Source organism: Hyperolius riggenbachi, chromosome 10 (assembly GCF_040937935.1).
Source record: "Hyperolius riggenbachi isolate aHypRig1 chromosome 10, aHypRig1.pri, whole genome shotgun sequence".
Lineage (NCBI taxonomy): Eukaryota > Metazoa > Chordata > Amphibia > Anura > Hyperoliidae > Hyperolius > Hyperolius riggenbachi.
This window is the reverse complement of record NC_090655.1, coordinates 232,968,912-233,041,000: the sequence shown is the minus strand read 5'-3', so window position 1 is coordinate 233,041,000 and position 72,089 is coordinate 232,968,912. Positions and strand designations below refer to the sequence as shown.

Below are 72,089 nucleotides of genomic sequence, written 5' to 3'. Positions count from 1 at the left end.
AAACCTAAACTTAAAAGGATATGGGATATGAATTTTTCCTTTTAAAATAATACCAGTTGCCTGACTCTCCTGCTGATCCTGTGTCTTTAATACTTTTAGCCACAGCCCCTGAACAAGCATGCAGATCAGATGCTCTGACTGTAGTCAGACTGGATTAGCTGCATGCTTGTTTCAGATGTGTGATTCAGCCACTATTGCAGCCAGAGAGATCAGCAGGACTGCCAGGCAACTGGTATTGTTTAAAAGGAAACATCCATATCCCTCTCAGTTAAGGTTCCCTTTAAGTTACACCTTGTTGACAATGAGAGATTTTGGATTGTTGAGTAGAGATAGTCAGTAAGGGACAAATCATTCTGAATTTATACAAAATTTGTGGTTATTGGACTGTAGTAGCTGCATTTCATTAATCAAATGCTATATACATTTTGCATCAACTCAGAATTATCTGCATCTCTCACTGACCATTTGGGATGCTCGTTCGGATACAGCAGATACAGCAGAATTGAAATTTCCAGCATTTCTGATCAGAAATCTGAATTTGGTAGTTTTAGCCAATTCACAGACCTTGGAAGCATTGGACCAATCAGAGAATGAGACATTTTCTGCAAAAATTTGATCACCGTGGTTATTTTAGACCAATCACAAGACTGTTTTTCTGATTTCTGTTTTGCCGATTTTTCTTTCTTTTTAATTTATTTTGCACTCTCTGATGCACAAAATTACAAATACTCCTCAGAAATCGGCGGATATCTGAATTTTCGCGTAATTGGAAATGGGCATTTCCGACCATCCCTGCCATTGAGAAATCATTAATGTTTTGAGTGTGGGAAATTCAGTGTACAGAGAAATGAGAGGTCTCCACAGGTGACGAGACATAATTGTGTGCTGAGTGTGGGAAATAAGAGGTACCCACAGGTGACGAGACATAATTGTGTCCTGAGTGTGGGAAATGAGAGGTCTCCACAGGTTATGAGACATTTGTGTCCTGAGTGTGGGAAATGAGAGGTCTCCACAGGTGATGATATAATTGTGTACTGAGTGTGAGAAATGAGAGGTCTCCACAGGTGACGAGACATAATTGTGTCCTGAGTGTGGGAAATAAGAGGTCTTCACAGGTGACGAGACATAATTATGTCCTGAGTGTGGGAAATGAGGTCTCCATAGGTGACGAGACATAATTGTGTCCTGAGTATGGGAAATGATAGGTCTCCACAGGTGACGAGACATAATTATGTCCTGAGTGTGAGAAATGAGAGGTCTCCATAGGTGACGAGACATAGTTGTGTCCTGAGTGTGGGAATTGAGTAGTCTCCACAGGTGATGAGACATAATTGTCCTGAGTGTGGGAAATGAGAGGTCCCCACAGGTGATGATATAATTGTGTACTGAGTGTGGTAAATGAGGTCCCCACAGGTGACGAGACATAATTGTGTCCTGAGTGTGGGAAATGATAGGTCTCCACAGGTGACGAGACATAATTATGTCCTGAGTGTGAGAAATGAGAGGTCTCCATAGGTGACGAGACATAGTTGTGTCCTGAGTGTGGGAATTGAGTAGTCTCCACAGGTGATGAGACATAATTGTCCTGAGTGTGGGAAATGAGAGGTCCCCACAGGTGATGATATAATTGTGTACTGAGTGTGGTAAATGAGGTCCCCACAGGTGACGAGACATAATTGTGTCCTGAGTGTGTCCTGAGTGTGGGAAATGTTTTCTGTGTCATCACACCTTGCTGCCTGGGGGAAATCTCATACTGATATGAAACCATTCATGTTTTCAGTGTGGAAAATGTTTTTGAATGGAGGGACCTGATTTGTTATGTAAAATTGCCAGTGGTACTAAATCACATGATTTCACTAACACTGACCTGGCAGGTAAATTTTAGGTTGCCCTGTAGCACTAGAAAGAACTTGAATATTTATTCTTTTTTATTCAGATTTTTTTTTATTTTTTATTTTATTCAATTCTTAAATGTTATCATCTTATTCAGTTAATGAATACAGATGCAGGGAGGGGATTTTTAACATTAGAAATTAAGGCAATGAGTGTTAATGTTATCTCTGGCTTTATCCAGGTGATGTCATAGCTTTTTCACCTTTTTAAAATCTTTCTTATTAATTAAGACAAACAGTATACCCCCCTCCCCCTTCCGTTTCCACACAAGCTGGTATATCCAGAATGTCTGAGCCAAACAGCAGGGGGTTCAACCACCTCAACAATATTAATTCACATGGTCTATGACATGTCCTGCAAAGCCCACAACCATGTCAAATAGATGGGGCTCATCCCCGCTGTGATCTTTGTGAAGGTGGAAAGAACTACCTCACATATATGGCAATAGTTCCTTGTAGGGGTAGGAGCCTGCAGTGGAATCTGGATGTTGGGATGGGGGGGGGGGGGGGGTAGTTACAGTTACTGATGTTCTGCAGTCATGTGGCAAGCGGTTCAGGGATAGAAGAGGTTAGCCTGACAGATACATGTTAAAGGAGCACTATTGTGAAAAATAGAACATTTTCATACTCATTCATAGGATGCACTTTTGTCCCAGAGTAAAATGCTGTATAAATTACTTACCACATGTGAGAAAGTGTCTATGGACCTGAAACGGCCGTTATGACGGTTGGGGGAGTGTCACAGCACCCTCTACAGCATAAAGTGTTGTGATTGGTCAAATAGTTAGGCGCAGTCTATTACAACCTCTCTGATATCTAGCAGTTCAAGAGGATGCTGCCCCCACCCCCTGAAGCATATGGGTGGAATACTGAATGTTGGCCATAGTATTGAGGTGCATCTATGGACTATAGACTGTATTCCACCTGTGAAATCCTTGGGAGAGGCCAGTCCTGGTCCCATGTGGGCAACCAATGGGTAAAAGGGTAGGGTCCATTTTATATTTGGAGCCATGGTCAGTTTCACTGGCATAGACCAAGGGTGTAAATTCAATGAAAACAACATTTTTACATTATTATTAAAATCTTACCTGTAGAAACATCTTGTATTGGTGGAGGGGTTTGTTTGGTTGCCTTGTGTGTATTTTCTTTTTTTGGTTTCAAACTTTTTTCTATTAATTTAAATAACATTTTTAAACTTGTGGGGAATAGTGCTGAAATTATTGGAGTCTGTTATGACTTCTGGCAATCCACAGACATGCAGGTTGCTCCATCTTCCCCAGGTTTCAAAATGTTCTACCTGTCTGGTGTGTCTGCAGTTCAGTTTTCATGTCCTCTTATCTTTCCTCCTCATGTCCCTCCAATACTGTTGCCACTTTATCTAAGCAGTCTTTCAGTTCTCCGGTTTGCAGCCCTAGTTCTCTAATTTCTCTGCGTGGCTGGGCTGCACACTTAGATTTGGCTGTTTGTAGTTCATGTTGTAAAAATGTCTTAAAGCTTTCTAGTGCCCATGAAGATGAGACCTTCCATGCCAGGAAATGGATATTCATGTCCAATGTTGGAGAGCTTGAGGTGACAAATGGCTTTACCTTGTAAGTGCCGCATGGTTTGAGGCTTTGGGCAGCTCCAGCTATTGTTTGACTGCCCCCCATCAGGTCCCCTGGCTCTGTCCTGAAAGGAAATGGTTGTTGGGTAGTAAAGTTGGGATTCTTCCTTATTTTGCAGACAACAAACCTTGATTCAAGCAAAACCATTAATGACTAACTGTACATGGTTTATTGCAAGCTTTCAAAACTTGAACACACAGTCAGTCAAACACCAAGTGTGAGCAAAACAAATTTGATTGGCTGTTTGTGGCTCTGTCTATTTTCAGTATTTGAACTCCAGCCATCCAATGACTGACTGTAACAAGTTTGAGGACTCTGCCATTAACAATGTAAGAATGACCGCAATTTAAATATTCCCCTTGGAAATCAATAGGTGAATTTTTATTGACTGTTGTAGGCTCCACCCATTTTCCTGAATAGTAATCCCAATCACCCTGTGGACCAACTGTGCCACGTTTAAGACCCCATTTAAAATTAATGGCTGGAATTTGATTAGCTGTTTTATGCTCCGGCAACTCTTCCTGAATTCTTAACCTCGCTCACCAAGTGACCAGCTGTGCTAAGTTTGGGAACTTTCATATTATTACCGTGAGAATGGCCGTCTTCTAAATCTTCCCATTGATGCAAATGGTTGAAATCTGATTGGCTGTTTGTGGTTCCGCCCAGGTGTGCAGGGGGATATGAGACCACTCAGAACATACGGTATCTTCCTAGGTAGTAAGGGATCTGTATACCAAGTTTGATTGAAATTGGTTAAGGCGTTTTCAAGTGATGGCGGCACACACTCAGATTTTGTGGGCTTATCCAGCAATCTGACACCGTCTTTTAGTCACATGCTCGAGGATGTGACTAAAAGACAGGGTGTCAGATTGCTGGATAAGCCCACAAAATCCTATATAATAAAGCTCCTGTCGCTGCGTCCTCGTCTGTCTTTGTGTCCTTGCACTGTGCCTGGCTTGCATGCGTGGCATGCGGGCGGTCTTCAGACAGTGGAGGGGGGGGGGCGCCTAGGTCATAGGCATGGGCGCATTGCGGGGGAGAGAGAGAGGTCGTGCCGAAGCCTAGTGCACCCTTTTTTAATGGGCCTTTCTACTGATCTTGTATAAGTATCTGTGTGTTACATTCACTTTTGTACAATTCTAAGATTCCAGTTCTGTATCAGGACTGAAGAAGAAGAACATGACATTTTGGAAGCTTGCAATAAACCAGGAGCCATAAGCAATTCACTTTTTTATCTGAGTTTTCTCCTAGGTGATATTTTTAAATTTGTCAGTAAAATTCCTGCTAAGCCACCAGCAAGAGAAAAATGCCTCAAAAACAGCCCACCGCGGAAGGACTCGCGAGCGGAACGCAGTGTGAACAAGGCCTTAGGGCTGGAACCCACAGGAGCGCTTTTGGCAGCGTTTTGGCAGCACTGCGATACGCTAGCAGTTTGCCAAAACACTGGGCTAATGTTAATGGATGGGGCAACTTCCACAGGAGCGTTTGCGTTTCCCAGAAACGCAAACGCAGGACCTGCAGCATTTTGGGAGCGTTAGCGCTTCAATGTAAAGTATTGAAACGCTAGCGGAAACGCTCAGCAAAACCTAAACTGAGCGGTTTTGCTAGCGTTTTGCGGTTCAGCACACTGTAACAAAATGAAAAATAATTCACAGGACCAATCAGGTTAAAAACGCAAAACGCTACGCACCCGCTGGGCAAAAAAATACAATGTTGCAAAACACGACCAAAAACGCGCATGAATCCGCTTGCAAACCGCTCAGACAAAATGGTAGCGGTTGCGTTTTGCGTTTGCTGATTTCAGTGGGTTCCAGGTCTGACTCCTTATTTCCTGAGCTGATCTGACTCATCCCAGCAGCACGGCTCAGACACCTTTTCAATGTGCCAGCCACGGACCCCTGTGTGTTTTCTTTTTTTATTTCCCCAATATTCTGTCCATTTGTGTTTTGTCAATTTTTGTACCGACTCTAATCCTTCCTGCAATATACATTTTTTTATATACTTTTATTGGTGTGTTTTCTTTGTCTTAAAGACCTATTACTTTATTAAAAATTGATATCAAGATTGTCTAAAAAATACTTGCTTCTTGTTTGAACAAAGTAATGACTCTTTTCAATGGGGATCACACTGTTGTCATTGCGAGGAAGAGGACCATATGAAGTAAATGAAGTCCATGTGGAATGTGGGCATGAATTAGCTGTGAACAGTTACAGCCACTGTGTTTGATTATGTTGAGCAGCCATACAGTATTTACTTCTGTATTACCAGGTTTGGCTGTTGCCCAAATTTTATAGCATGTGCTAATCTACCTTCCTACCCATGGCTGAATTGATATTGTAGCGTATTCTCTTACCTGGGGCTTCTTCCAGCCCACTGGACTCCTACTGTGCCCCCAACATCCTCCTGATGCCCTCCGGGCAGCGGCGACCCCCACAAAGCTGGGCTGTCGCCACCAGTTGGCGGCTACTGTGCACGTGTGGCCCTGAGCCAAGCACTTTCGTTGCCGGGAGCGTTCTGCGCATGCGCAGCACACGTAATTTGCTACTTTGTATGCGCAGAATGCTCCCGGTAACGGGAGCGTGACCAGGGTGCGTGTGGCTCAGGGCCACACGTGCGCAGTAGCCGCCAACTTCTGTAATACCAGGTTTGCCCCAAAATTGGTTGCATGTATTGATCAACATGCTGGAAAATCTCGGGCTGACATTTTCGATCGGGTGCACGACGGTAACAGCATGCGATAATTGTAAATGACAAATGCAACAGAAACCCCCGGCCGCTGTCCCCCCCCCCCTAATGTTTTACGTCCCCCGTGCAATTATACTTTACCTGTCATGCCGTCTGTGTCCGCCACTGTGTCCACCGTACATCTGCATTCTGGCCCCGCATGATTACCGGCATATAGCTCATGGGGTGCGTGTAGGACGTCACATAAGCGCTTCATGTGCTACAATGCCAGCAACCACGTGGGGATTCAAATCTGTAAGTACAACAATGTCAGCAGCGCGGATGGTGGCAGTATAACTACAAGGCGCACAGGGGGATGGTGTTGTGTGTGTGTGTGTGTGTGTGTGTGTAAGAATAATATTAGGGGAACAGTTGCTGAGGGTGGTGAAGTGGTGTCACAAGGCCGAGGCCTGTAACAATGTGCTAAAATCGATCTGCAATCGTCCTGCTGTTTATGCCAGCCAACAGATCTCTCTCCGATGAGATTCAATTGATCGGCCGCCAAAATTGCTGGATGTATGGGTAACTTAGATGTATGGGTAACTGAGGAGGGAGCAGCAGCATATTCTGTACTATGGAGAGGGAAGGAGGAGGAGCATTTTCTGTACTATGGAGAGAGAATGAGGCAGAGGTGCAGTGTATACAGCACTATGGAGAGAGGAAGGGTGGGTGCAGCATGTTCTGTACAATGAAGAGTAGAGGGGGAGGAACAGCATGTTCTATACTATGGAGAGGGGAGGAAAGGAAGAGCAGCATATTCTGTACTATGGAAAAGGGAGGGGGCTAGGAGCAGCCTGTTCTGTACTATGGAGAGGGAAGGGGAGGAAGATGACAGGAAATTTTCCATCTTAGAGGTTTGCTGAGGAGGAGCTTATTGGATGTTAACCATACACCTGATCACACTTGGTCCATTTTCTAGAGAATTTGTCTAGAAGATTTGCATAATCAAACTCAAAATGATTACACTCTACTGGTGACGGACAGTTTGATACATGATCAGATTATCGATTAACTGACACATTTGATGATTCCGCTGACGATATCCATTCCCAGCTCAGCATATTCTGGTTCCTTTCCAACTTTAATCTGGAAAGTATCCACATTTTCCTCACCACTAATCAGCTTACCTGGGCCATATAAGAACATAGTGAGGTTGGCTTAGAAGTTGTGTGATTGACTCAGGGGCAGTTCTTGCTGTGAGGACTTTTATTAATACACCAACCCGTCCTGGATTATTACAGACAAGCAGCAGCAGAATCGGCCATCTTCTACACTTCCTGTACCGCCCAGCATCCTCTGTGTAAAATTCCCAGCATGTCACCTTACCAGCAATCTGGTCAGGTGACTCGCCAGGAGCCGTGCACGGATGCCAGAAAGCTGCTGGGAGCTGCAGAGGGTCAGTAAGTTGCTTCTGCCCTGAAAACTGCCAAAGTTCTAATAATAATAATCCGAATATTTATAAAGCACTTTTCTCCAGCCACTGGGACGCACTCAGGAGGCCACTGAACCCCTTACTGAATAGGTGCTGACATAAACCAGGATTTGAACCCTGGTCTTCCATGTCAAAGGCGGTGCCCTTGACCAGGGCACTATCCAGCCACTCCCTCTGTTATTCCCTCAGGCATGCGGGTTAGTTGAGACTTTTAGATGCCTGAGTTCTGGATAATGGGGACTTTGTTGTAATCCCATTCCAACAAGTCCTATCCATATCATACAAATCAACATCAATGCCATGCACTGATAAGGACCAACAGCTCTGAAACGGGCTGCAAGTCAGTATGTTGGATTGGTGTGGCTCTTTAAAATGTATTTATTTATTTAGCTACAGGCTCACACACTGGTAGTTCTGGTTGTGCAGCTTTGCTTTCAAGGGCATAAAGAGATGATTTGCATATTCAAAGTGATGCATCAAGGGAAGCCACATAGGTATGATCAAAGAAATGCAAATACTTCCGAGTTTATGTACATTTTTTTATGAAATTATATGTAGTTTGAAATTGGACTAATCAATTTAACCTCTTGAGGACCGCGGTATTAAACCCCCCTAGTGACCAGGCCATTTTTTGTTAATAGTGCCACTGCAGCTTTAAGGCCAAGCTGCAGAGCCGCACAGCACAGCACACTAGTGATCCACCCCCTCCCCCCCTTTTCCCCCCACCAACAGAGCTTCCTGTTGGTGGGGTCTGATCATCCCCTCCAGTGTTTATTCGTTTTTTTTATAAATATTATTCTTATGGTTTTTAAAATAAAAAATGTACATTTTTTTCTTTTTGAAACTGTGTGTGCGCTCCATTACACCGAGGGTCACATGATTAGCATGTGACGCTCGGTGTAATGGAGCGCACATGCAGCAGAAAGGGGACAGCGTGCTTCTGAGCCTCGCACTATGCGCCGGCCAGAAGCAAGGGGGAAGGACATACTGCGCACACAGGGCGCAGTATGTCTGGGGTAAGGGTCAGGAAAGTCGCCAGACACCGGCATCTATAAACTTAGAACAGCGGCAGACGGAGGGGGACTGGAGGCACGGAAGGTATGTACTCCTTATACCCTACACAGTGCTGCAGTCAATTTTACCACAACCGTTCGGTTGTGGTATCCTTTAAGATTCCAAAATGACATTTAATTCCAGTTTGGATCTGGGCCAATCACACACATAGTGGCCCTTAGGGCTGGAACCCACAGGGGCGCTTTTGGCAGCGTTTTGGCAGCGCTGCGATACGCTAGCAGTTTGCCAAAACGCTGGGCTAATGTTAATGGATAGGGCAACTTCCACAGGAGCGTTTGCGTTTCCCAGAAACGCAAACGCAGGACGTGCAGCATTTTGGGTGCGTTAGCGCTTCAATGTAAAGTATTGAAACGCTAGCGGAAATGCTCAGCAAAACCTAAACTGAGCGGTTTTGCTAGCGTTTTGCGGTTCAGCACACTGTAACAAAATGAATAATAATTCACAGGACCAATCGGGATTAAAAACGCGAAACGCAAAACGCTACGCAACCGCTGAGTAAAAAAGTACAATGTTGCAAAACGCGACCAAAAACTCGCATGAATCCGCTTGCAAACCGCTCAGACAAAACGCTAGCGTTTGAGTTTCGCTTTGCTGAGTTCAGTGGGTTCCAGGCCTTATGCAATTAACTTTTTCACCTGAGTTATCTCCTAGGCGATAATTTCCTCCTTTTTAAAACTAACGTTTCAGCATTTTACAATTGAAAAAGTACCCAAATGTTGGTGAAAAGGTGCTATCAAATTTATTTTGAGTGTTTTCTTGCCTGCTGGTGGCTTAAAGGATACCACAACTGAACATGTGTGGTTAAAATGAGTGCAGCACTGTATAGGTTGTAATACGCACATACCGACTGTTCCTCCCGCCCCCCTCCGTCTGCCGCCGTTCACACTCTATACACTCCGGTGTGCGGCGACTTGCTTGACCTCTGCCCCGGACATACTGCGCCCTGTGTGCGCAGTATGTTCTTCCCCCTTCACTTCTGGCCGTCGCACAGTGCGAGGCTCAGAAGCTGCTGTCCCCTCTGCGCTGCGTGTGCGCTCCATTACACCGAGCGTCACATGCTAATTATGTGACGCTCGGTGTAATGGAGCGCACACGCAGCGCAGAGGGGACAGCAGCTTCTGAGCCTCGCACTGTGCGACGGCCAGAAGTGAAGGGGGAAGGACATACTGCGCACACAGGGCGCAGTATGTCCGGGGCAGAGGTCAAGCAAGTCGCCGCACACCGGAGTGTATAGAGTGTGTTACGGCTGCTCTTAGCAGCAGACTTGATAGATCACAATGTGCAGCAGAACTAAGACGGAAACCAATGAATGTGAAATAAACAGTTTTATTGTCAATCAGTGCAATTATATACAAATTAGCAAATGGTAAATCCCACAGTGCAACCCACATAAACACAGCAATCCTAACTAACTAACTATACAACAATATACAGAAATATTTACAGACCAGGCGGAACAGCAGACAAGGGCAAGGCAAATCAGAGTCAGAGTAAGCAAAGAACATAAACCAGGAGATCAGATCAGAGCAGAGCTTCTCAGAGCAGGGAGCACAGAACACAGCGATCAGGACAGCCAAGCTGAACTGAGGTTCTGGCAAGGTTCTGAGGCGGGTGGAGTCCTTAAATGCAAATCCCATCAGATGATGCATAATTGTCCAGGATAGATAGCATGAGGGCCACCTGCTGGTGAATGATAGAATTACTACTGTCCAGATGCAGAGAGCCACCAGCAGGTGAACCAGGAAACTGCAGGCAAAGAAATGTCCATGACATGCTGCACAATGCCACCTGCTGGTGATAGATGTTAGCACAGTCCCGAAACCAAGTGCCACCAGCAGGTGCAACCACACAGAGCCGGATTCCTAACATAACCCCCCCCTTTAGGAGCGGCCTCAGGACGCTCCACAATGTTCTTACAAATCCTCCACCAGAAACACAAAAAACAGCAGGAAATAAAATAAGCAGCAAATGCCAAGACTGGGTGGGCAGGGAGGGAAATAATTCAAAAATAAATATTACCGGATCCGGCTGGGTGACAGGAGTATTTGAAAACTGGATGACAGGAAACTGAAAAGTCTTAATAGAAGACGGAAGGAAAATGTCAGGCAGGACCACAGACAAGAGGCTAACAGGTGGAACATCAGGCCAGGCAGTGAACTGGATCCCCTCAGTCTGGGCAGCAGTGAACTGGATCCCCTCAGTCTGGGCAGCAGACCGGATCACCCCAGGCTGGGCGGCAGGCCGAATCGCCTCAGGCTGGGCAAGCAGGATCGCCTCAGGCTGGGCAGGCAGGATCGCCTCAGGCTGGGCGGCAGGCAGGATCACCTCAGGCTGGGCGGCAGGCAGGATCACCTCAGGCTGGGCGGCAGGCAGGATCACCTCAGGCTGGGCGGCAGGCAGGATCACCTCAGGCTGGGCGGCAGGCAGGATCACCTCAGGCTGGGCGGCAGGCAGGATCACCTCAGGAGGAGGAGCAGACTGGATGCCATCAGGAATAGGAGCAGGCTGGGAACCACCCAGAGGAACAGCAGCGGAAGACTGTAATTGCTGGACAGCAGCAGCAGAAGTCCTTAGTGGCTGGGCAGCAGAAACAAAAGTCTCTTGTGGCTGGGCAGCAGAAGTCTCTTGTGGCTGGGCAGCAGAAGTCTCTTGTGGCTGGGCAGCAGAAGTCTCTTGTGGCTGGGCAGCAGAAGTCTCTTGTGGCTGGGCAGCAGAAGTCTCTTGTGGCTGGGCAGCAGAAGTCTCTTGTGGCTGGGCAGCAGAAGTCTCTTGTGGCTGGGCAGCAGAAGTCTCTTGTGGCTGGGCAGCAGAAGTCTCTTGTGGCTGGGCAGCAGAAGTCTCTTGTGGCTGGGCAGCAGAAGTCTCTTGTGGCTGGGCAGCAGAAGTCTCTTGTGGCTGGGCAGCAGAAGTCTCTTGTGGCTGGGCAGCAGAAGTCTCTTGTGGCTGGGCAGCAGAAGTCTCTTGTGGCTGGGCAGCAGAAGTCTCTTGTGGCTGGGCAGCATAAGCAGAAGTCTCTTGTGGCTGGGCAGCATAAGCAGAAGTCTCTTGTGGCAGGGCAACAGACCGGTTGGCAGCAGGCAGGGCAACAGACTGGTTGGCAACAGGCATGGCAACAGGCATGGCAACAGACTGGTTGGCAACAGGCATGGCAACAGACTGGTTGGCAACAGGCATGGCAACAGACTGGTAGGCAGTTGGGAGGGCATTAGACTGGTTGACAGCTGGCGGAGCACCTGGCTGGGCCGTTGGCTGAGCACCTGGCTGGGCCGTTGGCTGAGCACCTGGCTGGGCCGTTGGCTGAGCACCTGGCTGGGCCGTTGGCTGAGCACCTGGCTGGGCCGTTGGCTGAGCACCTGGCTGGGCCGTTGGCTGAGCACCTGGCTGGGCCGTTGGCTGAGCATCTGGCTGGGCCGTTGGCTGAGCATCTGGCTGGGCCGTTGGCTGAGCACCTTCCTGTGCGGGCTGGAGCAGGGCCTGTGCGGGCTGGAGCAGGGCCTGTGCGGGCTGGAGCAGGGCCTGTGCGGGCTGGAGCAGGGCCTGTGCGGGCTGGAGCAGGGCCTGTGCGGGCTGGAGCAGGGCCTGTGCGGGCTGGAGCAGGGCCTGTGCGGGCTGGAGCAGGGCCTGTGCGGGCTGGAGCAGGGCCTGTGCGGGCTGGAGCAGGGCCTGTGCGGGCTGGAGCAGGGCCTGTGCGGGCTGGATGCAAGCCTGTGCGGGCTGGATGCAAGCCTGTGCGGGCTGGATGCAAGCGTCTGCAGGCTGGATACAATTTTCTGCAAGATGAGTACAATGTTCTGCAGGCTGAAACAAAGTCTCTGTAGGCTGCATGCAAGTGTCTGCAGATGGCTGGATGCAAAGGTCTGCAGGCATCTGGAGGCAAGAGTCTGCAGGCATCTGGAGGCAAGAGTCTGCAGGCATCTGGAGGCAAGAGTCTGCAGGCATCTGGAGGCAAGAGTCTGCAGGCATCTGGAGGCAAGAGTCTGCAGGCATCTGGAGGCAAGAGTCTGCAGGCATCTGGAGGCAAGAGTCTGCAGGCATCTGGAGGCAAGAGTCTGCAGGCATCTGGAGGCAAGAGTCTGCAGGCATCTGGAGGCAAGAGTCTGCAGGCATCTGGAGGCAAGAGTCTGCAGGCATCTGGAGGCAAGAGTCTGCAGGCATCTGGAGGCAAGAGTCTGCAGGCATCTGGAGGCAAGAGTCTGCAGGCATCTGGAGGCAAGAGTCTGCAGGCATCTGGAGGCAAGAGTCTGCAGGCATCTGGAGGCAAGAGTCTGCAGGCATCTGGAGGCAAGAGTCTGCAGGCATCTGGAGGCAAGAGTCTGCAGGCATCTGGAGGCAAGAGTCTGCAGGCATCTGGAGGCAAGAGTCTGCAGGCATCTGGAGGCAAGAGTCTGCAGGCATCTGGAGGCAAGAGTCTGCAGGCATCTGGAGGCAAGAGTCTGCAGGCATCTGGAGGCAAGAGTCTGCAGGCATCTGGAGGCAAGAGTCTGCAGGCATCTGGAGGCAAGAGTCTGCAGGCATCTGGAGGCAAGAGTCTGCAGGCATCTGGAGGCAAGAGTCTGCAGGCATCTGGAGGCAAGAGTCTGCAGGCATCTGGAGGCAAGAGTCTGCAGGCATCTGGAGGCAAGAGTCTGCTGGCATCTGGAGGCAAGAGTCTGCTGGCATCTGGAGGCAAGAGTCTGCTGGCATCTGGAGGCAAGAGTCTGCAGGCATCTGGAGGCAAGAGTCTGCAGGCATCTGGAGGCAAGAGTCTGCAGGCATCTGGAGGCAAGAGTCTGCAGGCATCTGGTGGCAAGAGTCTGCAGGCTGTACTGGAAAATGAGCAACTGATTGTATAGTCAGGGATGGAGACAGATCAAATGCTGCAGGTGTTGCAGACCCAGGTTCAATAGGCAGTACATGCTGAATGGAGGCAGTGGGAACATATTTTCTTTTATGCTTTGATCTCCCCTTTCTTTTAGCAACTGTGGGGCCTGCTGTATAAGAGACCAAATTATTTTCTGGGCTTACTGAGGCTGTGTGCTGCAAGCTCTGATCAGCAGAAAAGGAAGGTAAGGAAGTAGACTGAGGAGTGGAAGAGGCAGAAAGCAGTCTTTGCCAGACAGAGATTAAAGTAAGAGCATCTTCATAGATACACAAACCCTGACAAACAAGAGAATATGCAGATTCTATACACTCCAACATTGCTTCATTACCTTTCCCCAAATATTGTTCCTCAAAATATACTGGATCCTCTTCTAATAAATACAATAATGATTGGATTTGGACTGGCTGTAGGGGTGCCGAGAAATCATCTGAAGGCAAATTGGACAGTGCTAAATCTACCCATATTTTAATTAAAGATTCTACTTCCTGACTACAAAATATTCCTTGGGCTACAAAGCCATGCACCAGATCAACTAAAGCCAGCAAGGATTCTCTGGGATGATCAGAGAAAAACTTCCTGCAGGAAAACTCATTTTCCTTTGCTAGCAATGCATAATATTGCACCTGATTGGGATACATTTCCAAAACTCAGGCTTGCTGCTGTGATCAGTGTGTGGCCAGAACCTACTGTTACGGCTGCTCTTAGCAGCAGACTTGATAGATCACAATGTGCAGCAGAACTAAGACGGAAACCAATGAATGTGAAATAAACAGTTTTATTGTCAATCAGTGCAATTATATACAAATTAGCAAATGGTAAATCCCACAGTGCAACCCACATAAACACAGCAATCCTAACTAACTAACTATACAACAATATACAGAAATATTTACAGACCAGGCGGAACAGCAGACAAGGGCAAGGCAAATCAGAGTCAGAGTAAGCAAAGAACATAAACCAGGAGATCAGATCAGAGCAGAGCTTCTCAGAGCAGGGAGCACAGAACACAGCGATCAGGACAGCCAAGCTGAACTGAGGTTCTGGCAAGGTTCTGAGGCGGGTGGAGTCCTTAAATGCAAATCCCATCAGATGATGCATAATTGTCCAGGATAGATAGCATGAGGGCCACCTGCTGGTGAATGATAGAATTACTACTGTCCAGATGCAGAGAGCCACCAGCAGGTGAACCAGGAAACTGCAGGCAAAGAAATGTCCATGACATGCTGCACAATGCCACCTGCTGGTGATAGATGTTAGCACAGTCCCGAAACCAAGTGCCACCAGCAGGTGCAACCACACAGAGCCGGATTCCTAACAGAGTGTGAACGGCGGCAGACGGAGGGGGGGCGGGAGGAACAGTCGGTATGTGCGTATTACAACCTATACAGTGCTGCACTCATTTTAACCACACATGTTCAGTTGTGGTATCCTTTAAGGCCTCATTGACGCCTAAAATCGCAAACGCAAGCATTTTGTGCTTTTGTGCGCTTTTTTCCCCCCTCCCGGCGCTCCACTGTGTGTTGCATTTCTGGTAAAAGCGCTTTTCTAAGCGCTTTTCCAGAGCAGTTTTGTAATTCACTCCCTGACGCAAGACAGGAAGTGGACTCTTTGACCCGGAAAAGAGTAAATACAATGCATTTATTTTAAAAAACGCGAATGCAATCGCTGCATAAAGCGGTTTTGTGAGTGTTTAGCGCTCTTTCTATGCCTTCCATTATAACAAAAATGCCCCCAAAATGGTACAGGCACCACTTTGCTGAACGCACAGCGCACAAACTGCACTGATATGCACCTTCTCATAGAGATTCATTGCACAAGGATTTTGTGGGTGATTTTTAAAAATCGCCTGTTCTTGAAAAAAGGCCGAAAATGCCCCTAGTGTGAACAAGCCCTTAAAGGAGTTATCAGACAAAAAAAATTAAAAAAACGAGTTTCACTTACCTGGGGCTTCTACCAGCCCCATGCAGCCATCCTGTGCCCCCGGAGTCACTCACTGCTGCTCCAGTGCCCCTCCGTCAGCTAGTTTAGTTTTTGCCGACCTGGGGAATGTGTAAAAATGTACGCAATGCGGCTCGCCGACCCTGAGGTCTGCAAAAACTAAATTAGCTGACGGAGGGGGACCAGAGCAGCGGTGAGTGACTCCGAGGGCACAGGATGGCTGCATGGGGCTGGTAGAAGCCCCAGGTAAGTGAAACTCATTTTTTTTTCCTGATAACTCCTTTAAAGCCAATGTATACCACTTTAAAAATAAAAAAAAGTCAGATACTCACCTAAAGAGAGGGAAGACTCAGTCCTAATGAGCCTTCCCTCTCCTCTCCCAGTGCCCTCGGTGCTGCGCTGTCTCCCCCGTTCGCGTCCGCTGCCGCAGGGACTTCGGAGGTCTTCGGGAGCACTCGGGCTTCCGAAGACGGGCCGCTCCATACTACGCACGCGCGAATGCGTCATAGAGGAGCCCGAGTGCTCCCGAAGGCTTCCGAAACATCCCTTCGGCGGCAGAAGTGGCAGTATTTGACCGAACTGGTCGAATAGTGCTAAGGGGGATCCTGCGCGGGACCGGACATCGGGAGAGGAGAGGGAAGGCTCATTAGGACCGAGCCTTCCCTCTCCTTAGGTGAGTATCTGACTTTTTTATTTTTAAAGTGGTACGCATTCACTTTAAGGCATTTTATGACCAGTTGTGAAAATATCACCTAGGAGAAAATTCAGGAGAATTGCATATGGGCTCCTAGGAGATAAATTTCATCTCTTTAAAATAACTTTTCGGCATTTTACAATTGAAAAAGTAACCAAAAGTTGTTTAAAAAGTAGTATTAGAATTATTTTGAGTATTTTTGTGCTTGCTGATAGTTCAAAAGGCATTTTTGATAAGGTGTAAAAATATCACCTACGTGAAAAGTCAGGAGAAACAATGAATTGCATATCCATGGAATATGTTGGTGCTTTATAAATGAATAATAATAATAATAATAATAATAATAATAATAATAATAATATGGACCCTGGCTGTGTCTATTTTGATCATGAAATGAGATAAGCCTGCTGCAGGTAAAGTCATGGCCACCAGGTGGCGACATGGAACACAGACAGGAAGTGATGTCAGAGCAGCTTGATTGCAGAGGAGGCATTGCAGAGACTGGCAGTACAGAAGGTAATTATTATTATTATCATCGTATTATATTATTTATATTTCCTCCGGTACACGGCAGTGTCTCCCCATCTCCAGCAGCTGCTGCTACACGCAATGGAAACATTGCTGGGACTGACAGGTAATAGTATTATATTCCCTCCAGTGACTCCCCCTTTGTCCCCCATCATCAGCATCATCATAGTCAACATCATCAGGAGACATTGCTGGGGCTGGCAGAACAGGAGGTTATTATTATTATATTTCCTCCAGTGTCCTTACATCACCACAGTAGGTGCTGCCACACACCGAGGACACATTGCTAAAATGGCAAGTAATAGTATTATAATTTTATATCCCCTACAGTGACTCCCCCCCTTATCCCCACAATCTCCCCCTCCCCTTCATCATCTTCATCACCAGCAGCTGCTGCCACACATGAGGAGACATTTGTGAGACTGGTGTGCAGAACACCAACAGCACAAAAGGTAATAGTATTATATTCTATTTCTTCCAGTGATCTCCTGTAGCAGCTTCTACACATAAAGGAGACATTCCAGGCACAAGCATTGTATTATATTTATCCAATGACCACGCTCCCTTCCCCTGCCCTTTACACATGATGGAGCCATTGCATTGCTGGCAGTGGCAGCTCACAGGGTAATACAGTAGAATCCCTTCATAGTAAACTTCAAGGAACCTGGCCAAGAAGTTTACTATATCAGATGTTTACTATATCACAATTTGTCATACACTGTATATTAATACAGGCATGTGGTCGGGACCTGGGGACCAAGTTTACTATAGACAGAGGTTTATTATATTATAATTTAATATAACAAGATTCTACTGTAGCATTATTATATTGCCCCTGGTGAGGTACCAGCACCTGTAATGTAATACTGGCATCTTCTGCAGCACTTCATGTACAGAGTACATAGTCATGTCACTGACTGTCTTCAGAAGAGCTCACAATCTAATCGCTAACATAGTCAAAGTCTTAAGTCCATATGTATCAATCTAATTCTACCATAGTCATCCTCTTATGTCCTTGATTATTATTAATATCCTTGTTGTTATTATTTATTCATCTACTGCTTACATCTTCCGCAACACTTCATAGAGTTCATAGTAATGTCACTGGCTTTCCTCCAAGCTACTCACAAACTTATCCCTACCTTTGTCACAGTCTTATGTTCTACCATAGTATTATAAATTTATATAGCTCCGACAGATTACATCGGTGGACCAATGGGACATAATATTATATTATATTGTGGCCCCTCCCTCTTCATAGGCAAATATCTAACCTGAAGCGAGTTTCCTCACGTCAGGTTCACTTTAAAGAGCAACTCCAGTTAAAATAATTTAATAAAAAAGTGCTTCATTTTTACAATAATTATGTATAAATGATTTAGTCAGTGTTTTTCACTCCCTGTTTGAATGTTGACATTTATCACATGGTGACATTTTTACTGCTGGCAGGTGATGTCAGTGGAAGGAGGTGCTGCTTGCTTTTTTGGCAGTTGGGAATAGGGCTGAGCTCTCGGATTCCGAATTTTTAGTTTGCCATCGGAATTTGGCAGTTCCGAGTAAGGCCCCATGCACACTTGCATTTTGGCATGCAAACGGACCGGATCCGGATCGGATCAGGACCTGATCCAGATCGGAACCGTACGGTTCCGATCCGGATCTGGTCCGTTTGCATCAGGAATGTATCAGGCTGCCATCCGGATCCGTGTGGTAAAAACTGCGAAATTACTAATAAAATTGTTGGTGTCAGCAGAAGGTGCACCTGGTGCACCTGTAGAATCAGGTCCTCCGCTGTTTAGGCCTCACCTCCACCTCCGACATACTGCCAAAACAGCTCCAGCACGTTAGTCACTGCTGCTCCACTGCTGCCCATGTGTCCTCATCCGAAATGGCCGCTAGAATACGCATAGGAAGCGGGGTAGAACGTCAGGTGTTTGTATCCTGTGTGTTCTGTGCTTTCCGTTCCCCATAAGTTTCTATTTCCGGATGGTGCAGTCAGGCTCCGGTCCGGGTGCGTGGGCCCCGATGATCCGGACCCGAAAAATAGCGCATGTTGGAAAAGTGTCCGGATCCGATCCGTACGGTTCTGTACTGAACGTACGCTTGTGAACGTCCGCATAGACCTTGCATTGCTATGCGGAACGTACGTTCCGTTTGTACAGTATACGGTCCGGATCCGATCAGGCGGATCCGGACAGAGAACGCTAATGTGAACCAGGCCTAAGCACTCGAAACTCGAAAATTCGGCAATTCCGAGTACTGAATTCGCGTTTACATTGAAGTCAATAGTGCTAAATTCCGTGGTTAATTGTGAAGCCCCCTTACATGCTATCATCACCAAATTTGGCATGTATATTAAGCAGATGAGTAGGAACATGGTAAAATAAAAATGTTGTGAAAAGACCTTATAGTTTTTGAATTAAACGATTTTAAAGTTTCATAGGAAAAATGGTTTTTAAACTGTGTAAAATGACACTGTTGCAGTACAGGGTACTGCATTCCGAGTTCTGTATACATATTGTATACATTTCATGAAAACAGACAGCGTGTGGTCCCCCCTCCCAAGCCTCCTTAACCCCTTGTCCCCCATGCAGGCTGGGATAGCCAGAATGCGGAGTCCCGGCCACGTGGGGCTTCGCACCCTGAGCTATAGCAGCCCGCATGGTCCATGGTATGGGGGGGCTCTGGAGGAGAGGGGCGGCCAACCTCCCCCTCTCCCTCAGAGCCCTTGTCCAATCCATGGGCGGCCCCCACCTCCTCCTGGGGCACCGGAGGTGGGGGCCGCCGACGTCCTGAGGGGTTCATGGTGCCATCCAGGGGTCCCCTTTAACAAGCAGACTCTGGAAGCCGCCCTTCCCCAGGAGAAATGAGTATAGGGGTACACGGTACCCCTTACCCATTTCAGCAGAGAGTTAAAAAAAGAAATAAAAACACGACAACAAAAAAAGTCCTTTATTGCTCTGGATTAACCAGGGATACTTACCTTGCAATAATCCCACACCAGTATCCTCAGGAGTGGTCCCACGCCAGTATCCTCAGGAGTGGTCCCACGCACCCGCCCAACTCCCGGGGCTGAATGGCTATAGACAGCCTCTGCAATCTGTATTGCATAAGCTAGAAACACGAAAATTGTTTGCTAAAACAAGAATTTTCGGCAAACAGTGTCATAAACAAAATGGCTGCTGGGGAATTCCCGTTCCCCGGAGGCCACCTCAGAGTGTCAGACTGAGCGTTATTTCACATAAATAGGTAGGTCCAGGGGACCAGGGCACCTCCTGCTCTGGTCACCTGGACCCACCATCTATGTGAAAAATGGCTGGTTTCACCACTCTAGTGTGGCCTCCAGCGTTCCGGGATTTCCCAGTGGCCATTTTGATCGCATCACTGTTTGCCGAAATGTCTTGTTTCAAAGACAACATTTTCGTGTTCATAGCCTCTGCTATACAGATGCAGAGGCTGACTGTGACCATTCAGTGGTGGGAGTGCGTCGGTGTGGGAGGGTGGTGAGATGTCCTAAGAGGATACTGGCGTTGGATTTTCGCAAAGTAAGTATCCCTGGTTAATTTAGAACAATAAAGGACTTTTTTCGTTGTCATGTTTTTATTTCTTTTTTTAACTCTGCTGAAATGGGTAAGGGGTACCGTGTACCCCTATACTCATTTCTCCTGGGGCGGGGGCGGCTTCCGGGGTCCGCTTGTTAAAGGGGAACCCTGGATGGCACCATGAACCCCCCAGGACGTCGGCGGCCCCCACCTCCTCCTGGGGCTCCGGAGGTGGGGAAGAGCCCCTTGTCCATGGAGGTTGACCGCCCCTCTCCTCTAGAGCCCCCCCATACCATGGATCATGCGGGCTGGTATAGCTCAGGGTGCGAAGCCCCACGTGGCCGGGACTCCGCATCCTGGCTATCCCAGCCTGCATGGGAGACAAGGAGTTAAGGAGGATTGGAAGGGGGGATCCCACGCTGTCTGTTTTCATGAAATGTATACAAAATGTATACAGAACTCAGAATGCAGTAACCTGTACTGCAGCAGTGTCATTTTACACAGTTTAAAAAACATTTTTCCTATGAAACTTTGAAATCTATTTGCTCAAAAACTATAAGGTCTTTTCACAATTCTTTTTTTACCATGTTCCTACTCATCTGCTTATTATACATGCCAAATTTGGTGATGATAGCATGTATAGGGGCTTTACAATTAACCGCAGAGGTTGGCACTATTGACTTCAATAGAAATGCACTCGGAAAATTCGAAACCCGAAATTCGGTTTTCGCATGCGGTACACGAAATTTCGACAAAATCGGAATTCAGCTGTTCCGATCAGCCCTAGAAGCGACCACCTGCGCAGAAGCGTATTGCAAAAATACGCTTCCGTGCAATGCATAAAACTTGCGTGGCTTCCGGTCCTCCGCAGGAACCGCGTGGTGACAAACGTATGCAGTCGCGTGAGGGATGCAGCAAAAACGTCACTTCCGTCACATAAAGCTGCACTGCGTCAGTATAAAAAAAATAAAACACTATGCGGGTGTAGTCCCATTTTTTTTTTTTTTTTTTTTTTTATATGGGACCCACTGGATGGGAGACACATCCCCTCACACCCACATATCTACTTATTATGACGAGTCAATTGCTATTTATACCCCCATATTTCTGCAGTTTTCACCTTATGGCGAGATATTTAGTTTTACAACCCACACATAGTTTTACAGCCCACAGGCTACACAGATTCATTAAAGAAGTCTTGATCCTGAATATGTAGCCTAAATCTAATGAAAATTAGAAACTATGGCCCTTAACAGGCAAAACTGGCCAGAGCAATGCATCTGTGACAAATTTGCATAGCCCCGCCTCCTCCTGATGCTACCCTTCTGTGGATCTATCTCAATACATCATGTTTGTTTTCACATGTTGCGTTGCTTGTCAGGATCTGGACAAATACCTTGATTCACAAAAGAGTGCTAACTGTTAGCACTGCCGTTTTTCACGCAATTTTCACGTGTGTACGATCGCGAATTTTCGCGCGCAATTAAACGTTTTTGTGAAGAGCGAAATTGTTATAGTTTTCGCGCGCAAACTCAAATTTGCGTGCAAAAACAATAGCAATTTCACGCGAAAATTCGTGTTTGCGCGTGAAAACGTTTAATTGCGTGCGGAAATTCGCGATCGCGCACAAACGCGAAAATTCACGCGTAAACGCCTGTGCTAACAGTTAGCACTCTTTTGTGAATTAAGCCCATGGTGTATATAATCTATATATGAATGAAATAATGATGGAGAAGGTACTTTTGTATTACGCGTCCAGCAGAGCGGCTGATGGAACTGATCCTGTTACCGGGGCTCACCGCAGCTGAACGGCAGACTGCAGAAGGACGGCGTGGGACTTAGACGTGTTCATGGGGCGGGAGAAAGCCCCGGGTAAATATCAGAGTTTTAGTATTGTGCGTCTCTGAGTCTCTTTAAAGCCCTTCGACAGGAAGTTGCAAGGTCTCCTGGGATTTGACCTCGAAAAAATCTCCTTGCCTTTTTTCTATGCGATTTTCTAATGCAGTCACTGCGATTGCAATTTTCTAAAATCGCATCATACTACTGTGTACAATTCATCACAATTTTCATTATTTTTAAAAAGGCTTTGCAATTGAAAAAAAATGCATGATGTTATAAGAACACAGCGCAACGCAGTCTGTTTGTACAGCCCTAATGCACTAATCCTTAATCTGTACTGACAACACATGTAATGCTGGGTTCACATAGGACATAGCATGAAACGCTGCGTATTATGTCATGTTGTAAGTTAATGTTGTGTGCGGTGTATTTGCGTTTGTGGTGCGTTTGCAATGCGTTTTCCATGTGTTTTAATGCGTTTGCATATACAAAACGCATATGCGTTTTGTATACGTTTTCCATGCATTTTTAGATTTCCATTCATGCAAATCACTTGGAAGGCAGCAGGAAACCAAAATACAGCAAAAAAATATTTTGGGGAAAAAACGCATGAAAAACGCATACCATTGCGTTCCCATTGACTTTCATTTTGTGCGTTTTGTGGGTACGCATTACACACAGGGAGTCAAGAAGCCGCTACTGCCACACATCTAACCGAGCCTTTTCAAGCACGCCAGATTGATGCCAGTCTGAACGTAAATCGATCGGGCTTCCAAAGTGCAGTATTAGTCTCTGGCATATTCAGGCCGGTTTCACTCTGAATGTTGGCGGAAGCCTGGCAGCCGCACTGCCGACAGAATTCTTTGGGGATTACTGCGTTAGTACGCGGTAACTCCTATCTGGCAGCCGGCAAAGCAGGAAATGACACTCACTTCCTATGGCCGAAGCGAATGGAACAGCTGTAAACAGCTATTTCCCACAATGCAATGAGGTTCACAGACAGGAAACTGTCAAGACCATGGTCCTGACATCACACTGTGGGAAGGGTTTTCACCACAACATCAGCAATACAGAGCCCCCTGATCCGTTTAAGAAAAGGAATAGATTTCTCATGGGAAAGGGGGTATCGCCTACTGTTTGAGATGAAGTTAAGTTCTTGGTTATGGTTTCTGTGTAAGGCGAGGTAGCACTAGCATTTTTGGAGTGTCCTTAGTGAGGAAGGGTCAGATGCAAGATGTGGTCTTGGAGGTGACAGGAGGTGGAATAAATAAGAAAGATGAGTAAAATACTACTCCTAAGCAACATGCTTGGGTAATTTAAGTTATTGGGGTGTTATTGACATTGATTGTCACATCAAGCAGAGATATGCTATAAAAACGATCACTTGTATTACTCATGTTGAAGTGGGAGGTCATAAAGGAACATACAGCTAAAATGTTACTTTAAATCCTTGTGTACATAAACTATATCCCAGCATTAGCCTAGCCTGGTATTTAAAGTGAACCTCTGGACTAAAAATCAACTCAGCAGCACTGAAAAGGCATCAGAACTTTTTCTCTTATCCAAGCCTCAATTTTAGCTGCACAGAAGAAAACTGCCTGGGCTTTTTTCCCCTGATGCTGTGCAAAGCATGATGGGATTTCTGATGTTGTTGCTCTCGTTCTGCTGTTTTGGTGCAAAATTTTTTTTTTAACATTTTGAATTTGACATTTGAAGCCTAGCGTATGCAGCTGGGAGGGGTTATCAGGACACAGGTCAGTTGGAACGGTGTCTCCTGCTCCTTGTCACCTCCTTTCAACCAAAAATATGGCTGCCCCCATGACAAAGATGACAGCCCCCATGAATCACAAACATTTGCCTGTTCTTTTTAAAACAGGGTGGGTAAAATTTTTTATTACCTATCTATTCTAATTAACATAACTAATGTAACTTAATGACAGTATGTTTGTTTAGGCTGAAGTTCCCCTTTAACAAGCGAGCACTGCAGCCAATTCCAGTAAAATAATGTCAGGGAATCCTTGTGGCCCAGGACCAACTGATGCATTTTCAGCTACAATGTGTACTATGGGAAAATAGGTGGTGATTCCCAAAGTGCTAAGTTAATGAAAGCATATGGCCAAGATTCCACTACCATGATTGCTATTTGCTGAAGTCGCAATCACCGTGCGTAAAGCATTTTTGGAAATACTAGTGTTTTTGATGGTGATGATGGGATCAACCTCACTACCATTTGGAGGGGGGGGGGGGAGGGGGATTAATCCAACCAGACGTCCTAATGTTCTCTCAGCTGCAGAGCATTTGAGGGTTGCAGCATCACCTGATATGGTGGCACACATTCCACAGAAGACACCAGTTGCTACAGCGCCAAAGGGCAAGGCTTTTGGGGAACTTGTCTATAGATGTCCCTTGGCTGTACCATGTCATATTCTGGAAAACCCCAACCAATGAGACCACTGCCAATCCCCAGCACTGAGGTCTGAGAGAGGCAGAGATGACCGCTTACACCTGACTGAGGAAGTTCTAAGAGGCATCCATTGGTCAGTGATGGCTTTGAAGGTCCAGGACAACAGGCGCCAGTGTGAAAGAGGGATTAGTTCCTGATGGTGTGAAGGGACCTGGGTAAAGCCTTTTGAGGAGAAGGGATAGGAAATTGCAGGCCTGAATAGGAGTTGCCATTCTCTTTGTGGTGAGGAAGGATCCCACTCTGATGACCTGAAGAACACCTATCACTCACATGACCTGAATAGGCTTTATCACTCTCTTGGTACACAGGAATGTTTCTCTGGTCTTTTCCACAACCTTATCTGCAGGATGAAAAGGCCCCCTCCTCTCTCAGCCTCAGCAACCCATCCTCCTCCATCCTGACTAGAGGTGATCTCTGAGATGCAAATAATCCTGGGGTAAATGCAAATATAATGCAAACTGAATTGAATGCAGCCTGCAGCTGGGTAAATCACATGTGCTTAAAGAGAAACTGTAGTAAAACTTATGTAACTAATACAATTGTTTATTTTTGTTTCTATTTTACAATATGCATTTATGAATTATTATTATTATTATTTATAAGTTATTTAGTAAGTGTTTGCCAAATCTTTCCTCACCCTGATATACATTCTGAAATTTATTACAGGTAGCCACATCTTTAGTCCTGTCAGGTGCAGCTCTGGGGAATGTTCATTTACTGAGAGTTCTGAAGCCAGTACAAAATATGCCTGGTCTCCCAGAATGCACTGAGAGGAGAATTCAGCATAGCTAAACAGACTAGGCTGTGATATACTGGGAGGGCGGAACTACATACAAATATATAGCAATATATAGATATAGGAAGTGTTCCTGATGCTGACATCAGGAAAATTACCATAAAAGTGGGTATCCTGAACAATTTACTGCATTCTACTACATGTCACTACATTGCCTCTTTAAGGTGGCCATACACTTATCAATTTCACAGTCAATATCCAGCAGATTCGATCACTCCAATTGAATCTGCTAGAAATTCATGCTGCAAACGATACCTGATCAATCAATCTTCAGTCGGAATCAATTAAATGGCCAATAGTGCCGGACAGAAGATAATACTCGATCGGCAGTGGGTCAGGAGTGCGGCAGTATTATTCGATTGTGTGCGATTTGCGGGAAGTACAGATGAGGAAGACCCGGGGAGCTAAGAAGGCAGTGCGCAGATTTCATGCGTACATTTTTTTTAAGAGGAATCTACATCTGTTGGACGCATCGACCAGTGTAGGGCCAGCCTAAAGGCCTGTACATACGCTAGATGGATGTCACCTGACAGGGATTGGGACTTATTCCTTCAGGGCAGGCAACATCGCTGGGCTGAGGGTGCTCAGATCAGGATCTAGCGAGTAATCTAGAGAGTGTTCGGGCTATTTATTTGTGCTCTTTACTATGATGACATTGGAAAAGCTTGCTGCAGATAAAGCCATGGCCACCAGAGGGCCACATGGAACACAGACAGGAAGTGATGTCAGAGCAGCTTGAGAACAGAGGAGACATTGTTGAGATTGGCAGCTCAGGAGGTGATTATGATTATTATATTATCTTTCCTCCAGTGACCCCCTGTGTCCTGCTATCACCAGCATCTGTTGCTCTGCACAGAAGAGATATTGTTGGGACTGGCAGGTAATAGTATTATTATATTTCCTCCAGTAAACTCATGTGCCCTCTCATCACCAGCAGCTGCTGCTACACACACAGGAGATATTGCTGGGAATGGTAGGTCATTATAAAGTACTATTATATTATATTCCTGCCAGTGTTTTCCCATGTTTCTCCTCATCACCACCAGCAGCTGCTGCAACACATTAAGGAGACATTGCTGGGAGTGGCAGCTTACAAGCCCCCTGCAAAGCCCCATCACCCCCATTGTATTTAGATAGCACTGATATCTTCCATCTTTACAGAGTACATAACCATGTCACTGACTGTCCTCAGAGGAGTTCCTAATCTAATCCTTCCATATTCTGATGTCCTACCATATTAATATTGTGTATTTATATTGCACCGACAACACTTTACAGAATACATGGTAATATATCTGACTGTCCTTCGAGGAGATCAACATTTTATCCTACCACAGTCAGAGTCATATCACTTCTATAGCATTTTACAGTGTACATAGTCATGTCACTGACTGTCCTCAGAAAAGCACACACTCCATCAGTCAAATCAGACTAAGTATAACGTCTCTGCCATATTTGTTGTATTTATTTAACGCTGACATCTTCCACAGCACTTTACAGAGTACATAGGGCTCGATTCAGTAAACGGTGCTAACCTACTTAGCACGCCTAAAGACTTTAGGCGTGTTAACCAGGGTGCTAAGTAAGTTAGCACTGTTTCTAAAATCAGATCACGCGCAAAGTTTTACGCGCGTAATCTTTTACGCGCGCAAAGTCCGGTGCGCACGAAACGTCACATAGAGCTTGATGGCATTGCGCGCATAAAAGTTTACGTGCAAAAACTTTGCGCGCGAGTTTATTTTATCACGCCTAAACTGAGTTTAGGCGTGATAAGGGGCTTTTCAGAAGCGTGCTAACAGTCAGCACTGCTTACTGAATCAAGCCCATAGTCATGTAACCGATTACATTCAGAGGAATTTCCTGGTCAAGATCTGAACCTGGGATTCCAAAGATGCAAGAGAGTGCTATCCACAACACCACAATGCTATTGAGATATTTTTAAATCACTTTTTAAATAATTATAAATGTATTATCTGTTTCCAGAGAGGAGAGTCCTGTACATGTCACATGACCCCACTGAAGATGGACAAAGATTTTAGTCAAATGACTGAGAGGATCTTCAACCTCACCCTGGAGATCATTTGCCTGCTGACTGGAGAGGTGAGGAGGATTCTGGAAAGTCAAATGTTGTCACACTTATGTCTATTAACACACATGATTGGAGAAGTGAGGAGGTTTCTGAGAGTCACCTGATGCTGTTGTTGGTCTTTCCATACAGAGTTTTCCTGCAGTGAAATCTGGTGATCATGTGACCATCAAGGTTCTGCCACCTCAGTCCCTGGTATCTGAGAAACACAATCAGCAGAAGATTCTGGAAGTCACCAGGAAGATGATGGAGCTGCTGATGGGAGAGGTGAGCAGTGCTTGGAATTATAGGACATTATACAGTAACTACAAAATATATGTCTGTGTAATGACTGTATAATGGGATTTTTTTTTAATTTAAGTTCTTTTGGGATATATATTTATGCAGAACATACTAAGTGGTACAAAGCTAGCCTGAATACATTAAATACTTGGTATAAGGTAGTAAATCTTGAGGGCGGTTTCACACTGCTAACTGGCATTATTGGTGCAGTGCAAGGGCCGCACCGCCAAAAAATAAGCTTTCAAGGATCACCAGGTTAATAGGCGGTAATCCCTGCCAGGCAGCCGGCCAAGCAGGAAGTGAGGCTTTCTAGTGTCTAGTGCTCACTTCCTGTGGCTGAAGAAAGGAACTTCTCAGAAGTGTATTGCTAAAATACGCTTCCATCCATGTGCGCTGCAACGCTAACGCAAGTTTTTTTTTTTTTTAATTTCTGTCGACATAGACTTACATGACTTCCGGTCTGCCACATATTGCTGCAAGAATCGATGTTAATGTAGGTATGCGCTTACTTCGGGGATGCAGTGAAATCGTCTCTTCCATCACATCGTGCTGTACTGCGTCAATATAAAAGGCCCCATAGACTTTAATTGGCTTAGCGTTGAATGAAAGGACTCTTAAATCTTTGCCTAGGATAAAACTGAAGTATAATGAAATAGTAGTAATAAAAATGCAGAGTCACTTATGTTCTTCAAACACACCCAGTCCAAGAGTAGATTACCAAACCATGCTCTATATAGGTTCCCATACGGTGTCACATTTTCATTATCTGATGTGTGTGATAAGCATAGTGTTTTAGTATGACATACAAACCAGAGTGTAGGACAACTAAAGTGAGAAGAATATGGAGGCTGCCATATTTATTTCCTCTTAAGCAATACCAGTTGCCTGGCAGCCCTGCTTGTCTATTGGCTGCAGTAGTGTCTGAATCAACCCAGAAACAAGCATGCATCTAATCTTGGCCCAGCACCCTGTCCCTGCACTGCAACCTGCCCCAGCACCTTGACCCCGATGCTGCACCCTGCCCCAGCACCCTGTCCCTGCAACCTGTCCCTGCACTGCACCCTGCCCCAGCATCCTGTCCCTGCACTGCACCCTGCCCTAGTACCCTGTCCCTGCAACCTGTCCCTGCCCCAGCCACAACTGCCATAACCAGCACCCTGTCCCTGCACCCTGCCCCAACACCCTGGCCCTGCACCCTTTCCCAGCCACAACTGCCCTAACCAGCACCCTGCCCCAACCAGTAGCCTGAACTGCCCTAACCACCAGCACCCTGTCCATGCATCCGTCCCAGCCTGATCTGCCCTAACCACCAGCACCCTCTCCCTGTACCCTACCCCAGCCTGCTCTGCCCTAACCAGCACCCTGCCCCAGTCACTAGCCTGAACTTGCCCTAACCACCAGCACCCTGTTCCTGCACCCTGCCTGAACTGCTCTAACCAGCATCCTTTCCCTGCCCCAGCCTGCACACTGCCCTAACCAGAATCCTGTCCCTGCACCCATCCTGCACACTGCCCTAACCAGCACCCTGCCCCTACACCCATTCTGCACACTGCCTTGACCTGCACCCTGTGCTTGCACCCATCCTACACACTGCCCTAACCTGCACCCTGTCCCCGCACACTGCCCTAACCTGCACCCTGTCCCTGCACCCATCCTGCACACTGCCCTAACCAGCACCCAGCAAGCACCCTGCACCCAGCCAGCAATTGGGGGTCTGCTATGGCTGTCTAATATTCTAGGGGAACATTTTTATACCTAATACTGATATCTATAGGCACATAGCTATCTAATTCTTTTATTTGGTGAACATGGCTGTTTAACCACTTGAGGACTCAGCCTTTACCCCCCCTTAAAGAGACACTGAAGCGAAAAAAAATTATGATATTATGAATTGTATGTGTAGTACAGCTAAAGGTCCGTACACACGCCGGACTTTAGGCAACGACGGGTCCATCGTTGCCTCCCGCTGGGTGGGCGTGCCAGCGACAGTCCGGCGTGTGTACGCTCTGTCGTCAGACTGATACGGCTGTTTCTGAGCGATCCGCCCGGCGGATCGCTCAGAAACAGCCGTATCAGTCTGACGACAGAGCGTACACACGCCGGACTGTCGCTGGCACGCCCACCCAGCGGGAGGCAACGATGGACCCGTCGTTGCCTAAAGTCCTGCGTGTGTACGCTGCTTAAGAAATAAAACATTAAGATCAGATACATCAGTCTAATTGTTTCCAGTACAGGAAGAGTTAAGAAACTCCAGTTGTTATCTCTATGCAAACAAGCCATTAACTCTCCGTGGAGAGGGCTGTTATCTGACTTTTATTATCTCAACTGTTTTCTTTTTCTCTGCTAGAGGAGAGGTCATTAGTGCACAGACTGCTCTGAAAGACTCATTTTGAATGCTGAGTGTTGTGTAATGTGCACATATTATAGAATGATGCAATGTTAGAAAAAACACTATATACCTGAAAATAAAAATATGAGAATATTTTCTTTGCTGCTAATCTTCTAGTAATTATTCATAGGACACAACCAATTCACTATATCATATATTTTTTTTCACTTCAGTGTCTCTTTAAGGACCAGCGCTGTTTTTTCCACTCAGACCACTGCAGCTTTAACGGTTTATTGCTCGGTCATACAACCTACCACCTAAATTAATTTTGCGTCCTTTTATTCTCACTAATACAGCTTTCTTTTGATGCTATTTGATTGCTGCTGCGATTTTTAGTTTTTATTATATTCATCAAAAAAGACATGAATTTTGTCAAAAAATCTTTTTTAACTTTCTGTGCTGACATTTTTCAAATAAAGTAAAATTTCCTATACATTTGAGCGCGAAAGTTATTCTGCTACATGTCTTTTGATAAAAAAAAAAAAAACATTCAGTGTATATTTATTGGATTGGGTAAAAGTTATAGCGTTTACAAACTATGGTGCCAAAAGTGAATTTTCCCATTTTGAAGCATCTCTGATTTTTCTGACTACCTGTCATGTTTCATGAGGTGCTAAAATTCCAGGATAGTATAAATACCCCACAAATGACCCCATTTTGGAAAGAAGACATCCCAAAGTATTCACTAAGATGCATGGTGAGTTCATAGAAGATTTTATTTTTTGTCACAAGTTAGCGGAAAATGACACTTTGTGACAAAAAAAAAAAAAAAAAAAAAGGTTTCCATTTCTGCTAACTTGCAACAACAACAAAAAAAAAAGAAATATGCCATGGACTCAACATGCCCCTCAATGAATACCTTGAAGTGTCTACTTTTCAAAATGGGGTCATTTGTGGGGTGTGTTTACTGTCCTGGCATTTTGGGGGGTGCTGAATTGTAAGCACCCCTGTAAAGCCTAAAGGTAGTCATTGCACTGTGGGCCCCTTAGCGCAGTTTGGCTGCAAAAAAGTGTCACACATATGGTATCGCCATACTCGGGAGAAGTAGTACAATGTGTTTTGGGGTGTATTTTTACACATACCCATGCTGGGTGGGAGAAATCTCTGTAACTGACAATTTTTTTTACACACAATTGTCCATTTACAGAGAGATTTCTCCCACCCAGCATGGGTATGTATAAAAATTCACCCCAAAACACATTGCACTGCTTCTCCCGAGTACGGCGATACCACATGTGTGGCACTTTTTTGCACCCTAACTGCGCTAAGGGGCCCAGAGTCCAATGAGTACCTTTAGCATTTCACAGGTCATTTTGAGACATTTGGTTTCAAGACTACTCCTCACGGTGTAGGGCCCCTAAAATGCCAGGGCAGTATAGGAACCCCACAAATGACCCCATTTTAGAAAGAAGACACCCCAAGGTACTCCATTAGGAGTATGGTGAGTTCATAGAAGATTTTACTTTTTGTCACAAGTTAGCGGAAATTGATTTTTATTGTTTTTTTTTTTACCAAGTGTCATTTTCCGCTAACGTGTGACAAAAAATAAAATCTTCTATGAACTCACCATACTCCTAACAGAATACCTTGGGATGTCCTCTTTGTAAAATGGGGTCATTTGTGGGGTTCCTATACTGCCCTGGCATTTTAGGGGCCCTAAACCGTGAGTAGTTAGTCTACAAACCAAATGTCTCAAAATGACCTGTTAAATCCTAAAGGTACTCATTGGACTTTGGGCCCCTTAGCACACTTAGGGTGCAAAAAAGTGCCACACATGTGGTATCGCCGTACTCAGGAGAAGTAGTATAATGTGTTTTGTGGTGTATTTTTCACATACCCATATTGGGTGGGAGAAATATCTCTGTAAATGACAATTTTTTGATTTCTTTACACACAATTGTCCATTTACAGAGATATTTCTCCCACCTAATATGGGTATGTGTAAAAATACACCCCAAACACATTGTACTACTTCTCCTGAGTACGGCGATCCCACATATGTGGCACTTTTTTGCACCTTAACTGCGCTAAGGGGCCCAGAGTCCAATGAGTACCTTTAGCATTTCACATTTCATTTTGAAACATTTGGTTTCAAGACTACTCCTCACGGTTTAGGGCCCCTGAAATGCCAGGGCAGTATAGGAACCCCACAAATGACCCCATTTTAGAAAGAAGACACCCCAAGGTACTCTATTAGGAGTATGGTGAGTTCATAGAAGATTTCATTGTTTGTCACAAGTTAGCGGAAAATTATTTTTATTGTTTTTTTTTACAAACTGTTATTTTCCGCTAACTTGTGACAAAAAATAAAATCTTCTATGAACTCACCATACTACAAACGGAATACCTTGGGATGCCCTCTTTGTAAAATGGGGTCATTTGTGGGGTTCCTATACTGCCCTGGCATTTTAGGGGCCCTAAACCGTGAGTAGTTAGTCTACAAACCAAATGTCTCAAAATGACCTGTTAAATCCTAAAGGTACTCATTGGACTTTGGGCCCCTTAGCACACTTAGGGTGCAAAAAAGTGCCACACATGTGGTATCGCCGTACTCAGGAGAAGTAGTACAATGTGTTTTGTGGTGTATTTTTACACATACCCATATTGGGTGGGAGAAATGTCTCTGTAAATGGACAATTGTGTGTAAAAAAAATAATCAAAAAATTGTCATTTACAGAGTGATTTCTTCCACCAAGCATGGGTATGTGTAAAAATACACCCTAAAACACATTGGTCTACTTCTCCCGAGTACGGCGATACCACATGTGTGGCACTTTTTTGCAGCCTAACTGCGCTAAGGGGCCCAACGTGCAATGACTACCTTTGGGCTTTACAGGGTGCTCACAATTTACCCCCCCCCCCCCTTCACATGACAGGACAGTTAACAAACCCCACAAATGATCCCATTTTGGAAATAAGACACCACAAAGTATTCCATGAGGGGCATGGTGAGTTTATAAAAAAAAATATTTTTTGGCACAAGTTAGCAAAAAAAGATACTTTATGAAAAAAAAAAAAAAAAAAAAAAAAAAAATCTTCTATGAACTCACCATGCACCTCACGGAATACTTTGGGGTGTCCTCTTTCCAAAATGGGGTCATTTGTGGGGTCTGTCCTGGCATTTTAGGGTCTCTGCAATCATTACATATATGGCCAGTATTTCTGCTATACTCCTTATATTGGGCATACAGGTAGTGCATTCTGGGCTGAAAGAAAAAAAAGAACGGCAAACATCCCTTCATTCGCATCGATCAATGTGGATGAACAAATATCTGCCCAAAAATGTGAAAAAAAGAAAGAAAGATGGGAAGGTGTCCGCCTGGACATAGGAGCTGCCACCCCAAAAATCCAAACCCACCAGCTCGTATGCCCAGGCAAACCTGATTTACATAGTTACATAGTTATTTTGGTTGAAAAAAGACATACGTCCATCGAGTTCAACCAGCATAAAGTACAACACCAACCGATCGATGTGAATGGAGAAATCATTGCTTGATTTCTTTTTTGATACAAAGTGCTTGCCAAAGCATATGAACCCCAACACCGCTCCTCAGCCCATATGCCTCGGCAAACGTATCTTTTTTACTGTGGAGGAGAAATCTCGTCCTACAGCGCTGCATGCACCGATTTTGTGTAACCTGACAGAAGCGCAATGCTTCTGTCAGGATGCATCATCAGTGCTGCAGCTGATTGGTCGGTTGGAAAAAAGAGAGAAGAAAAAAAAAAAAAAGCAAGCAGCAAAGCACTTCAATAACATTAACTTTTTAAACTTTATTAAATATGTTCAAACCAAACAATAACATTGGTAACCAAACATTAACTTTTTTGCTTACCTGTTTTTTTTTTTTTTTTTACTTGCGAGCTGAGGACAAACTTCTCCTCCCCATGGGTCAATGTGCAAAGTGCAAATCGCACAGATATGTGGCGAAGTACATTATGCATTCTGTCCCAAGTGAAAGGAGAGGTTTCTGGCAGGCCAGTGTATTTGGATCTCTCAAAACCTGATGTTTGGGTTCACACTGCATACTGGCCTATCCGGTCGGTCGAGCCCGCCGCACCGTCTCGCCCAAAATAGATCTTCAGGGAATACCACAAGAGTAGCATTCGGCCTAGTAATTTACTGCGTCGCCGTAGACTAACATGACTTCCGGGCCGACCCAAATTGCCGCAGAAGCCACGCAGTAACGTACGCATGCACTAGCGTTAAGTCAAGCACTTCCGGCGTAGGGGGGACCGCAAAGTGTGACTTTTGCTAGGCAATTTGCCCTAACGCATCGCGCCAGTGTGAAATAGCACTGAGAGACCCTTGTGTGCCTACTGCTGTGTCTGTAGTTCCCTAGGTTCTAAAAGTGTGCCTTCTCGTGGTACCTCTCATAACACTCCCCTAGGCATAGGCCAGGCTGGTCAGGACAGGAGGGACAGTAAACGGGGGTGTCACGCCTTATTCCAGCCTTGCTGCAGACACGACATCTTTTTCTGGGGTTGCGTTGAGGTGGGGTACTGGGAATCGGGTAGGCGTAATGCCTTCCATGCAGCCGGCTAGTTGCATTTGGGGGTTGGGCTCTGGCACCTCCTGGATACAGGAGTGCTGAAACGATCTCTTCTTGGAATTGAAGGAAAGATCCAGTTCTCCCAGCCTTACTGTAGAGAACAAAGCTGTTGTACATCGCCAATTGAATTAAATACACAGACACTTTCTTATACCAGCGTCTGGTTTTCCGGGAAATTAAATAGGGCCCTAACATCTAGTCATTGAAGTCCACCCCTCCCATCTTGGCATTATAGTCGTGAACGGCGAGGGGCTTTTCAATTACCTCTGTTGCCCGTGTAATTTGTACTGTCGTGTCTGTGTGAATGGTAGACAGAAGGTAAACGTCCCTCTTGTCCTTCCATTTCACCGAGAGCAAGTCATCGGTACACAAGGTGTCCCTCTCCCCCCGTTGAAGTCTGGTGTTAACGAGCTGTTGGGGGAAGCCCCGGCGACTAGACCGCACGGTGCCACAGCATTGGATTCCTTCTAACTTTAAGTGCTGATAGAGGGCCACACTTGTGTAAAAGTTGTCCACATAAAGATGGTACCCCATATGGAATAAGGGTGACACCAAGTCCCACACAATCTTTCCACTGCTCCCCAGGTAGTCAGGACATCTACATCTGACTGTCTCCAATTTTGAGTCTTTTACCTCATAGACCTTAAAACGAGATGTATAGCCTGTGGCCCTATCACAGAGCTTATACAGTTTCACCCTATACCGGGTGCACTTGCTTGGGATGTACTGTTTGATGCCAAGGCGCCTGGTAAAATGTACGAGGGACTCGTCTACACAGATGTTCTGTTCAGGGGTATAAGCATCTGCAAATGTGGATGACAGTTGGTCTATGAGGGGCCGAATTTTGTGGAGTCGGTCATATGCTGGGTGGTCTCTTGCATGACAGGTTTTGTTGTCATTGAAATGCAGGAAGCGCAGGATGATCTCAAATCGCGACTTAGACATGGCAGCAGAGAACATGGGCATGTTATGTATTGGGTGTGTAGACCAATAAGAGCGCAATACATTTTTTTTTGGTAATACCCATATTGAGGAGAAGGCCCCCAAAAAATTTAAGTTCGGAAACTTGGAGTGGTTTCCACCGAAAAGGCTGGGCGTGGCAGCTTTTTGGATTGGCGGTTATAAATTGTGTGGCATAACGGTTGGTCTCAGCCACAATTAAGTCAAGGAGATCCTGGGTGAGGAACAGTTCAAAAAAGTCTAGGGCCGATCCTAGTTCAACTGTCTCCACCTGGACTCCAGACTGGGCGGTGAAAGGGGAGCAATCACAAATAATCAAAAACGATCACGAGGCAATTACAACAAAATTACAGCAATCTGCGCAATTAAGGCCAATCAAGGAGCAATTGAATCCAATAGCACGACAATCAAAAACCAATTACGTGACAATCGAAGCCAATCACACGACAATCGATGCTAATCACAGGGCAATTGAGACAATCGAGACACAGGGCAAAACAGCCAATCAGAGGGCAATTGGTGCAATCAAACCCAATCTCGGGGCAATTGAAGCCAATCACTGAGCAATTGAAAACCAATTACGTGACAATCGATGCCAATCACAGGGCAATTGAGACAATTGTAGCCAAACAAAGCACAATCAAGCCTTACAGACAGGAGATAAGATACACAATGGCAGGGGCTGAGAATATACCCAAGCAATGCACTAGGGAGGTGTGGGGAGGATCTGAGGGGGTGGGTGATCAGCAGTTGGGGGTCTGATCTGATGGATAGGAGTGACAGGTGTGACAGGGTGATAGATGGGTTATTGACGGGTAATAAGTGGGTGTTTACAGGGAAAAACAGATGTAAACAATGGACTGCTGATGTGATTGGGGGGTCTCGGGGGGGGGGGGGGGATCTGAAAGGGTGGGTGGGTGTTCAGAAGCCCCTAAGGGGCAGTTAGGAGTCTGATCTAATGGGGGGCAGTGACAGGTGGTGACAAGGGATGATTGACAGGTGACAGGTGATTGACAGCTCATCAGCGGGCAATTACAGGGAAGATGGATAGATGCAGTATACGGGGGGTTATCAGGGGTGGGGGAGGTCTGAAGGGGTGGGGGGTGATCAGATACCCCTAAGACAGGGATGTCAAACCGGTCCTACGAGGGCCGAGATCCTCACACATTTTTGATACAGCTCAAATTAATTGCTGGGTCTGAATCAGGAAAGGAACACATTCCTCTATTTCTAAGTCCATCTTAAGCACTGGCATGGATCTGGCCCTCCAGGCCTGGAGTTTGACACATGTGCCCTAAGGGGTGGTTGGGGGTCTGATCTGATGGATAGGAGTGACAGGGGGTGATAAATGGGTTATTGATGGGTAATAAGTGGGTGTTTACAGGTAAAAACAGATGTAAACAATGGACTGCTGATGTGATCGGGGGTGGGGGGGTCTCGGGGGGGGATCTGAAAGGGCGGGTGTTCAGAAGTCCCTAAGGGGCAGTTAGGAGTCTGATCTAATGGGGGCAGTGACAGGTGGTGACAAGGGATGATTGACAGGTGACAGGTGATTGATAGCTCATCAGCGGGCAATTACAGGGAAGATGGATAGATGCAGTATACGGGGGGAGGTGGGGTATCAGGGGTGGGGGAATCTGAAGGGGTGGGGGGTGATCAGATACCCCTAAGGGGCAGTTGGGGATCTGATCTGATGGGGGGCAGTGACAGGTGGTGACAAGGGATGACTGACAGGTGACTGATAGGTGACTGACAGCAGATTAGTGGGCAATTACAGGGGAGTCAGATAAATGCAGTATACAAGGGGGGGAGGGGGGGGCAGGGGTGGGGAAGATCTGAAGAAGGGGTGGGGGGGATCAGATACCCCTAAGGGGTAGTTGGGGGTCTGATCTGATGCATAGGAGTGACAGGTGGGGACAGGGATTGATTGATCTGTGATATGGGGGGTGGTTAGGTGCACACTGTGGGCTGCAGCTGGGTACAGGGGGGGGGGGGGGGGGGTCTGATGTGTGCTACGGGTGATCGGGGGGTCTGTGGGGCTCCTAAAGTGTGTGTGTGTCTCTCTCTTACTGTGCCTGCTCTCCTCGCTGGTGGTCGATCGCTAAGTGTGACCACCAGCGGGGAGGCAGGCAGTATAATACAGTTTCGTAAACAAACTGTATTATACGCATTCTATTGGCCCATTCAAAGGTTTACAACCCGCCGGCGCTGCGGATTGGCCAGCGGGTTGACGTCACAAGGGGGCCGAGTAGTGTGACGTAGCGATCGCTAATTAATTAGCCTGCAGCCGGCAACGCAGATGTGCGTCGCTGGTCCTGCAGCTACCACTTTGCCGCCGCACGGTATGAGTGTGCGGTCGGCAAGTGGTTAATTTATGTATCCAGGGTGGACTTGGCTACTGAATTGTTTTATCTTGAAGCATCTGTCTATGTAATTTGTTTATTGTGAGGCACCTGGCTACTTAATTATTTTATGTGGTTGACTGTTACAACTTTATTTTTATTGGGCAGCATGTGACTACTTGATGAATTATCTGATGGCATGCGATGACTTGATAAATTATCTGATGGCATGTGATTACTTGATAAATTATCTGATGGCATGTGATTACTTGATGAATTATCTGATGGCATGAGACTTCTTGATGAATGATCTGATGGCATGTGATTACTTGATGAATGATCTGATGGCATGTGATTACTTGATGAATGATCTGATGGCATGTGATTACTTGATGAATTATCTGATGGCATGTGATTGCTTGATGAATTATATGATGACATGCTACTTAATGTATGTATACAGGGCCCATTTGGCTACTGAATTTTTTTTTTTTTTGTGATGCATCTGGCTATTCATTTTGTTCATTGTAAGGCAACTAGCTACTTAATTATATTATCTGGATGTGTGTGACTACTTAAAATTTTTATTTAGCGGCAATTGACTACTTCATTAATTATCATTAGGCATGTAACTACTTGATTATTTTATCTAAAGTTTATCTGGTCAGTCCCACTCTCTGTCAATAGTACCGCTACTTATTTTGTGTATGCTGCGCGCGCCGCATGTGTCGGTCTCCCTGTTATGGACTGTCCTCAGAAGTGCTCTCAAGCTATTCCCTACCATAATCTAATGACTCCTAACAACTGATGTATTTATATAGTGCAAAGTTTCTGTAGTACATGCGTGAGTAAGCTCAAAATGGTGGGGGGCGATCCCGTGCCGTGGGGGGGGGGGGGGGGCAGCGGGCCCCCTGCTGAAACTTTCCTGGTGGGCCCTTAGTGTCCCAGTCCGACCCTGGAGGGCAGGCAGGGTCACGTGGCTCCTGCACGACCGCGCTCATAACAGAGGAGCAGCACGGCCTCAATCTGGAGGGGAGTCTCGCCCAGCATCGGGGGACAACAAAGTAGCGAGTGAAGCCTCAATAGGATCCTGAGGCTTCCCTCTCTTAAAGTAAGTATCTTATTTTGATCCTGAGCTTCGGTTCAGGATCACTTTAAAAGGAAATAAATATGAAAGCCTCCATATCCCTTTCATTTCAGTTGTCCTTTAATTTTATCTCATAAAAAAAGTTATTCTTACTTTACACACATAAGACCACAGTTGTCACAAACAACAATCAGTCACCGCTCTCCCAGCCCCACCTGGCACATAGATTTTCCATCATTGGAGTCCACAATCTGAGAGCAGGGTGAGATACAGCTGTTGTTCATACACATGTCATCTGTGAATTTTTGTGTTTCTCTGTTCACTTTCTATACTGCAAGATTTGTTCTCCTTGGATGTCTTGTGAATGTTTATGTGTGGCTAGCATTTTCAGCAGCTGAGCTTTCTATGAGGGGAGTGTTGGTGGGTTGGTGTTTAGGTCATCTTTCTACCCTTGTATGTCAGCTAACAAATCTACAATATTAATGTGTGGATTTCCGTCTCTGTTGGTGTTCACATTTTACATTTGGTCTCATTTTGTGCACTTAGGATGGAGAGCTGTTGCATGTTAAAGTTGTGGTTAAAGAGGAAGAAGAAGAAGCATATGTCACAGGTGATCAACAGTCTGCTGAGGAGGGTGACGTGATGAGGACAATTAAAGAGGAAGAAGAGGAGACATGTGTGACAGGCGATCAGCAGTCTACGGAAGAGGGTGAAATGATGACTGTGGCTAAGGAGGAACACAGTTTTACTAAGATAAGCATTGGTGAGTGAAACTCCATATTTATATATGGTATGGCCAGAACCCGAAGTATGGCCACTTCGGGTTCTGGCCAGCCAATGTGCGAAGTGGCCGCTGCGCTGCGGCCAATGTGAGAAATGGAATGATTTCTGTAACATTAATGTATCTTCTGGCCGCAGCGGGCAAATTTATCACAACTTAGTTAATTTAATGAAATTAAGCCGGCGGCAATGTAACAGATGAAGCCACTGGCTTTTGCTCTGCCTCTCCCTCCCCCCCCCCCACCTCTCTCTCTCTCTTATGGGCAGCCGGCGGGGACACGCGTGTCCCCCAGAGTCATTCGTCGCGCCAGGAAAGCAGAGCAGGGAGGCTGCAGACATTGCTTCTGCCAGCACCCGCTCTGCAAGAACGGCAGGATTCCCTGCCGCGACGAATGACTCCGGGGGGGGGGGGGGGGGGGGGACACTCGTGTCCCCACCGGCTGCCCATAAGAGAAGGAGAGAGAGGCGGGGGGGGGAGAGGGGGGGCAGAAGGAGAGAGAGGCGGGGGGGGGGGGGGCAGTAGGAGAGAGAGGCAGAGAAAAAGCCGTACAGAAAAAGCCTGTACATTAATGTTACAGGAATCATTCCATTTCTCACATTGGCCGCAGCGCATCGGCCACTTTGCACAATTGCCGGCCAGAACTAGAAGTGGCCAAACTTCGGGTTCTGGCCGTAACATATATATATATATAAATATTTGTTTTTATTACATTTTCATAAGTATAGACATACAAAATATGGAAAGCATAATATAAGGTGAAGCACAGAAAATAACCAAGAGCCATATGATTCACAGACGCCTAAATCACAGTATCCAGTAGTAAATAGTAGGCAAAAACACCCCCAAAAAACAAACAAAAAACAAATAGTTCACAGTAATCTGATAATGTTATTAAAACGGGTCAACCTGTCGCAGATATAGTCCAAGTACCATCATGAGAGTATCTTAAGTAAAGCAAAGGCATAGAAACAGTAACAGTGACAAGACTGGATTATCTATAGAGTTCAGGCTGTGTTAAAGAGACACTTAAGCCAGAAAAAAAGAGTTTTACTCACCTGGGGCTTCTACCAGCCCCCTGCAGCAGTCCTGTGCCCTCACAGCCACTCACTAATCCTCTGGTCCCCCGATGCCAGCTAATGTCGTTTTTGCCGACAGGCCCGTCAGGACTGGCCACGCTTAGCTTTTTCCGCATTCCCGACTGTAATTAGCGCTATTGCGGGCCGCAACGCGTAGAAAAATACGCATTGCTGCATTACGCACGCATAGATATGCGGCAACGCATATTTTTGTACGCATTGCAGCCCGCAATAGCGCTAATTACAGTCGGGAATGCGGAAAAAGCTACGTGTGGCCAGTCCTGACGGGTCTGTCGGCAAAAACGAAACTAGCTGGCAGCGGGGGGCCAGATGATTAGTGAATGGCTGCGAGGGGGCTGGTAGAAGCCCCAGGTGAGTAAAACTCTTTTTTTTTTTTCTGACTTAAGATTCACTTTAAGGCGCATACACACACCTGCTTTATTCAAACGATAGGTCGTCAGACCCGCCCACGGGGCGGCCATTCTAACGACAGTTTTCCTGTGTGTACAGTCTGTCGGCAGGCTGATAAGGCTGGTTTTGACCTATCCGCTGAGCGTCCTTTGTAGGAATCCTGCGTGTGTACACGCCTGTAGGTAAGGGGCCATAGTCCATAATGGCCATAAATGTTGGTATAACTGTTACTCTCCCCAGAAGCTTGTAACAGGAAGTGATATTTTCTTCTCTTTGCAGCACGGAGTCCCAGCATCAGGAGCCCTACAGAGTCTCGTCTCTCTGTGTACCCAGACTGCACAATGGAAGATGATGTCATCATGCAGGACTTTCCAGAGGACATCTCCATTACCCCAAATATTCCTTCCAGCTCCCCCAATTCCTCCAACCCCAGGGGCCCGGATTCCGCAGCCAATCAGGGAAAAGGATTTTACTGTGGAGAATGTGGAAAAGGTTTTATATGTAGATCAGGTCTTGTCAGACATGAAAGGACTCACACAGGTGAGAAGCCATATTCGTGTGCTGAGTGTGGGAAATGTTTTGTACAGAAAGGAGCGCTTCTCATACATGAGAGAACTCACACTGGTGAGAAGCCCTATTCCTGTACTGACTGTGGGAAATGTTTTGTGAATAGATCAAACTTTGTCAAACACAAGAGAACTCACACCGGTGAGAAGCCGTATTCTTGTTCTGAGTGTGGGAAATGTTTTGTGAATAGATCAAACTTTGTTGTTCACAAGAGAACTCATACTGGTGAGAAGCCGTATTCCTGTGCTGAGTGTGGGAAGAGTTTTGCACGGAGAGGACAGCTTGTCATACATGAGAGAGCTCACACTGGTGAGAAGCCCTTTTCTTGTACTGTGTGTGGGAAATCTTTTGTGAATCCATCAAACTTTATGGCACACAAGAGATCTCACACTGACGACAAGCTACATTCTTGTACTGTGTGTGGGAAATGTTTTGCACAGAATGGATAGCTTCTGATACGCGATAGAACTTGCATCTGAGAGTGTGGGAAATGTTTTGTATGGAAATCACAGCTTGTTGAACACAAGAGATATCACACTGGTGGAAGGCCATATTTCTGTAATGAGTGTGGGAAAAGTTTTGTTGGAAAGTCAACGACTACAAAACATGTGAGATCTCATAAACGGAAGGAGCTGTATTTTTGTACTGAGTGTAGAAACGTGTTGTGTACAAATCAGCGCTTACTGATCACAAAGACCCCTAAACGGGTGTGAAGCCATTATCATGTACTTAGTGAGGCAAGCGTTTTCATCCAATAGATTTCATCTATCAAACTACCTTTTCATAAGTTATGTCTATGAACTTGAAGTCTCAGGTCTGAAAATGAATAGTCTACCAAAGATATTATAAGGCCGTGTGGACTCACAGGAATATGTATAATACATCACATTTTATTCAATAATGAATAAAACATTCTTTATTTCTTAAAGAGAACCCGAGATGGGCTTTAAGAATGCCATTAGGACACAGAGGCTGGTTCTGCATACAATGACCAGCCTCTGTTACTATACTGTGCCCCCCCAGGCCCTCCCTGCGCTCTGCTGCCCCCATAAATCAAACCGCCGTGGTAGCGACATGCACGTTTTGCTAGCAGGCTGTTTACCTCTGAGTGTCTGTCACCGCCGCTCCCTCTCCTGCTCTATAGCGCCACTCCCCGCCTGCGTCCCTTCCCTCCCCGCTGATTGGAGGTAAACAGCCTGCTAGCGACACGCTGCATGTTGCTACCACGGCGGTTTGATTTATGGGCATCAGCAGATCGCAGGGTAGGCCTGGAGAGGCACAGTATAGTATCAGAGGCTGGTCATTGTATGCAGAACCAGCCTCTGTGTCCTAATGGCATTCTTAAAACCCACCACGGGTTCTCTTTAACAACACAAGATTCACAACTACCACATGTGACTGGCTAATATACAATTGTAAATTTTGCCAGAAAAATGCTGTTTCCTAACAAGTATTGGCCTGATGTTCGTGCAAGCTGATGCTGAGATGCCGCCATTGAGCTGTACATTTATCTTCTTGACCTGAGGCTTGATTCACAAAGCAGTGCTAACAGTTAGCACCCTGTTGAAAAGCCCCTTATCACGCCTAAACTCAGTTTAGGCGTGATAAGTTTAGGCGTGATACGTTTAAGCACCAACTGGGTTAGCACCGCAGTGCACAGCTGATCAAAAGTTTTGCGCTAGCAAAGTCTGGTGCACTTCGCATAGAGCTTTGCGCGCGGGGCTTTGCACGCGATCTAAACTTATCACGCCTAAACTGGCTTTTCACCAGCGTGGTGCAATGGTTATCACACCTAAAGTCTCTAACTGGGTTAGCACCGCTTTGTGAATCAAGCCCCATGTCTTTGAACTCAGCAAATACATCCAGGGCAACAGTGCACATTCTTGGACTGCTGCTTTTGGCAAATATACATTGCAATAGTTGTGCACTATTCAGTATGGAGACCATGATTTGATGTAATGGGGATCTAGTTAAAGTGACACTGAAGCAAAAACAAACAAAACGGATCAGCTTATTTAGGCGCGCGGCTCTGAGAGCTGAGCGCTGAAACTGGGCGCCCCATATCAGCAATGTTATGCAGCGCGGGGCGCATAGCGGTAATTCGAGGCTCTGGTGGTTGCCAGACCCCGAATAACATCTCCCTCTGAGTTGCGACATCTTGGAGGGGGAATAGTATTTAACGCCGCCTCGGTATTTTGCAGCAGCGGTGAGAGCCTTCATTTGGCTCTCACTGCGCCAAAATGAGCCGCACCGAAATGACATGCACCCAAGAAAAAAAACCTTATGATATAATGATTTGTATGTGTAGTACGGATAATTAATAGAACATTGGTAGCAAAGAAAAGAGTCTCATAATTTTATTTTCAGCTGTATAGTTTTTTTTATAACTTTGCATCATTCTCTAATATTTGCAGTTTACAAATTACACTCTATATTTTAAAACAGAGCAGAGCTAATGACCCTTTCAACTTCCTGGCAGTAAAACCTTAAACACGAAACAGTGAGAGACATGTTGAGATAAGTGCTTCAGAAAACAGCGCTGTAGCCGAGAAGCTCTTTTGCATAGATAACAACTGAAATTTCGTAACTCTTCCTGTACTGGAAACAATATGAGACTCATACCTTTACTACTAAAGTTCTATTTCTTAGCTGTACTACACATACAAATCATTTTATCATAAGTTTATTTTCATTTTAGATTCCCTGTAAGAGTCTGGAAATAAAATGTGGCTGCAAATATCCTAGTCACAAGCGTACCACACTTGCAGTAGTCGTTTCTACTGCTTGAGTTGCAATTCCTTTTATCACACTTATTTCCAGCCACTGAAAATGCAAGCCACAGACTGATTCTTGCAGCTGTAATTGTACCTCTTGCCAAAGTAACTTCTCCCACTTATTAGCCCCACCCTGCACAATACAAAGCTGCTGATAAGGGAAGAAAAAGATGGTGGGTTGAACAAAGCGTTGGTGGCCAGACAATTCTGAATGGATGTGACAAACAAGTGATTTGGTGACAAATGGGGATAAGTGGGCAGAGTATTCGAGTGGAGGAGTAATGATTACTGGCCGTAGTGAGGGAGGGAAAATCCCTATAGGAAGAGACAGAAGAAAGATGTTAAAGGCTCGTACACACATCATACTGAAGCCAACAACGGGTCCGTCGGCACCACGCGCTGGGTGGGTTTTCAGCAGACAATACAGCATGTGTACAGTCTGTCGGTGGACTGATAAGGCTGATTCTGAGTGATCCGCCCGGCAGCCTTATCAGTCCACCGACAGACTGTACACACGCTGTACTGTCTGCTGAAAACCCGCCCAGCGGGAGGTGCCGATGGACCCGTCGTTGGCTTCAGTATGACGTGTGTACGAGCCTTACATACACACGCTTGAATAAAGTTGGGTGAGGCGGCAGATATTGACCGCCTCAGCTGATAATCAAGCATGTGCATGGCACAATCTGCCTGGCAGATAGACTTTTCCTGACAGGCGGCCATCTTCTCTGAGGACGCCGGTCCCCTGCCTGCCATGTAACACTCCCCCCCCCGCATAGCAACAGTACACGACATCAGCTACATGCGTCTGTACTGGCCAGGCCACCTTTAGGGCAGGAATAGGATGAGGAGAGCCAGGGAAGGAGATGATAGGGAATGGGCAGCAGAGCTCTTGCTGTGAGCTGTGATGGTGAGATAAATATAGCTATAAAAGTGAGTTACTGTTCGGTTAGGGAAATAAAGCCTGTTAGAGAGGAGAAGCCAGTAGTGACTGGTTGGGCTTGTAGACTGGGATGAATAGTAAAGCTGTTGGCTATTATGGCAATGTTGCTGATGAAGTATAAAGAAAAATCTCCAGCTAACAAGAAGGTGGGCGGGGGGACAGTAGGGAGTTGAAAAGTTGTTTAGGGTTGTGGAACTGGTAACTAAGCTGCCAGTTATTTAACCATCAGCTGTTGGGTTGGATTAGCTGTGTGTCATGTCAGTGGGAATGCGTATGCTCATTTAAATGTAAACTTCATCGCTATGTAAACTAGTGTCAAAGTAGTTCTCTGAGAGCAGACTATGGTCTTACAATTCCTCAACATCTACTTCCTGTGGAATACTGTAGAAATGTATTATTTTCTAAAAACAATAATAAAGATTTTCTTTCATCAAAAAAAAAAAAAAAAAGTGTTTTATTTGCATGTTTTGGTTTGTGGCTATAGCAGATTATAAAGCGTTGTTTAAATAGTAAATACTGCAGAAAAACAAACAAATGATCAGATGATAAGATATACTGCTTGGATGGGGCGAAGGCCTAGCAGCCACAATGGAGAATGAGCAGAGAGGGCAGAGTGTTCAGGTGAAATGTAACCTTACTCTCACAAAGAACCCTCCCCTTACCGATGCCTAACCTAAAGACCCTTCCTGGCGGTGCCTCATCCTAGCCCTAAAACCCCCCTTTCTGAAGCCCAACCCTAACCCCCCCCCCCCCCCTTCCCGACGCCTCAAGGCCCTTTCACACCAGGGCGGTATGGTATTCTTACCGCAACCCATCAAAGTGCAATAAAAGTCTATGGAGATTTTCATACTTCCACATTACGGCGCAACGTGACGAAGGTGACATTTTTGCCGTGTCCTCAGAACTACGTTACCGTGTGTCTTCTGCGGCGATCTGTTTTGGCCCGGAAGTGATGTTAGACTTACTGGCGTGACATCGCGGCGCACATGTGTGGAAGCATATTTTTCCAAAACGCTTTCGTGCACTTCTGCATACCCTGAAGCAGGAAGTGACCAAAAGTGCGTGTCACTTCCTGCTTGGCCCAATGCCAGATGGGGAATACCATGTAGTAACATGGTATTCTCCAAAGGCCTGTTTCTGGCGGTGCGGCGGAAGCAATGCACCGCATCGCTGTTGCCGGTTTACAGTGTGAAGCCGGCTTCACCATAAAGCCCCCTTTCTTCACTGCAAATAATGTTAATATAAAAACCAATACTTTTCTAGGTTAATGCATTTCAAAACGATAATTTACGCAATTATATTTCTGAAAACAAATTTCAAAACAATATTTTTTAACACACTAATCCTCAAAATGAAAAATTTTACTTGGACGCACAGGCCTAGCGCCAGCTATTTATCAAACGCCCACATTTCTTCTTTGGTGCCCAATTAGTCCAATAAAATTAAAAACAATGGTGCACAAGCCAGCCTGGGGCCCCGGGAACTCTCACTGCCCGGGGCCCCAGAACCAGCATGCAACACCATATGTGAGCGCAGCCAAGCCCTGGAGCTGCCACCCCCAGGAGCCTGTCCCCAACTGCTCTGAAACTTACCAAACACACAAAGGGAAATACTTCCCAAACAGTTCTCTGCTTCTTATATAAAGCCTGCAGGCTTCATATAAGAAGCAGAGAACTGTTTGGTAAGTGAGTATTTCCCTTTGTGTGCCCAATAGTCCAATAATCAATATTTTGCAGTAGCGCCTATGGGGCGCCAAAATAGTCCATTAGCCCCTAGGCACCCAATTTTCCTGATTTAGGGCCGACCATTTTGAAAATTCCTTAGTGCTGCCACACACAGCAGCATTGATAATCCAGCAGTGAAACAGTCTCTATCCTCTTCGCCCGCAGTTGGGCTGTGCAGTGCTGTGCTTGTTACTGCTGTGCATTGATTTCTGGCCACACTGGCATTGATTCATATGTGGCCTCTAAAGGTGGCCGTACACTAATGGATTGGCCGCCAGATTCAACCATCAGATAGATCAAATCTGATCAGAGTGGGGTTGAATTCATCCACACACTAGGCATAGATTTTCAATTTATTTGAGCATAAAATCTATTGAATATCTGTACAGCTTGTTGGGCTACGTAGGTCTGCCCCATCTATGTGCCCTCCCCCCCCATCCCGGCTGTCCATAGTGTAGGCAGTGGAGCTAGCACTCACCTGTCCATCTGTAAGTGTCTTCTCTCTACCGGCAGGTGCTCCTCCCAGTGTCTTCTCTCCCAGGGTTCCTGTGTCGTGTGATAAACACTAGGGCACTGTGACGTGTACATTACATGACCACTAGAGGCCTCTAGTGTTTAACATGTGACACAGGCGCAGTGGGCGAGAAGACAATGATAGGTGAGTGTATTCTCTGCTGCCAACACTTTGGTTGTCCCGTAATTTTGAACGCCACTATCGTCGCTCTTCCGACCCGCTGCCAAGCGATATCTTCTGTGCAGCCCCGATCAATTTCCGGCCACAATCAATTGGGCATCATTTGCGGCATCAAATCTAGCAGCTGTCAACAGGAAACATTGCTAAGTGTATGGCCACCTTAATCCTCTCCACAATGATGAGATATTCCTGCAGATCTACTGACTGTCTATATGCGTGTCAGTTGCCATTGCAGGCAGAACAGTCCCAGATCTCGCATAGAGCAAAGGGTCAAACAATAGTTCTTTTTCATAACTTTTCAGGTAGGGATGAACTTTCAAATTCCATGGAATTCGGATTTCTGAGCTTCCACTCTTAGGCCAATCTCAAGTCTCGGACGTATTCGATCAATCATAGAATCAGTACTTTGCCACGGAAATCAGAATACTGTGGAATTTTAGGCCAGTTACAAGACTGACGTATTAGGCCAATCAGAGAATGCGGAATTGTACAGCGGCTGCTAATTGGAAATGCGGAATACGCATAATATTTAAGACACTGAACACTTAAGTTGCACTTTTCTTCTGGCGGACTCAAAGCGCCAGAACTGCAGCCACTATCGCGCACCCTATAGGCAGTATAGAGGAAGAACAGGAAGAGACCAGATTTGAACCCAGGTCTCCTGTGTCAGAGGCAGAGCCCTTAACTAGTACACTACCTAGCCCCCCCCCTCCCCCCCCAAAAAAAAAAAAAAAAACTACCAAAAAAACAAAACAAATAACACCATCAAAAAAACCTTTTTCTTCTACAATTAACTATCTTCATTAACAAACAACACCAAAAGATGTGGCAATTGGAACGTTGGGAATTCAGAGTTCTGCAGACTCCTCTTCCCCCCCGATTCATTTAGCTGACTCTGACTTTTTGTCAAACATATGTATGTCTGCACGCTGGAGGTGTCTATCAATCACTACTTCTTTCAGTTGTTGCATAGGCATGTTCATAGCAGAGTCGGGACAATGTCCTCCAGCACCCAAGGCTGAGACACCAAAGTGCGCCACCCCAGCCGTTACACACTGATTGCTATTGGACTAAGGCTCCCCAGGGCCCGCAACACCTTAATCTCTAGTTATCTGGCTTGCAGTCACTGCCATGTATCGTCTTTTCTTATTTCTCTCTGCTTCAAACACAATAGAGGAATGATAGCTGAATGAAATGTGCGCCCCCTCCTACACTGCGCCCTGAGGCTGGAGCCTCTCTCGCCTCTGCCTCGGTCCGGCCCTGGTTCACAGTTTCACATGTGCTATCTATCCATCTTTGCCTCTGTCATCTTCTTATTTTAGCGTCAAGTTTTCCAAGCATCAAGGATTTCTCCAAAGAATCCAGTCTTCTCAATATGTGACTAAAGTATTTGAGTTTTAATAAAGTATAATCTTGTTATAATAAACTCTGATATAGTAAACATTTGGATATAGTAATATAAACTACCTCTCCAGGTCCCGTCCAATCTCCATTATAAGTCTAAGGGTGCAATGCCTGGTATAGTAAATCCGGATATAATAAACCTTCTGTTTTAGTAAACATGTTTTTTGGCCCCTACGTGACACTGATTCTGGATATAGTAAACAGTGGGTGGTACATGCATCATATGTCAGTGTGAGACCCATGGTCAGCTGCTCTCTTCAGGCTGGTTGCAGGTGAATTGATGCCTGATAACATTTGTAGGACAAGAAGAATGGCATCGGCGCTGGATATACAGTACTGTACAAATAAGCAGCCTGGGGTGAGGAATAATGTGAACGTAAACAAAAGAGAATGCACCGTTACCACATTGCAATCACTGATAAAATTATCGTCACAGTCCTCCCATTGGACTGTATACACTCCTGGGTATCTCTTCCCTTGTTAGCGGTGACACATTCACTTGTAGTGCAGATCAGAGTGGACTGTCTAAATGCAAAACTAATGCTGGGAATACACGTTTCGTTTTTGCCTTCGTTTAAACCTTCGTTTCGATTGTGCCTTTTGTCCTTTTCGATCCCGAAATAATCGACCGAACGGTTAATATCACCATCCACGGTTTGGTTTTTTTTTTCGATTCTGATGGTTTCGTTTTTCCAATGATCGAAGGCTGCAAAGAAACGAAATGTAGTACAGGGACGGACGGCATAAACGAATATATAATCGATCTGAACAGCCATCAACGAATATAAACGAATATATAATCGATCTGAACAGCCATCAAGCCTACCAACCAGTTGGGGGGCACACCCTCGTGTGCCCCCCAACATTAGATGGATAAAGAGAGATAATATCAAACATGTTCGATCACTAGTCGTTCGTTTTTGGGGTCTATTAATCGAAACTATAATGAGATTATGACTATTTTCACATACGTTTTCAACACTCGATTCGTTTACCGAACGAATCGAAGGCTAAAACGAAGGCAAAAACGAAACGTGTATTCCCAGCATAAGGAGAGTGGAGAGGAGAGTGCTAAGTCCCGCCCATGGAGGTATCGGAGCTACTCGCATTACAGATTCATAAAAATAAAAATAAAAATCACAAGTCATGAAAGACGGAATTCTGGGTTTAGAGTTATGTTGATGGTCCAGAACATGATGACACGACTATATTTTGTTAGATGTTGATTTTTTACTGTTCAAGAAAAACATGCAGATTGTGGTTGATGGAAAAATAAGACATCTCCTGAAAATAAGCTCTCACACATCTTTTGAAGAAAAAATAATAATTAAAAAAAAAGTTCTTATTTTGGGGTAAAGGCTGTAGCATTATGGGATCTCGGACAGGTCAGAATGAAGTGGCCCATCCTCCTCCATCCTGACTAGAAATGGTCATTGAGATGCAAATTATCCAGCTTGAGTACAGCTTGAGGCTCGGCTCATCATGTTCACTTTGTGCCAAGTTTGATCCTGTCATGAGAAAAGCCTGCTGCAGGTTAAGTCATGGCCACCAGGTGGCGACATGGAACAAACAGCCAGGAAGTGATGTCAGAACAGCTTAGAGGAGACATTACTTCGACTGGAAACAGAGAAGGTAATATTAAATTATAATTCCCCCAGTGATCCCCCCCCCACCACCCTCGTGTGCCCCCCAACACCGGCAGGTGCTGCTACACATGGGGGACACATTGCTGGAACAAGCAGCACATGGGTTCATTATACTATTACATTATATTCTCTCCAGTGACATCCCTTTGTCCTCCCATCACCACCAGCTTCTCCTACACCTAGGGGAGGAATTGCTGGCATTGACAGTTTAGAGTTAAAAGTATGATATTTATTCCAGTGTTGCTCCATCACTAGCAAAAACAGTGTTTTTATGTATTTATATAGTGCTGACCTCTTCTGCATTACTCAGTACACAGTCATGTCACTGACTGACAGGGATTGGATTGTGAGCTGAGCTCCTCTGAGGACAGCCAGCGGATATGACTATGTACTATGTAAAGTGCAGCAGAAGATGTCAGTACTATATACATACAAAAATAATATTATGGTAGTAAATTAGACTTTGACAGGGATTGGATTGTGAGCTGAGCTCCTCTGAGGACAAAGTCTAATTTACTACCATAATATTATTTTTGTATTTATATAGTACTGACATCTTCTGCTGCACTTTACATAGTACATAGTCAAATCCGCTGGCTGTCCTCAGAGGAGCTCACACTCTAATTCTACCATAGTTATAGGCTGATGTACTACCATATTATTATTATGTATTTATATAGCACTGACATCTTCTGTGGCATTTTACAGAGTACATAGGCATGTCGCTGACTATCCTCAGAGAAGCTACAAATCTAATCCCTACAACAGTCATAGGCTAATTTTCTACCATATTATTATTATTATTATTATTATTATTATTATTATTATTATTATTATTATGTATTTATATAGCACTGACATCTTCTGCAGCACTTTACAGAGTACACAGTCTTGTCTGTTGACTGTCCTTAAAGGAGCTCACAATCTAATCCCTGCCACAGTTTAATTTCCTACCATATTATTCTGCAACTTATTGTCCAACTCTGGTAAAACTTGATTATGATCTTAACCACAGAACTATATTCCTGACAATATGAGGTCACAAAGGTGGACAGGGCAGAGCCTGATTTATCTCGAGCTTTTGGTTGTAGGAGTTGTGCTCAAGGTCTGTAGAATGCTATATCTTTTCTCCGTTCTATTGCTCCAACAGTATAACAGAATCAGAATTTATTATCGCCAAGTACAACGGTGGATTGTACCTGGAATTGGTTTTGACGCATACAGGGTCGTACAAAGACATGGGACAAGCATACATAGGACAACATTACAGCTTGTGTGTACAATTAAGCAGAGTACATTATCGCATACAGTTAAGCATGGTACATACATATAAACAATAAAAAGCAAACATACGAAGCAAAACAGAGAGCATAACAGCATACACATACAGTTAACGTAATACAAGCATATCAAAGCATACACTGATAGCAGGAACAGAAAAGAGTGGGACTGGAGGAGCAGCCTGAGAGCTGATATGAGCGCTGCCATTTTCTGCACTGGACACTACACAGCAACATGCTCCCAACAAGACAGGTGCTACCGATTGTACACGAAAGTAGAGAGAAAGCTAAGGGGCATCATGATGGAGGCGGACAGCAGAGTTCACTTGGACCAGGTTGCCCGAGGAGTAGCGCTCCTGATTTCAAGTCCACACAGGCTGGGTAATGAGGGTGCAGACACAATGTGGAGCCAGGGGGGCACCTTTGCTGGGCAGCAGTGGTGGACGTGGGGCCGGGGCAGTGGGACGCGGTGGTGGCGTGGCCATTCCCATAGTGACTGGGGGAGCCACTGCGGTTAGGCCTCCTCTGCACGTGGAGGGTGTCGCCCGTGCTGGTGTCTTGGTCTCTGGGCCCCCGGGCGACCCGTGGTGGAGGGGGTCCGGCAGCCCCAGCAATCCTGGACTGCGGACGATGGGTCACCTGCTCGGCGATGGGGAGGTCTCTGTGAACTAAGGTGATGTGTAATAAAATCAAATTCCTTTGTTAGGTCTGTGGGATTAGAACACTTGCAAGAGGCTGGAAGGAACTCTCCCACTGGTTTGTTCCGTACTATGTAAGGGCCATGACATGATGGGGCCTGCAGAGTGGTGGCACCACTACAGTCTTTGCAGAAAGTCTTTGTACTGATGACACCTGTCACCGGGTCTCCCTGAAGAGTGACATCCAGATAATCAATAGAGCTATGATGTGTATTAAAGGAGGATTTCAAATTCAGTTCATTGTCGTTCCAACAAGACACATAATTCCGAATCTCCTCTGCAGGGCTGCTCCAAAGACAAGGAGGTATTCTATGTACCTCCCACACCAAACAATGGCCTATATGCAATTAACTTTTTCTCCTGAGTTTTTTCCTTGGGGATATTTTTTTCATCTTCTCTGCGGAATAACTTTGTAGCACTTTGCAAATGAAAAAGTATCAAAAAGTAGATGAAAAAGTACTGCCAAAATTATTTAGAGTCGTTTTTGCTTGTTTGTGGTTTAAATGCCATTTTATTGATAAGGGCCCATATGCAATTCACTTTTTCTCCTGAGTTTTCTCCTTGGTGATATTTTCACAACTTGTCATAAAATGCCCTTTAACCCACCACTTTATCACCAACTTTTCAGTACTTTTTCAATTGTAAAATGCTGAAAATTTAAGATGAAAATTATCTCCTAGGAGATAACTGAGGTGTGTGTCTTATAAATCAACTCCCCGAAGATGCAGAGCTTGTCCCACCAGCCCGTGTATCAGTTAACAAGGGATTGGGAAATGTTAGCACCCAAGGAAGCGCTGCTCTTCTGGGAACAGAAACTACCATCAGGAAAGCATGGTGGGCAGCACGGTGGCATAGTGGTCAGATTCCCAGTTCATAACCCAGCCAAGACACTATCTGCACAGAGTTTGTATGGAGTGTCTGTGTTGGTTTCCTCCTCTACCATATTACTGATACATTTTGTAGCACTTCACAGAGTACTGTACATAGACATGGCCCTGACTATGCTCAGATGAGCTCACACTCTAATCCCTACCATAGCCATATCCCAATGTCCAGCCATATTATTATGTACTTATATAGCGCTGACATCTTCTGCAACAGTTTATATGGCACTGAATGTTTTCAGAGGAGCTCACAATCGAATCCCTACCATGGCCATAATCTTATAATAGTGTTTTAGGTTGTGGGAGTAAACCATACTGTCCCTAGTGGAGCACATACAAACTGCATGCAGACAGTGTTCTGGCCAGGATGTGAACCCGGGACTCTAGTACTGTGAAGCCTCCTACACACGTATGAGTCATGTTGCATGGCAGGGTCGGTATTCGATCCCTCGGGCAACACTGCAGAGCCCACACTGTAGAGATGTATTTTGATGCTATGTGTGTGTGTGTGTGTGGGGGGGGGGGGAGAGCCAAGGCACGGTGAGTGTGTGACATCACATGGTGGGTGGGGTGAGCAGAGAGAACAATGCCCTTGATCATCATTCGGCTGAATCAGTCCTACAGGCGACTCACTGGCTGAACAGCTGAGGATGGTCAGGGGCTGTTGTACACCCACTGGATTCTCTACAAAGGTGGTTGTTATCGGCCACCTCAGCCGAGTGTCATCTAGCATGTGTACGGGGCTTAAAGTGGACAAGAACTCTTGCACAGGACAGAAGGGAAACAGAGAGAAATGAAATGCAACCTGTATGTATTTAGAGAGCTTAGTCTCTCTTATTCCCTCTCATCTGTGACTAATCACAAGTTCAGTTTGATCTCTCAGCTGTGTCAGCTGGCTGCCTCAGCAGAGCAGCTAATTTGTAAACACAGGATGTTAACAATATGTCTGCTACCGTGAAAGCAGGAAGTAGACACACTGCGGATTTATTGCAGTATTTGTATTAGCTGTAACAAAGAAATGTTTTTTTTCTTTAAAGGTTATTATGCTGTTTTGAATTCAGGTCCCCTTTAAGGTAAGAGCGCTAATCACTTCAACACTGTGCCTTTCAGACATTATTCATCACTGTCCAGATAATTACCAGTGTCTATCTGTCTACAGAGAGGAGTGCCCTGTACATATTACATGGCCACTTTGACAATGGACGAAGATTGTAGTCACATGACTGAGAAGATCTTCAATCTCACCCTGGAGATCATCTGCCTGCTGACTGGAGAGGTGAGGAGGATTCTGGGAGGTCATATGACATCACTCTTCTGTCTATTGACACCCCTGTCCAGAGAGATGAAGAGGATTCTGAGAGGTCACATGCTATTATTGTTGGTCTTTTCATGCAGAGTTTTCCGCTGGTGAAATCTGGTGATCATGTGACCATCACGGTGTCTGCGCCTCACTCCCTGATATATGGGAGAAACAACAAGCAAAAAATTCTGGAAGTCACCAGGAAGATGATGGAGCTACTGATGAAAGAGGTGAGCAGTGCTGGGAATTATGGTACATTACCCAGTAAAAGCAATAGATGTGTCTGCATAGTTAATCACAGCATTACAGTTACTGTATCTTGGGACCTTTTTTTTTTTTAAATTAACAATTCACTAGATATTTTGCAGAACATACGTATTCTTACATACCTGGCCTGGGTACACTACATACTACCAGCTATTAAATAGGATAGGGAAATTCTTAAATCTTCACCTAAGATAGTACTGTACTGTACTGAAGTAATCCTTCAGTACAGTAAATAGTAACAATGAAAATGTCCTTGCAGTACAGCAATTTTCTGAAAAAATTCCTGATCAGGTAAGCTTATGGTAACTACTTATTATTACTTATTTATGGTCTCCAATATTGTCCAGTCCCAAAAAAAATTACCAAACCAAGCTGTGTATGTCAGAGGCAGAACATTTTGTGCTGGATTGCCACAGAAGTTTGGCTGCCGTTATAGGCAGCCCTACTAATGTCGGCTAACGGGGGGAATTAGGGCGCCAGAGGCTATATAGTTCCCGCATTAGCCGATGTTAGTATGGGCGCTTATATCGGGACCCAATATTTTGCATTTATTTGAGTTTGTGGCTTGGTGTGTTAGTGTGTGTGTGTGTGGTGGTTAAGGTTAGGCATTTAGTGGTTGTTAGAGTTATGCATCAGAGTAGGAGTGGTTAGGGTTAGGCATTGGAGGGGGGTGGTTAGGGTTAGGAATGGGGCAGGGGGTTGGGATTGGGCATTGAAGGGGGGTGGTTAAGATTAAACATCAGAGGGGGTGGTAGTTTGAGTTAGGCATGGGGTGGGGGAGGTGGTTTGGCATCAGAGGGGTGGGTGGTTAGGTTTAGGCATCGGACAGGTGGTGGTTAGGCATTGGAGGGAGGGGGTGGTTAAGGTTAAACATCGATGGGGTGGTAGTTTGAGTTAGGCATCAGAGGTGGTTTGGTTTAGGCATCGGAGGGCTGGTGGTTAGGCATCAGAGGGGAGGTGATTAGGGTTAAGCATCGGAGGGGGGTGATGGTTAAGGTTAAACATCAGAGGTGGTGGTAGTTTGAGTTAGGTATTGGGGGGGGGGGGGTGGTTAGGCATCAGAGGGGTGGGTGGTTTGGGTTAGGCATCGAAGGGTTGGTGGTTAGGATTAGGCACTGGAGGGGGGTGGTTAAGCATCAGAGGGGGGATGGTTAGGATTAGGTATCAGAGGGAAGGTAATTAGGGTTAGGCATCGGAGGAGGGGTTGTTAGGGTTAGGTATCGGAGGGGGGATGATTAGGGTTAGGCATCGTAGGGGGGTGGTTAGGATTAGGCACCAGAGGGGAGGTCATTAGGGTTAGGCATCGGAGCAGGGGTTGTTAGGGTTAGACATTGGAGGGGGAGTTTTTTGGGTTAGTAGAGGGCAGGTTCTGTGTGAGAATAGAGTTAGGATTAGCTGCAGTAAAATAATATGATTTACCAATATTTTACTATTGTAATTTGCACTGCAACATAGTACAATATCGATAAATTTATCAATATTCTACTAATGGCTATTTTAGGTGCCCAAATTTCCGGGCACCCTTTTTGCATGTAGACACATATGTCTGGGCCAGGTTCTTATAAAGTGTCACATTGTCACCATTTATATCTCATCATGCAGGAGTGGCAGTATTTAGAAGGACAAAAGGACTTTTACAAGGATGCCAAGATAGACAATCAGCCGCCCCTCACATCATCGGGTAAGAGGAGATTTTAATTTCTTGTAAAAAGGAGAGAGCAGTACAGAGGGTCCACCTAGATTCCCCATCATCTGATAAACACAGGCCTTGATTAACTAATGTTAGCGCTGTGAAGCAGCGTGACTTAAATGAGCTTACACGCCCTATTCTTATCAGCGCAACCTAATTACAGAGTGGGAACATTACCCATGCTACAGACAGCGTAGCGTGTGCTCCGTAGCAAGTCCTACGTGATAGTGACGGCCACTACTACGTTAAAATAGTGGCGGCTGCGCTAGTGAAGTATCGCGCAGGGTTTCACAATGAGTGGCCATTGCTAAGGAGCGCATGCTTTGCTGTCTGTAGCATGTGTAATGTACCTGCTCTGTAATTAGGTTGCGCTAAGATTAGGGCGTGTGAGCTCATTTAAGTCGCGATGCTTCAGAGTGCTAACATTAGTGAATCCAGCCCATATAAACCATTTATTCAGTCACTTTGTGTGTTTCCTACAGATGGATCGAGTAATAGAAACCCACCAGAGAGATGTACAGGTCCTCTTAATTATAAAGACTGTCCACAGGAAGATCCTGCCCACCATAATCAGGTAGATAGAACTGAGGGTCACCTGAGGGTGTGATGCTATTTTCTATTGTGTATACTCCGTTTGGTGTTCAGATTTTACATTTGGTCATATTTTGTGCACTTAGGGTGGAGAGCTAACGCATGTAAAAAAAGTTGTGGTTAAGGAGGAAGAAGAAGAAACATATGTGGGGGCTGATCAGCAGTCTATAAAGGAGTATGACATGAGGACAGTTAAACAGGAAGAGGAAGAGACGTGTGTGATAGGTGATCAGCAGTCTATAAAGGGTATTGAGATGAAGACAATTAAAGAGGAAGAAGAAGAAACAAATGTGACAGGTGATCAGCAGTTTATGGAGAAGAGTGACATAATAAGGACAATTAAAGAGGAGGAAGAAGAAGAAGAGATGTATGTGAGGGGTGATCAGCGAGCTATGGAAGAGAGTGACATGATGAGTGCATCTGAGGAGGAAGACACTTTTACAAACATTAGCATTGGTGAGTAAAAAAAATCCAAATACAGTATTCAAATATTATAGCTAATAGTGGTCACTGTACACTACTGTACACAGATTGGTCACAGTAGGGGGTGACCTAATGTTACCCGCCTGTAATAAACTGATAATGGTCACTGTACGTTAAGTAGGGGGTGACTTAGGGTTACCAGCCTGTAATAAGCTGGTAATGGTCACTGTACATTACTGTCACAGATTGGTCACAGTAGGGGGTGACCTAATGTTACCAGCCTGTAATAAACTGATAATGGTCACTGTACGTTAAGTAGGGGGTGACTTAGGGTTACCAGCCTGTAATAAGCTGGTAATGGTCACTGTACATTACTGTCACAGATTGGTCACAGTAGGGGGTGACCTAGTGTTAGTACCCTGAAATAAGCTGATAATAGTCACTGTACATTACTGTACACGGATTGGTTGGAGTAGGGTTGACTCTGCATTATATAATTGGCCATATATGTATAATTTTTTATCAAATCTGCCATATATCTGTTGCGGTAATATATCTGAAACTCTGCAGGAACTCTGTTTTGAGCAGGGAATCCATCTCCCTGTGTTTACCTCCGAGATAGCGACAAATATTGTCGCAAATCTCGGGGGGCTATAGCAAGGCGGGGGGGGGGGGGGGGCAGAGAGCAACAGTGTAGGGACACAGAGGCATGTTATGAGCCAGAGAACATGCCTCGGTGTCCAATCTGCCCCCCATCTGCCTACCTTGGGTTCTCTTTAAATAAAGTGTCCCAACCCTGGTATGTGACAGCCATTATCGTCCATGATGACTGATTAGTCTTGGCGGATCAGTGAAGCTACACTCACCTTGTGATGCAGGAAGATGGATCCAGCGACGTCTCCTTGACGATGAGTGCTCCCCGATACATCTTCCGGCCAGCGAGTATACACAACATCACACGTCGTTACACCACAGGCGCAAATGAGACTTCAAGCGATCATGGTACTTTGCCCAGGAGTTGTCAGGGATCTTCCAATCTGCCATGATGGGTGTTATCGCTGTGCGACTAAGCAACGTTCATGTAATCGTGCGCCAATACCCACATCACAAGATCATGGAAACATCCTCTCGCATCCCCCCAAAAATTCTGGAAAATCATTGCAAAAGTCACAAAGTGGGTACAGGCCTTTAGGATGATAATTGCTGTTCGTTGCTCATCTCATTCAATGACAAACAATGGCTTAATTCAAGCTCCTTATATTTAGCTAATTACGCATTCCAAGACCTCATTTTCACATTTTCACGCTTTCCGCTAATGATCCGTTCGGTGACTGTCGTTGTGCCATCCCTGAATTCAAACATGCTATGATGCCGTTCATTCGTCAGTAACCATCAGGGATTGCTCTTTTTGTAATGAGGGCAGTCGAGCGTGTGTGTATGGGACTTAACAGATGTCTTCCCACATTCAACCCTGATAGCTTCAGATTCTAAGGTCCTTCCCCTTCCTCCCTCCTCCCCAATAGCAGCTCCAGTTCCTGCCAGTAGTATTCTATGTTGGATGGGAGGACAGAAATTAATAAATTTGTAAATAACTGTATCACAAATTACTGTAGATGTAGTTCTAACCTTCTGCAGTTCTATATGAGTCTTACTATTGTTACTTTAGCAGGCTATAATGATGTTTTCTATTTGCAGCGCAGAGTCACAGCACCAGGCACCCCTCAGTGACTCATCTCTCTGTATCCCCATACTGTGCAACGAAAGATGATGTCACCATGCAAGATTTGCCTGAAGGAAGCTCCAATACACCAAGCTTTCCCTATCCCCCCAACTCTGGGGGGCCACATGCTGAATCCCAGCTGGGGAAGACATTTACCTGTTCTGAGTGTGGGAAATGTTTTAATCAGATGTCATTCCTTGTCAGACATCAAGCAACTCACTCGGGAGAGAAGCCATTTTCCTGCTCTGACTGTGGGGAAATGTTCCAAAGGAAAGATTATCTTAGCATACATCGTTGCTCACAGACAGCAGTGAAGCTGCATTCTTGTAAAGAGTGTGGTAAATGGTTTGTACAGAAATCTCAGCTTACCGTACATCTCAGATCTCACACAGGTGAGAAGCCGTATTCATGTACTGAGTGTGGGAAATGCTTTAGGCGTAGATCACATCTTGTTGTACACAAGAGATCTCACACAGGTGAGAAGCCGTATTCTTGTCCAGAGTGTGGGAAAAGTTTTGTATGCAAATCACAGCTCGTTGTCCATGAGAGATTTCACACAGGTGAGAAACCGTATTCATGTTCTGAGTGTGGGAAATGTTTTGTGCGTAAATCAGATCTTGGCAGACATAATATATCACATAAAGGGGAAAAGTCATATTTATGTCATGAGTGTGGGAAATGTTTTATACATAAATCACAGCTTGCTTTACATGAGAAATCGCACACAGACGGGAAGCCCTATTCTTGTCCTGAGTGTGGCAAATGTTTTGGTCGGATTTCCCAGCTTGTCGTACATCAAAGGACTCATGGGGCTGAGGGATCCTGTATTTGTACTGAGTGTGGGAAATGTTTCAAGCACAATTCAGAGCTTGTCATGCATCAGAGAATTCACACAGGTGAAAAACCATATTCATGTTCTGAGTGTGGGAAAAGTTTTGGGCAGAAATCAAGTCTTGTCAGGCACAAGAGTTCTCATGCGGTGCAGAAACCATATTCTTGTACGAAGTGCGGAAAATGCTTTTCATTTAATTTTTCCCTTCGCACGCATGAAAAACTTCACCTAGGTGACACTCCTCATTCGTGTCCCGAGTGTGGGAAATGCTTTGGACGGAAGTCAGAACTTTTCATACATTGCAGAACTCACACCGGTGAGAAACCCTATTGTTGTCCTGACTGTGGGAAAAGTTTTAGGCAGAAACCCCATCTTGTTATCCACGAGAGATCTCATACTGGCGAGAAGCCTTATTCTTGTTTTGAGTGTGGGAAATCTTTTACATGCAAATCGTACCTCCGCAAACATGAAAGGACTCACAGGTGAAGAATCCTATTATTTTTCTTGTGTACATCAAAGTCCATACTTTGAAAACAAGTCACGGCTCACTGTACTTGATAGAATTGACTCTGTAGAGAATTGAAGTCCTGAGCATTTGAAATAATAGCATCCATAATTTGTGTGGGGTCGATGCACAAAAGTGCAGTAATATTGGTGTATCCCCACATGGCAATATTACAGTTACTACCAGCAGTGTGTACTGTGAGTTCCGCTATAAGCACAATCCGTGGTACTCTAGTAGCGTTAGTAATGCTCGTTACCATAGCAACGTTTATGCTACTCGAGTACCATGGGTGCTAATAGCGTTACTCGCGGTACTGCCGGTAGTAATGGAAATATTGCCACTAGCTAATGCACCAGGCCCACTCTGACTTACTTTAGAGATCTCACGCAGACCTATTCACAATGTCTTTGGTCTTAAAGAGTAACTGTCAGGCTGCAAAAGCTAATTTAAACCTCTATTCTCCTGTGTTAAACAGTTTAGAAGGAAGCCAAAAAGGCAATACTGAAGATAAAAATCTCTCTTACTTTGATGCTTGCTGAACAGCAAGGCTGGTTATTCCCAAGTTCCTAAGGAGGCTGCAGGCCGCATAACATACTGCAAAGCATTCTGGGGCTGCTTCTTCTCCCCACTCTGCACTACCTTGGGTCCTCCCCCTTCATTTCCCTATCACGCCCTAAGGCTGCTTTCACAGTGAGAAGTTACAGGCTCATGTTACAGCAGCTTGTAATGCAGCCCAGAACTCACAGCACTGAAAAATCACAGGGCACATGTTCCGTTAGAGTGTACTGCATGAGTCGCTATTGTTCCTAGCCACATGGCTAATTAATATTCACTGCACAATAGTGTTGTCTGGATCATGAACCATTAGGATCTTTGATCCTGATCGAATCATCAGGAAGGAGGGAGGATATTACATCACAATTGGCTTCATATGAGACAGACAAACATGGAACCTGCCATGAGCTGTTAGGAGCATCATTCTCTGCAAATACTAGATACAAATTCTGTGAAATCCAAACATGGACAGTGAAATGCATATGTAATGTAAGTACAGCCAATATTTAGCTACTGATATATGTGTTTTTTTTTTCTCTGAGACCTTATACCTAACAGCTCCTCTTTAAATAATCCAAATAATGCACCATGTCTAAACTGGTGTGCTCCAAATTTGAGGCAAGAGGGACTTTTTATTGACTCAAAAAGGAAGATGTTTATTGAATTTGATAAAGGAAAAATAATGTGTGCTGTGTAATTCTCCACTGTATTTCAAAATATCTTATAGGGGTTGATTCATTAAGCTGCGCTATGCTGCAGTAGTGCAGCTTAGCGTGCACTGCTAACTTACGCACGCTCCACTGAACCCGCCCTGATCTCTGGCTGGTCCAGTGGCTTCAAAGGATGAGATTCCTGCACTTTGATTGGCCCAATAGGCTGCCGGTCAAGTGAAGGAATCTCATCCTTTGAAGCCACTGGACCCGCCGGGGCTCAGGGCAGGTTCAGAGGAGTACCCGTTAAGTTAATGGAGCGCGTGTAAGTTAGCAGCGCACGCTATGGTAGCATAGCATGCACTAGAGATTTTTACCTCGCTCTGCGGTCAATAACCTGCACTGCTTTAGCACCGTAGCTTCAATCAACCCTATAGTGCCTTATAGTCATTGCTACAGTGTTAAAGCGAACCTTAAGTCAAGTGAAAAAAATTAGATTTACTTACCTGGAGCTTCCCTCAGCCCCCAGCAGCTGATCGGTGCCCTCGCAGCTCTGCTCCGATGTCCCAGGACCCGCCGGCGAGCACTTCCGGTTTGCCCGTCACCGGCCGACAGGCATGGGAACGCGAGTGATTCTTCGCGTTCCCAGCCTGTATATCGCCCCCTATGCTGCTATTGCGGCCAGGAGGCCTCCTGGCCGCAATAGCAGCATAGGGGGCGATATACAGGCTGGGAACGCGAAGAATCACTCGCGTTCCCATGCCTGTCAGCCAGTGACGGGCAAACCGGAAGTGCTCGCCGGCGGGTCCTGGGACATTGGAGCGGAGCTGCGAGGGCACCGATCAGCTGCTGGGGGCTGAGGGAAGCTCCAGGTAAGTAAATCTCATTTTTTTCACTTGACTTAAAGTTCGCTTTAAAGCTTCTTGAATCACATACAGGTGCTCTTGCAAGCACAGTCTGTGTAGAGGATTTGTAGACTTGCGCTATAGCTAAATGGATTTGTCTCTGTATGTAGTGTGATTGGCTCTGGCTGTGGGCACGGATCTGATCCTTCGGGGGCAGCCTGTGTCTGTATGTGCTGCGATTGGCTCCAGGGATCTGATCCTCAGGGACAGCCTGTCTCTGTATGTACTGATTGGCTCCAGGGATCTGATCCTCGGGGGACAGCCTGTCTCTGTATGTACTGTGTTTGGCTCTAGCTGCGGGCAGGGATCTGATCCTCAGGGGAAAGCCTGTCTTTGTATGTAGTGTGATTGACTCCAGCTGTGGCCAGTGATCTGATCCCCAGGGGACAGCCTGTTTTTGTATGTACTGTGATTGGCTGTAGCTGTGGGCGGGGATCTGATCCTCGGAGGATAGCCTGTCAGTGATACAAGAGTTATAAAATCATCATTTTTTGAAAATATCGTGCTTAACCGAATTTGATAACACCAAGAGTGGTTTCTGCTTTTCATTTCAGTCAGAAGTGGACTTAGCTCTTAAAGATCCTTAAGATTCCTTCCTTGTTCTTGTCTGTTTGTCCTTTTGAGATATGGAATGCTTTTACTAGAGGAGTATCTAAGGTTGCGGTTACATTATTCTATATTTTAATAAAACTGACTGTTCTCCCCCACCTCCCCTTTGCGAGAGATGAGCAGTGAGTGGACCGTACACTAGAGAGGAAGGTGGTTTGTAAATTACACCCAAATCTCATGACATTATATTGTGACAAGTAGCTCTGATGCAGATGTTAGCCTGCATGTATGTTCTTGTAAGAACAAAGTGATGCAAATCAACCCCACCCACCGCCTATAACCCCCTCCCCCTGGCTCTCCTATGTCCTCGGCCCTACTCCAGTTCCCCTAAATAATTCCCATCACCACCTGCCACACCCTTTATTGCCCTCATTAACTTCAACCCCTCCAGACAGTGAAAACATATAAAGACCTACACAGGGCAGAGATAAATGCTAATACTAATTTAAGTGGTTTTGACTAGTCCCATTAGTTGATAGATGCATATCTAATATATAATTACATTTTTACTTTATAAGACTGTCTGTCGCCGAACCCTTTGTAGTAAGCTGATTGCATAACTATTTTGTGATGTTTTCTAACACTCGAATGTAGTAACAGGTTTTTTTTTCCATATGGTAAACTGTAAGACAATAAACACGTGAATTAATAAAACACTGGACTTATCTTCCTTTTTTTTTTTTTTTTTTTTTTTTTTGCAAACATCAGCTTAATTACATCTACAGCACAGTTTCAATGCTCACTTTTAATATTATTAAATGGGTTATATTACCGTGCCCCTGTCATTATTATTGTGTTATACTGTACAGCACTATCATCTTCTATAGTGCTGTACAGTATACTGTAAATACAAGACATATGTGCATGAAACAAAGAAGACAAAAGGAAGTTCAACACAAGAATGGCAGTCCAAAATGTTCCACAATACACAAACAGCGGTTTCAAGAAACAATGGAGGCGTGAGCCCTGCCCTTGCAAGCTTTCAATCTGAAGGCTTCTACATACCATACAAATTTCCTGTCAGATCGACAGATCAATAATTTCCAGCATGTCCGAACTGTTACTGATTGAGAAAGGAATCTGAACATGCTGGAAATTATTGGTCAATATGAAAGGAAAGTTGCATGGTGTCCCCTTCAGGGGAAGAGTAGGAGACACAAGGTGGGGTAGTGAGCAAGCTGTATGTACAGTAGATTAACCTGTTCCGGACTGATAGGCTCTGGCCCCGTAAGGACCTGAGCTTTTTTCATTTTTTTACGTCCCGATCACTGTGATTGGCTCACAGTGATCAGGGGACAATGAAATTGGCTATTGACCGAGTTACGGAGCTCAGCTGTCTTTAGCCAGCTGAGTTTTGTGCTGGTGGGGATGAACAATTGCTTCCCGTGCACAAGAGCATGCAGCATTAAAACTCGCCACATCAGGCTGAGGCAGCCACAAATGTGTCAGCGTTTTAACTGCACACTGTCCCAAATCAGTTAATGAAATGCAAATTTTTCAGGATATAGAAATTGGTCAGGGTCTCAAAAGCCTACACCTACATGATCGCCAACTCAGTAAAGGAACCAGCCTTTAAAGCATTGCTTTCATAAATCAGACATCATGAGGTCTGAACCATTCTGTAACAGTGATTAGAGACTGATGTTCATTTTAATAAAAACTAGTAAAGGCCTGCCTGTTCAAAAATGTGCGCTAGGCCACAGCCATGACCACCCCCCCCCCCCCCCCCCCCGGTTGCGAACAATGCACACGCCTGCCTGCAATGAACACACACCTCTGTCTGCCTGTGTGCTGCGCATTTGTGCCAGGCACAATGGATGCATAGGAGGATAGCTTTTGTAAAAATTAGACTAGGGAGTCGGAGTCGAGGAGTTGGAGCAATTTTGGCTACCTGGAGTCGGAGGTTTCATAAACTGAGTAGTTGGATGATTTACCGACTCCACAACCCTGGCATATATACAAAAATATGAACAATTCCAGGTGGATGGGGAAGCACAGCCAGGCCAAGCATGAGGGATGAAGCGCCACTCGGCCTGAGTACCGGGCCACCCAGCAGGGGTCAGGAGCAGCCCGGGGAGATGATGATCAGCCTCAAGGTGGCTGGAGGAAGCCCCAGTATAAAACCTGAGACTTCTTTGGTTTCTTGCTTCCTTTAAAGGGGAACTGAAGAGAAAGGTATATGGAGGCTGTCATGTTTATTTCCTTTTAGACAATACCAGTTGCCTGGCAGCCCTGCTGATCCTCTGCCTCTAATACTATTAGCCATAGCCCCTGAACAAGCATGCAGCAGATCAGGTGTTTCAGTGGTTCAGACTTATAAGTCTGATCTGACAAGACTAGCTGCATGCTTGTTTCTGGTTTTAATCAGATACTACTGCAGAGAAATAGACCAGCAGGGCTGCCAGGCAACTGGTATTGATTAAAAGGAAATAAACATGACAGCCTCCATATACCTCTCTCTTCAGTTCCCCTTTAAATAAAAATGCTAGACAATTTTATCTTAAAAAGCAAGGCTGGATTTTTATCTCCAGGCCTTCAGTTAACTTATACCCTCATCAAAAAAGGTTAGTTTTTAGGTAGAGTATAAATGATTCAACAGACGGAAAGTGGCATATGTTTAATGTGGGGGGGTTCCATAGGAGGAAAGAAGCCCATGATAAATCTTGTATACATGAGTGTGAGGAGGCGATTCTAGTGGAGGCTAGAAGCAGGTTGTTAGCAGAATGTAGGCTGCGGTTGGGTTGGTACTTGGAAATAAGTAAAGCGATATATAGAGATTGTAGAGAGCTTTGTAGGTTGCAAAAGTTTGAACTGGATCCATTGGGCAGCTAGTGGAGGGCTTGGCAGAGGGCAGCATCGCTTGATTAGCGAGAAGAGAGGTGGCTAAGTCTTGCAGGTAAGTTCAGTATGGCTTGATGTGGTGTCAGTCTCTAAGCTTTCAAGCCATAAAACAGAATGTTGAACGGATAGAATACATCAATGTACCCGAATTTTAGCTGTGCTTTGTGAGGAATGGATGAATGTGGGGTATGTTTTTTATGTGATGATAGCAAGATATTGATAGTGAATGAATATGTGATTTAAATGACAAAATGGAGTCAAAGACAACCTCTAGGCATCAACAGCTCTTGAGTAACAGAAGTTAATGAGATATTACTGACATTTGTTCTTTCTGGTGGAGAGACAGATTTGGAGGGGGGGGGGGGGGGGGGAGAATGTGAGATGATTAGTTTTGTTTTGCTCATATTAAGTGTTAGAAAGCCAGACATAAATGAAGTTATTGCAGAGGGATATGATACAGTATAGTAGTAAGGTCGGGCTGAGAAAAAGATTTGTGTGTCATCTGCATACAAGTGATATTAAAACCCAGATGAGGCTGTTACAGTAGTTGCCCAAAACCATGGGTTTACATTGAAAAAAAAGAAGGGGACTAAACACAGAGCCTTATGGTACCCTAAAGAACCGCAGGCATGGTGAGGAGGTGGAGTTTGAGTGTAGCTATGTAAAGCTAATAGGAAGCGCAATAAATAAATCGAACAGATACCTAAGGAAAGGGAGGGCTCTGGGTCCTATAGAGCCTTCTGCCATGAACACTATGGAAAGTTGTGCGTAATCGCCAACGATTTTCGTATGGTCCAGCACCGTTACTGTCCTTCTCATTTTTAAAAGTACAAGAAAGTCTTTTTTTTCCTTTCTCCCTATCATGTCCCCAACTGCAGTTTAAAAAACTTCCCTCCAAAACTTTGAATTAGAACAATGACAAAATCCCATTTATTAATAATTCAAGATGGGGTTATCACAATCAGAAAACAAATATATTTTCCGGTTTCTAAAAATCAGCATAATAACTCTCCCCACTTATAGCATTCTAGCTGCTATGGAAACTGAGTTATTCAGTGTTTGCTGATCACACATGTTAAAGCAGTAGGATTAGCCATACTATGCCAGGGAAAAAAAACACATACAGTATATAAGTAGATAAATACTTGATCTACTTACATAACACATGTATTGTACTGTCCACGTTTTGATTTCAGTGAATTTTATATAGTAAAGTAGCTGATGACCCGGCGTTGCCCGGGTATGTATTTGGCTGTGTCGGCTCCACCCACTTTTTCTAACCCTAACACACAAACACTCAATGACCAACTTTGTGAGCTTTGGCATCAATAATTTGTATATTCCCATAGAAATTAAATAAATCAGATTAACGGTTTGTGACTCCGCCCCTCTCCAGCGTTTGGACCTCAGTCACCCATTGACCAACTATAGCAGGTTTGAGGCATCTGCTATCAACAGTGTAATAATGGCAGAAATTTAAATATTCCCCTTGAAATCAACAGGTGAACGTTGAATAGCTATAATAGGTTCCACCCACTGCCCTGAATATTAATCTCAGTCACCCAGTGACCATCTGGGCAAAGTTTGAGAACCCTGCCATTAACAGTGTAAAAAGGCCTGCAGTTTATATTTTCCCATTGAAATTTGTTTTTGGCTCTCCTTACTTTTTGTAACTTGGACAAACAGTCACTCAATGACCAAGTATGTGAGCTTTCGGGTCCTTGGCATCAATAAAAACAAATCGGATTGGCTGTTTGTGGCTCCACCCCTTTTCTGAATTTGAACCCCAGTGACCCAATGACCAACTGTACGAGGCTTGAGGCTTGTGCCATTAACAGCTTAAGAATGGAAACAATTTTAATATTCCTCTTGAAAATCAACAGGTGAATATTGATTGGCTTTTTAAGGATCCACCCACTTTTCTGAATATTAATCCAAGTCACCCAGTAACAAACTGTGCAAAGTTTGCAAACCCTGCCATTAAAGTGAATGGGAACCCATATTAAAATAAAGTCAGATACTCACCTAAGGAGAAGGAGGCTCTGGGCCCCATAGAGCTTTCCCTCTCCTCTTCCCGTCCCCGTTGCAGCGCTGGCTCCCCCATTTCGGTATTCGACCGTTTCGGTCAAATACTGCTGTTTCCCGGCCGAAGGGAGGCTTCGGAAATGCTTCAGGAGCCCGAGTGCTCCCGAAGATGGGCCGCTCTACACTGCGCACATGCGAGTGACCTCTATGACGCACTCTCGCATGCGCAGTATGGAGCCGCCTGTCTTCGGGAGGACTCGGCTCCCGAAGACTTCCGAAGTCCCCTCGGCGGGGCATGTGAACGGGGGAGCCAGCGCAGCACTGGGGGCAGTGGGAGAGGAGAGGGAAGGCTCATTAGGACCAAGCCTTCCCTCTCCTTAGGTGAGTATCTGACTTTTTTTTTTTATTTAAATATGGGATCCCATTAGCTTTAGGAGTGAAGAAGGTTCTGCAGTTTATATTTTTCTCAGGGAAATCTGTTTTTGACTCCACTCAGTTTTTGTAACCTTGACACACAGTCACTCAATTAGCAAGTTTGTGAGCTTTTGAGTTCCTGGCATCAAAATTGTGTGAATGGAAGCAGTTTCTCCAGCAAAGAAATCTATTTGGCTGTTTGGCACTCCGTACCTTTAGTGAATTTGAGCCCCAGTCACTTAGTGACTGACTGTAGCAGGTTTGAGGCCTCTGCCATTAACATTGTAAGAATGGCAGCAGTTTTAATATTCCACTTGAAAATCAGTAGGTGAATTTTGATTGGCAGTTTTAGGCTCCACCCACTTTTCTGAATATTAATCCCAGTCACCCAATGACCAACTGTGTCAAGTTTGAGAACCCTGCCATTAACAGTGTAAGAAAGGCTGCAGTTTATATTTTCCCATGTAAAAAGTTAGTTGTTTTTGGATGTTTCTAACCTTGACATACAGTCACTCAATAACCAATTTAATGAGCTTTGGGGTCCTTGGCATCAATAAATAGAATTTTTCCATTGAAATTAAACAAATCTGATTGGCTGTTTGTAGTGCTCCCCCTTTTCAGAATTTAAACCCAAGTCTCCCAGTGACCGACTGTACCAGATTTTAGGCATCTGCCATTTAGAGTGTAAGAATGGCAGCAATGTAAATATTCCCCTTGAAAATCAATAGGTGAATTTTGATTGGCTGTTGTAGGCTCCACCCACTTTACTGAATATTAAAGTCATCCAGTGACCAAATGTGTCAAGTTTGAGAACCCTGCCAATGACAGAATGGCTGAAATCAATCTAAAAAATCTGATTGGCTGTTTGTGGCTACATCCCCTTTAGTGAATTTGGACCCCAGTCACCCAATGACTGACTGTATCAGGTTTTAGGCCTATGCCATTAACAGTGTAAGAATGGTAGCAATGTAAATATTACCCTTGAAAATCAACAGGTGAATCGTGATTGTCTGTTGTAGGCTCCACCCACTTTCTAAATATTAACCTCCCTGGCGTTCTGATTCCCGCGGCTGCAGGGAAGGTTTTTTTTGCTTTTTTCCCCCTATCATGTAGCTAGCCTAGCGCTAGCTACATGATGCCTCCCTCCCTGCGGCGTCCCTCCCACCCCTCCGATCGGTGCCTATGCCCATCAGGAAATCCCGTTCTGAACGGGATTTCCTTTAGGGCTTCCCCCGTCGCCATGGCGATGATCGCGATGACGTCATCGACGTCATGACGTCACATGGCGTCCCGATCCACCCCTCAGCGCTGCCTGGCACTGATTGGCCAGGCTGCGCAGGGGTCCCGGCGGGGGGGGGGGGGGGGGGTTTAAACACGTTGGATCGGCAACGAGCGGTGGTGATCGCGTAGAACACGCAGCTAGCACTTAAAATATTCAAATCGGCGCACCAGGGCCTGAGCGGTGCCCTCCGGCGTGACTGGACGAGCTCAGCTCGTCCAGAACGCCAGGGAGGTTAATCCCAGTCACCCAGTGGCCACCTGTGTCAAGTTTGGGAACCCTGCCATTAACAGTGTAAGAATGGTTGCAGTTTATATTTTCCCATGTAAAAAATGTAGTTGTTGGTGCCGCCCACTTTTTCTAACCTTGACATAGTCAGTCAATTACCAAGTTTATGAGCTTTCATATCAATCATTTGTATATTCCCATTGAAATGAATCAAATCTGATTGGCTGTTTGTAGCTCCGCCCCCTTTCTGAATTTGAACCCATCACCCAGTGACCAACTGCACCAGGTTTGAGGCATCTGCTATTAACAGCTATTAACAGTGTAAGAATAGCAGCAATTTAAATATTCCCCATGAAAATCAACAGGTGAATTTTGATTGGCTGTTGTAGGCTCCACCCATTTTCTTGAATATTAATCCCAGTCACCCAGTGACCAACTGTGCAAACTTTGAGAACCCTGCTATTAACAGTGTAAGCATGGGTGCAGTTTATATTTCACCAGTGAAATTTGTTTTTGGCTCTGCCCACTTTGTGTAACCTTGGCACACAGTCACCAATCACCAAGTTTGTGAGCTTTCATTTTCCTGGGATCAAAAATGTGTGAATGGAAGCAGTTTATCCAGCAAAGAAATCTGATTGGCTGTTTGTGGCCCCGCCCCTTTAGTGAATTTGGACTCCAGTCACCCAATGACCAACTGTAGAAAGTTTGAAGCCTCTGCCATTAACAGTGTAAGAATGGCAGCAGTTTAAATATTCCCCTTCAAAAACCAATAGGTGAATTTTGATTGGCTGTTGTAGGCTCCACCCACTTTCTTGACTCTTAATTTCATTCACCCAGTGACAAAGTGTGGCAAGTTTGAGAACCCTGCGATTAACAGTCTAAGAATGGCTGCAGTTTACATTTTCCCATTAAAAATGAATGGCTGAAATTTGATTGGTTGTTTTATGATCCGCTCACTTTTCCTGGATTTGTAACCTCGGTCACCAAGTGACCAACTGTGCCAAGTGTGGGGACTCTGGCTTGATTACTGTGAAAATGGTGGCCTTTTACATTTTTCCATTGACATGAATGGGTGGAATCTGATTTGCTGTTTGTAGCTCCGCCCAGGTGTGCAGGAAGGCCGAGAGACCCCCAGAACCTATCATGCCAGGTAGTAAGGGATCTGCATACCAAGTTTCGTTGAAATCGGTCAAGCCGTTTTCGAGTGATCGCGGCACATACACACATACATACACACACATTAGATTTTATATATATAGATGAAGATAATTTTGTTCCTGGTGGGAACCATGTCT

The 72,089-nt window shown here is 45.3% G+C and overlaps 2 protein-coding genes across 2 annotated transcripts in view; both read left to right on the top strand.

Moving 5' to 3' along the window:
- Window positions 1-2,394, top strand: part of LOC137534787 (zinc finger protein 662-like) — a 33,628-nt gene extending 31,234 nt beyond the window's left edge. The window contains exon 8 of the mRNA XM_068256438.1: window positions 1-2,394. This exon is cut by the window's left edge and continues 691 nt beyond it. The gene's annotated coding sequence lies outside the window, so the exon portion shown is untranslated.
- Window positions 2,395-16,928: 14,534 nt separating this feature from the next.
- LOC137536909 (zinc finger protein 585A-like) lies at window positions 16,929-62,972 on the top strand. The gene is made up of 13 exons (XM_068259087.1): window positions 16,929-17,199; window positions 26,196-26,265; window positions 27,369-27,485; window positions 27,604-27,738; window positions 39,628-39,844; window positions 41,629-42,350; window positions 42,399-42,524; window positions 55,120-55,236; window positions 55,356-55,490; window positions 57,130-57,208; window positions 57,700-57,791; window positions 57,895-58,264; window positions 59,927-62,972. Exons 3-13 carry the CDS (start codon window positions 27,393-27,395, stop codon window positions 61,267-61,269), a joined length of 3,429 nt encoding a protein of 1,142 aa, XP_068115188.1. The 5' UTR covers window positions 16,929-17,199; window positions 26,196-26,265; window positions 27,369-27,392; the 3' UTR covers window positions 61,270-62,972.
- The last annotated feature ends 9,117 nt before the right edge of the window (window positions 62,973-72,089 follow it).

What these genes read in the sequence shown, in the direction of transcription:
- LOC137536909 (XM_068259087.1), top strand. Translation starts at nt 27,393, where the DNA reads ATGACCCCACTGAAGATGGACAAAGATTTTAGTCAAATGACTGAGAGG. An exon ending in TTTTACTAAGATAAGCATTG is followed by an intron (nt 39,845 to 41,628) that starts GTGAGTGAAACT and finishes TTCTCTTTGCAG; the next exon opens with CACGGAGTCCCAGCATCAGG. An exon ending in CTGTGTGTGGGAAATGTTTT is followed by an intron (nt 42,351 to 42,398) that starts GCACAGAATGGA and finishes TGCATCTGAGAG; the next exon opens with TGTGGGAAATGTTTTGTATG.